This window comes from Tamandua tetradactyla, chromosome 3 (genome assembly GCF_023851605.1).
Source record: "Tamandua tetradactyla isolate mTamTet1 chromosome 3, mTamTet1.pri, whole genome shotgun sequence".
In the NCBI taxonomy this organism is placed as follows: Eukaryota; Metazoa; Chordata; class Mammalia; order Pilosa; family Myrmecophagidae; genus Tamandua; species Tamandua tetradactyla.
The window spans coordinates 73,964,020-74,036,108 of NC_135329.1; the positions used below are offsets into that span (position 1 = coordinate 73,964,020).

General features: G+C 36.6%; 2 pseudogenes; one reads left to right on the forward strand and one right to left on the reverse strand.

Annotated features, from left to right (window-relative positions):
• Positions 1–22,936: 22,936 nt before the first annotated feature.
• On the reverse strand, positions 22,937–40,812 carry LOC143675628 (olfactory receptor 7A17-like; annotated as a pseudogene).
• A 16,655-nt stretch (positions 40,813–57,467) lies between these two features.
• On the forward strand, positions 57,468–58,378 carry LOC143675629 (olfactory receptor 7A10-like; annotated as a pseudogene).
• The last annotated feature ends 13,711 nt before the right edge of the window (positions 58,379–72,089 follow it).

The following is a 72,089-nucleotide window of genomic DNA, read 5'->3' on the forward strand; positions in this document are numbered from 1 at the left end:
GGTTCACAAGTGAAAAGCCATAGTTGGTACTCAGCATTATGTGCCCCTTTTCCTTGGGCACAACACTTTTCAGGCATTCTGAGCTCAGTAGACTCCAAAATCCTTTGGTTTTTTTTTGCCGTTTCCATCATCCCCTCCTCCCCTCTAAGTTTGAACAGACCTCAGGATTAGTTTCCTGCTTGCCCTAAGCTTATTTGTGCTTGAAGCTTGTGTTCAGTAGTCCAAATTTGTTCATTGAAAGCACAATTGGAGTTTGGTTGAGCTACTTTTCCTTTCTCCTGGTAAAAACTGCTTCATTTTCTCAGAAGGTGTGTCTCCAAAAGAGCTTGCCATGCCAGAGGCAGAAGGGTACCAGCATCCACAGTTTGGAAGACTTACTTTCAGTTCTGCAATGTGACTTTGGCCCTTTCATCCATTCCAAACTGTTGTATGATGTGTGTTCACAAATAGCTGTTTCAGCTCCTGGCTATTTACTAGCTACTCTAGAGGACAAACTGAGTTCCTCACATCCTTATACCACCAGCATCTTGCCCCACATAATTTCTAGTACTTTATTGAGGATATTTGCATTTATATTCATGAGGGAAATTTATCCATAGTTTCCTTTCTTATTATGTCATTATGTTTCTTTGGTTTCACAATAATGTTAACCTCATGGAATGAATTAGAACTGGCTCTGTCTTCTTCAATTTCAATGCATTTCATAAGTATTGGAGTTAATTCTTCTTTGAATGTCTGATAGAATACACCCTTGAAGCTATCTGGTCCTGAACATCTCTTGTAGGAAAGATTTTATTACTGACTGAATCTCTTATTATAGATCCATTGGGATTTCTATTTATTCTTTAATCAACATACTTAAGTTATATTTCTAGGAATTTGCTCATGTATTCTATATTATCCAGCATACAATTATCCATAGTATTCATTTATAATTCTGTTAATTTCTACAATATCTATTAATATTCCCATTTCCTTTTGGATTTTATTAGTTTGCTTCATTTCTCTCTTTTCTTTTTAGTTGAGCTATTTTTTTACAATTTTATTGACCATTTCCAAGAACCAATCTTTAGTTTTATTGTTTCTCTTAATTATTCTTCTATTGTTTATTTCATTTATCTTCAACACACTAATCTTTATTATTACTTTCCTTCTTTTGGCTTTAGATTCAGTTGCCCATATTTTTCTAGTTTTTCCAAATGTGAATTTAGGTTATTGATTTGTGGTCCTTCTTTTTTCACATAGATACACATAGATATAAATATTCCTCTGAGCCTTGATTTTGCTGCATCCTGTAAGTTCTGGTCTATTGTCTTTTCTTTTTCATTTGGCTCAAGATATTTCCAGATTTCCACTGTGATTTATTTTTTGACACCTTGATTGTTTGAGTTTGTTATTTAAATCCAGAATATTTGTGTATTTTTCACTTAATTCTCTTATTGATTTCTAACTCATTCCATTATGGTCAGAGAAGAGACTTTGCATAATTTCAAACTTTTTAAAATTTATTGATACTTGTGTTGTTAATTAAAATGTGTCCTATCCCAGTGAATGATCCATACATACTTAAGAATAATATGTATTGTACTATTTTTGGTTAGAATATTTTGTTAATGTCTGTTAGGACTGAATCTTTATAGTTTTGTCTGAACCTTCTATTTCCTTATTGATCTTCTGTCTTGATGTTTGATTCATCAGTGGAAAGAGTGCATTGAAGACACCAACCACCTATTACTCCCTTCAGTTTACTCAATGTTTGCTTCATAATTTTTGTTCTGCTGTGATTAGATTTATAGATGTCCAGAATCGTTAAATCTTTGTATATTGAAGCATATATCAATGGGTATTCCCTTTCATTGTGTCCCATAACTGACTTTTGTGTCAGGTATTTCTATGGCCACACCAGCTCTCTTGGATAAAATTTCATTGAAATATTTTCCATGCTTTCATAGTCTATCTATTTCTGTCTTTGAATCTAAGTTTTGCCTCTTATAAACAGTGTATATGTGGACCATGTTTTCATCCATTCTGCCAATATCTGTCTTTTGATAGAGAGTTTAAGTCATTTACATACATTTAATTACTGGAAAGGCAAGACATATTTTAGTCATTTTATCACCTGCTCTTATATATTGTACATTTTTCCCCCCTCATTTCCTTCAGGGCTGCCTTTTTTGTATATAGATGATCTATTATAGTGATATAGGTTGATCCCTTTCTTATTTGCTATTCTGTATTTATTTTAGATTTTTTTTGTGGTTACCATGGGGTTTATATGTAACATTCGAAAGCTATAAAACAACAGTTTTAAATGACACTAACATAACCTCAACTGCATACATAATGTGTACTCCAATATCCCCCTATCCCCTTGTTATTCCTTCCAAACAGTTCCTCTTTATATATTTCATACCTAATATCATGGAAGTATGATTATTACTTATGTATTTGTATTTTGGATGCTGTAAGAAATAATAAGTAGAGTTACATAAGGAGAAAGCAATGGCACTGGAACTTATATTTTCCCATGTAGCTACCATTATCTAGATGTTTATTTCTTCAGATGCCTCTGAGCTACTGTCTAATATCATCTTCTTTCAACCTGAAAAACTTCTTGTACCAATTTTTGTAGGGAATATCTAAAGCTAACAAACTGCCATAGCTTTGCCTGACAGAATGGTGGTATTCATCATATTGTCCCAACCTATCCCTTATACTCATCTCACTTAAAATATCCTGTCTTTAGTTAAATGATTTTTCTTCTATCTATTTTAATCTGTTATTGAACACATTTTGCATATTTGTAATTTCCATTACAGCATTCTTTCATCCAAAAAAATTCATGGTAGATTCCTTTTGAAAAATTCGACTTCTTTCTTTTATTGATGTGTCATCCTCTGGATTCCTTTTAGTTCCATATCCATGTCTTTCCTTAGTTCACTGAATTTATTCAGAATAGCTGACTTAATGTCTTTAATTAGTTTTCCAAATATCTGTGCTTCTTTTGGCTTTTTTCTCTATTCAATGAGTAATATCTTCTGTTTTTTATATGTCTTAAAATCTTCTATTGATGTCTTGGAATTTTGATATTTTTATGGGTAACTGGTAGTCAAACCCTCCCTCAAATCTAAGATTTTAGTGTAAATTGGCTGCATGTTGAGTCTTTTCTTCAACACAGCCCAGTTTATTCTGAAATGTTGGACTAGCCCTTGTTGACCAGTTAGCTTCTTCTAAGGTTCTCTCTGAGTCTATTTCTTTCAGTGGACAGGCATAGCAGCTTTTAAGGGTTATCAAATATGTGCAAATATTTCACCTTCTAGAAAGGAATTTCTTTCCCAATTTCCTTTCCCTGTGTCGATGGCTGGGTTCTTTGTTTTATTACAGTCACTCAGTCCCAGAAGTAATGAAGAGCTCAGCTCAAATTCAGTACTTGGTTTCATCATTGTGCTCTTTTTTTCAGCATGTTTTGCTCCATAATTCTTCTCATGCGATCTTTCATGCTTTTCTGTCTTAGGTAAATTCCCAATTAAAGGACCCAGACACACATCCTTCCATGGGGTCTTGAAAGGATTTATGAACCCTAGAAAAGCCATGTTTTAATCCTAATCAATCTTCTGGGAGCAATTGTTTCTTCTAATCCCTAATCTGGCTATAGGTTGGAAAATTGATTAGGTTATCTCCACGGAGATATGACTCAATTAAATGTAGGTATTAAACTTGATTAGATGGAGACACATCTCTAGCCATTCTTCATGGGTCTTGATCAGTTTACTGGAATCGTATAAAAGATGAGACATCTTGGAAAGAGTTTCTTTTGAGAATGAGGAGAGAGCTATAGAACCAGGACATAATGGTGAGAGAACCAGAGTCCACCAGCCTACAACCCTTGGAGATGAAGATGGAGAATGCTGCTGGGGAGCTTCATGAAGCAAGAAGACTGCAGAGGAAGCTGGTAGATCTCACCATGTTTACCACATGCCTTTCCACTGGGGAAAAAAACTCTGAATCTCATTGGCCTTCTTGATACAAGGTGTCTTTCCCTGTATGCCTTAATTTGGACATTTTTGTAGACTTGCTTTAAGTGGGACATTTCTTCGGGTTTAGAACTCTAAACTATCAACTTATTAAATCCCCCTTTATGAAAGCCATTATGGCTAGCAAACTAGAACAGACACTGTTACAGTCAACATGCAAAGCCACCTAATATTTTTGTTTCAGTGCACCAGTAATTAGGTTCACACAAAGTTGAATAACGGTAGTGACAATGGACATCCTTGTCTTCTTCCAGATCTTACAGAGAAAGATATCAATCTTTCACCAATGAGTATGATGTTAGCTGTAGGATTTTCAAATATGCCATTTTCCATGTTAAGTGAATTTCTTTCTTGTCCTATTTTTCTAAGTGTTTATATCAAGAAAGGGTACTGGAATTTGTAAAATGTCTTCTCTAAAACAGTAGAGACAATCATGTCATTTTGTTCCCTTCATTTAGTTAATGTATATTACATTAATTGCTTTTATTATGCTGAACCACCCTTGCATAGCTCAGATAAACCCCAATTAGTCTCAACTGCTGTGAAAATTAGTTTTGTGATTCCTCAGAAAACTAAATACTGAGTTGTCCTGTTTTCCAGCAATGCCAATGCTCAGTATATACCTAGAAGAGTTGAGAGCAGTGACATGAACAGATATTTGCACACTGACATTCACAGTAGCACTGTTCACAATTGCCAAGAGGTGGAAATAATCTAGATGCCCATCAATAGATGAGAACATAAAAAAGTGGTATATACATACAGTGGAATATTATGCAGCATTTAGACAAAATGATGTCCCAAAACATGACAATGTGGATGAACCTTGAGGACATAATGCTGAGTGAAAAAAGTCAGACACAAAAGGACAGATACTTTATAATCCCATTATTATGACTCTGATAAAGCTGCCAGTGTTTTGGAGCAGTTAGAAGGAAAAATCTGAATTGAGGGCATAGTAGCCCATGACAAACTCTGGAACTGTTTTGTATCTGATTAAAGAAGTGTGCTTTGAAAATTATTGCTATTTTTCTTTCTTTTCTTTGTATATGTATGTTATATTTTACAACTAAAACATGGCATAAAATTATAGGTGGTTATAGTAATATTAGATAAAATAAATTCCTGAAATAAAAATTTTGAAAACATTTGGTAACATAGCTCACTACTATAGCAAAGTTGATATTTGTAATAACTTCTTACTTGATATTTTGACAATGCACACAGTTTCGATAGTTAATCAAATGGTATTTAAAATACTGTTTAATATTTAGAATTCAAGTAACTCTGATACTGTATTTATAGATTTTTTCATTCCTTGTTTTATTTTAAATTGATTTATGAAACATATTGTACAAACAGGCTTTACAATGATTACTTAGATTTTTAAATATGCCTATGGATAAGCTAACTTAGATATTCATTTTAGGTGGTTAAGATTTCCATATTTTAATTGTAAAAATATTTGCATCTTCATATTTTCCTGAAATCAGGAAAATGTTTAGTAACATCGGTCATTACTATAGCAATGCAGATATTTGAAAGAACTTTCTACTTGATATTTCAAGAACATTCATTGTTTTGAAAGCTGATCAAATGGTATCTCAGTTAATGCTTAATACTTAGAATTTAAGAACTTTCCTATCTGAATATGTAGATTTTTTCCTCGTTGCCTTAATTTTAAATTGATTTTTGAAACTTACTGCACAAACACAGGCTTTATAAGGATTAAATGGAAACTTTATTTAAATATATGCCTATGGCTAAACTAACTAAGTTGTCCATTGTTGGTGATTCTAAGTGTATTGTTGGTTTTCTTGAATAAATTTAAAAAAGAAAAAAATTGGTCATGGTGTATAATCTTTTAATATGCTACTGGATTCGATTTGCAAATATTGTGCTGAGGATTTTTGCAACTTTATTCATTAGGGAAATTGTTCTGTAATTTTTTTTCTTGCATTATCCTATTTTTGTTGGTATTAGGGTGATGTTGGATTCAATGAGAAAGATTTTGACACTCACCTTATTACCTCTGGTAAATTTTGCCTGGGTATCTGGTTCTGGGACAAGGGTCTTCCCAGTTAGGATTGACCCCAATCAGATTTCCCAAAATAAGACAGGTCCAGGACTTACAGCAGGGTTCTAGCCTTTTCTGTGAAACATCTTATTTCTGAGTACCATAATATTACTATAAGAAATGTAGGGAAACATCTTCAAAATACAGTGATAGTTTCTTAGCACTTACACCTAAAGCACAAACTTTGAAAGAAATAATAGGGAATTCTGCAAAGTTAAATACTTCAGCATGCCAAAGATTTTTTTCAAAAGGATGAAAATAAAGCCAACTCGGGGAAAATATTTGGAAACAACAGATCTGGTAATGTTCTGATATCAAGAGTATAAAAATAAATCCTATTGCCATGTCAGAGACCCAGGTTTGATTCCTGGTGCCCGTCAATGTAAAAAGGAAAAGAAAGAAAAAAAGAAACCTTACAACTCAACAATAAAAAGACAAGTAAACTGTTCCAGTTTGCGAGGTACCAGAATGCAATAAACCAGAAATTGAATGGCTTTTAAAAGGGGACATTTATTAAGTTGCTAGTATACAGCTCTATGGCTATGAAAATATCCCAATTAAAGCAGGTTTATAAAAATGTTCAAATTAAGGCACCACTAAGAGGTTGTCTTCACTCAAGAAAGGCTGATGAAGTTCAAGGTTTCTGTCTCATCTGGAAAGGCTCATGGCAAACATAAGGATATCTGCTAGCATCATCTTCTGGCTTCTTGTTTCAGGAAGCTCCCCAAAGGTGTTTCCTCTTCATCTACAAAGGTCTCTGGCTGCATGAGCCCTTGGCCTCCTGGTGCTGCCAGTTGTCTCCAAAGTGTTTCCTCTTTTAAAGGATTCCAGGAAACAAATCAAGACCCACATGGAATGGGTTGAGTTAGATTTACCTCTAATAAAAGGCTAGTACCCACAATTTTTTGTGCAACATCTCCGTGAAGATAATCTAATCAAATCTCCAACCTACAGTACTGAATAGGGATTAAAAGAAACATCTACCTCCACAAGATGAGTCAGGATTAAAACATGGCTTTTTCAGGGTACATAATCCTTTCAAACCAGCACATTAGGCTTCACCACTGATGCCAATATCTGAACTCAGAGAACCTCAGGCAGGAGATTGCATACATCCACATATGTGGAAATGGTGAGTTTGCCCTAGAATGTTCAGAGGAAGGGCCTTACGTCCCATTGTTTGGGAAGAGTGTTGCTGCTACAGGATTCAGAAATGGTGGAGCACATTATGAAGGGATTAAGGAGCACCTAACTGCCATCTCACTGTTCTGAGAGGATGGACTTGGTACCCTGGAGATGGCAGAGTGTCTGGCTAACATCCCAATGCTTGAAGAAGGTGGAATGAAAGCATGGCAATCTCCCCAATGCTTGGAGACTTTGGATCCTTCACCCAGTGTTTGGAGAGTGCAGAGCCTCTGTGTAAGCCCTAGGGTAGGGTGGGCTGATGCTTTGTCAAACCTTGAGGATAAACATCATTCTATAGATGTCCTAAAGACCTGGAGATCTAATGAAGAATGCTCCGCATGTTTTCATATCTCTTTGGGTGTGTGACCCATTTTCCTTCTAGTTTCCCACTATGTAAATGGAAATGAATTATGAATGTCCCTTCTTTGTATATTGGAAGCAGATAACATGTTCTAAGTTTCACAGGTTCACAGCTAGAGTGGAATTTTGCTTTAGGACAATGCATGTAATTGATATTTATGAGAGTGCATATTTAATATTGTTACTAAAATGATTGAAAACATTTGAGTTATTTTAATGAAATGATTGTACTTTGCATATGGAATGAACATGCCTTTTGGGGGTGCAGAGTGTGGAATGTGCTGGTTGGAAGCTGTCATGTACCCCAGAAAAGTCCACGTTCTTTTAATCCATTCTTGTCGGTGCAGGCCTATTATTGCTGGGACTTTGGGGTTAGGTTATTTCAATGAGATGTAACCCAGCCAATTCAAGGTGTGTCTTAAACCTTTTCTGACAGACCTAAATGAGCGGATAAAGGACAGAAAAGGCTGAGAGAGTTTAGAGCGAAAAAGGTCCCAGTTTAGTGGAGAGAGGAAGTGTCCAGAACCAGAAAATGAAAACAGTGCAATCCAGGAGACCATCAGATGTTGGCCATGTGCCTTCCCATGTAGAGTTTCCTAGATGTATTGTCTGTCCTAAAGCCTTTCTTCAGAGGAGGTATCATCCTTAATTTGGACATTTCCACTGACTTAAAATTGTAAATTTTAAGTTAATATATTCCCATTGTTAAAAGCCAGACCACTGCTGATATATTGTATTCTGGCAGCTTTAGGAAACCAAAATATTGGAATATACACAGAAGATCTGAAAGCAGGGACATGAAGAGACATTTGCACAATGCTTTTAATAGCAACATTATTCACAATTGCAAAAGATGGGAACAACCCATGTCCATCAGTGAGTAAAAGGATGGAGAAAATGTGATATAAACATATGACTGAATATCATTCAACAGTAAGAATAAATGGGGACTTCCTGGAAGATGGCGGGGGACTTCCTGGAAGATGGCGGCTTAGTAAGACGCGCGGATCTTAGTTTCTTCTCCAGGACACCTACTAGGGGAGTAGAAACGATACAGAAAGCGCCCAAAGCCACAACAGAGATAAAAAAGACAGCGTACCCCATCCTGAAACGGCTGGCTGGCTGAGAGAAGCAGCTCGGGTGAGATCGCCGAGGCGTGCGGGCCTTACCAGGCGGGGTGGCAAGCGGCCGGAGTTACTCCCTTCCCCCTTCCCGGGCCGGCTGGGAGAATTGGAGAGGCGGTCCCCTGAAACCAAGGTGACTGGCGCCCACACCACGCGCAGCCCCCGGACCAACTGAGAGAATTGGATCGGAAATCCCCAGCCCGCAGAGAACGGTGACGGGTGGGGGAGGCCCCTTCCAAACCCGTGACTCCCGGGGAACGTGCACTCTCTCGGGCGGGCCGCTGCCGCTGGCGCCCTCCCGCCACGCTTGTTGCCCAGGGCCGACTAGGAAATTCGGACGGGCTCTTTCCCTGGCTGCGGCGACCAGCAACCCTCCCTGCGTTCGGACCGAGGGCCGGCTCAAGCCGCTTCGGCTAGCGAACCCCCAGGATGGCGAGAGTTTTCCAAAGTTTAAGGTCCCACAGCACCTTTTACTGGTGGGACCCGCAGACAAACGTGTGCCACGAGCGCCACCTACTGGGCAGGATAAGAAAAACAGAACCCAGAGATTTCACAGAAAAATATTACAACCTTGCTGGGTCCAACACCAAGAGAAATCTGAACAAATGCCCAGACGCCAGCAGCAGAAGATAACTGTCCACGCTCAAAAGATTGAGAATATGGCCCAGTCAAAGGAACAAACCAATAGCTCAAATGAGACACAAGAGCTGAGACAACTAATCCTGAATATACGAACAGAAATGGAAAACCTCTTCAAAAATGAAATCGATAAATTGAGGGAGGACATGAAGAGGACATGGGCTGAACATAAAGAAGAAATAGAAAAACTGAAAAAACAAATCGCAGAACTTATGGAAGTGAAGGATAAAGTAGCAAACATAGAAAAAATAATGGATAGCTACAATGATAGATTTAAAGAGACAGAAGATAGAATTAGTGATTTGGAGGATGGAACATCTGAATTCCAAAAAGAAACAGAAACTATAGGGAAAAGAATGGAAAAATTTGAACAGGGTATCAGGGAACTCAAGGACAATATGAACCGCACAAATATACATGTTGTGGGTGTCCCAGAAGGAGAAGAGAAGGGAAAAGGAGGAGAAAAACTAATGGAAGAAATTTTCACTGAAAATTTCCCAACTCTTATGAAAGACCAAAAATTACAGATCCAAGAAGGGCAGCGCACCCCAAAGAGATTAGACCCAAATAGGCGTTCTCCAAGACACTTACTAGTTAGAATGTCAGAGGTCAAAGAGAAAGAGAAGATCTTGAAAGCAGCAAGAGAAAAACAATCCATTACATACAAGGGAAACCCAATAAGACTTTGTGTAGATTTCTCAGCAGAAACCATGGAAGCTAGAAGACAGTGGGATGATATATTTAAAATACTAAAAGAGAAAAACTGCCAACCAAGACTCCTATATCCAGCAAAATTATCCTTCAAAAATGAGGGAGAAATTAAAACATTCTCAGACAAAAAGTCACTGAAAGAATTTGTGACCAAGAGACCAGCTCTGCAAGAAATACTAAAGGGAGCACTAGAGTCAGATACAAAAAGACAGAAGAGAGAGATATGGAAAAGAGTGTAGAAAGAAGGAAAATCAGATATGATATATATAATACAAAAGGCAAAATGTTGGAGGAAAATATTATCCAAACAGTAATAACACTAAATGTCAATGGACTGAATTCCCCAATCAAAAGACATAGATTGGCAGAATGGATTAAAAAACAGGATCCTTCTATATGCTGTCTACAGGAAACACATCTTAGACCCAAAGATAAACATAGGTTGAAAGTGAAAGGTTGGGAAAAGATATTTCATGCAAATAACAACCAGAAAAGAGCAGGAGTGGCTACACTAATATCCAACAAATTAGACTTCAAATGTAAAACAGTTAAAAGAGACAAAGAAGGACACTATATACTAATAAAAGGAACAATTAAACAAGAAGACATAACAATCATAAATATTTACGCACCGAATCAGAATGCCCCAAAATACGTGAGGAATATACTGCAAACACTGAAAAGGGAAATAGACTCATATACCATAATAGTTGGAGACTTCAACTCACCACTCTCATCAAGGGACAGAACATCTAGACAGAGGTCAACAAAGAAATAGAGAATCTGAATATTACTATAAATGAACTAGACTTAATAGACATTTATAGGACATTACATCCCACAACAGCAGGATACACCTTTTTCTCAAGTGCTCATGGATCATTCTCAAAGTTAGACCATATGCTGGGTCACAAAGCAAGTCTTAACAAATTTAAAAAGATTGAAATCTTACACAACACTTTCTCGGACCATAAAGGAATGATGTTGGAAATCAATAATAGGCAGAGTGCCAGAAAATTCACAAATACGTGGAGGATCAACAACACACTCCTAAACAACGACTGGGTCAAAGAAGAAATTGCAAGAGAAATTAGCAAATACCTCGAGGCGAATGAAAATGAAAACACAACATATCAAAACTTATGGGATGCAGCAAAGGCAGTGCTAAGAGGGAAATTTATTGCTCTAAATGCCTATATCAGAAAAGAAGAAAAGGCAAAAATTCAGGAATTAACTATCCATTTGGAAGAACTGGAGAAAGAACAGCAAGCTAACCCCAAAGCAAGCAAAAGGAAAGAAATAACAAAGATTAGAGCACAAATAAATGAAATTGAAAACATGAAAACAATAGAGAAAATCAATAAGGCCAGAAGTTGGTTCTATGAGAAAATCAATAAGATTGATGGGCCCTTAGCAAGATTGACAAAAAGAAGAAGAGAGAGGATGCAAATAAATAAGATCAGAAATGGAAGAGGAGACATAACTACTGACCTCACAGAAATAAAGGAGGTAATAACAGGATACTATGAACAACTTTACGCTAATAAATACAACAATTTAGAGGAAATGGACGGGTTCCTGGAAAGACATGAACAACCAACTTTGACTCAAGAAGACATAGATGACCTCAACAACCCAATCACAAGTAAAGAAATTGAATTAGTCATTCAAAAGCTTCCTAAAAAGAAAAGTCCAGGACCAGATGGCTTCACATGTGAATTCTACCAAACGTTCCAGAAAGAATTAGTACCAATTCTCCTCAAACTCTTCAAAAAAATCGAAGTGGAGGGAAAACTACCTAATTCATTCTATGAAGCCAACATCACCCTCATACCAAAACCAGGCAAAGATATTACAAAAAAAGAAAACTACAGACCAATCTCTCTAATGAATACAGATGCAAAAATCCTCAATAAAATTCTAGCAAATCGTATCCAACAACACATTAAAAGAATTATACATCATGACCAAGTAGGATTCATCCCAGGTATGCAAGGATGGTTCAACATAAGAAAATCAATTAATGCAATACACCATATCAACAAATCAAAGCAGAAAAATCACATGATCATCTCAATTGATGCAGAGAAGGCATTCGACAAGATTCAACATCCTTTCCTGTTGAAAACACTTCAAAAGATAGGAATACAAGGGAACTTCCTTAAAATGATAGAGGGAATATATGAAAAACCCACAGCTAATATCATCCTCAATGGGGAAAAATTGAAAACTTTCCCCCTAAGATCAGGAACAAGACAAGGATGTCCACTATCACCACTATTATTCAACATCGTGTTGGAGGTTCTAGCCAGAGCAATTAGACAAGAAAAAGAAACACAAGGCATCAAAATTGGAAAGGAAGAAGTAAAACTATCACTGTTTGCAGACGATATGATACTATACATCGAAAACCCGGAAAAATCCACAACAAAACTACTAGAGCTAATAAATGAGTACAGCAAAATAGCAGGTTACAAGATCAACATTCAAAAATCTGTAGCATTTCTATACACTAGTAATGAACAAGCTGAGGGGGAAATCAAGAAACGAATCCCATTCACAATTGCAACTAAAAGAATAAAATACCTAGGAATAAATTTAACTAAAGAGACAAAAAACCTATATAAAGAAAACTACAAAAAACTGCTAAAAGAAATCACAGAAGACCTAAATAGATGGAAGGGCATACCGTGTTCATGGATTGGAAGACTAAATATAGTTAAGATGTCAATCCTACCTAAATTGATTTACAGATTCAATGCAATACCAATCAAAATCCCAACAACTTATTTTTCAGAAATAGAAAAACCAATAAGCAAATTTATCTGGAAGGGCAGGGTGCCCCGAATTGCTAAAAACATCTTGAGGAAAAAAAACGAAGCTGGAGGTCTCGCGCTGCCTGACTTTAAGGCATATTATGAAGCCACAGTGGTCAAAACAGCATGGTATTGGCATAAAGATAGATATATCGACCAATGGAATCGAATAGAGTGCTCAGGTATAGACCCTCTCATCTATGGACATTTGATCTTTGATAAGGCAGTCAAGCCAACTCACCTGGGACAGAGCAGTCTCTTCAATAAATGGTGCCTAGAGAACTGGATATCCATATGCAAAAGAATGAAAGAAGACCCATCTCTCACACCCTATACAAAAGTTAACTCAAAATGGATCAAAGATCTAAACATTAGGTCTAAGACCATAAAACGGTTAGAGGAAAATGTAGGGAGATATCTTATGGATCTTACAACTGGAGGCGGTTTTATGGACCTTAAACCTAAAGCAAGAGCACTGAAGAAGGAAATAAATAAATGGGAACTCCTCAAAATTAAACACTTTTGTGCATCAAAGAACTTCATCAAGAAAGTAGAAAGACAGCCTTCACAATGGGAGACAATATTTGGAAATGATATATCAGATAAAGGTCTAGTATCCAGAATTTATAAAGAGATTGTTCATCTCAACAACAAAAAGACAGCCAACCCAATTACAAAATGGGAAAAAGACTTGAACAGACACCTCTCAGAAGAGGAAATACGGATGGCCAAGAGGCACATGAAGAGATGCTCAATGTCCCTGGCCATTAGAGAAATGCAAATCAAAACCACAATGAGATATCATCTCACACCTACCAGAATGGCCATTATCAACAAAACAGAAAATGACAAGTGCTGGAGAGGATGCGGAGAAAGAGGCACACTTATCCACTGTTGGTGGGAATGTCAAAGGGTGCAACCACTGTGGAAGGCAGTTTGGCGGTTCCTCAAAAAGCTGAATATAGAATTGCCATACGACCCAGCAATACCATTGCTAGGTATCTACTCAAAGGACTTAAGGGCAAAGACACAAACGGACATTTGCACACCAATGTTTATAGAAGCATTATTTACAATTGCAAAGAGATGGAAACAGCCAAAATCTCCATCAACAGAAGAGTGGCTAAACAAACTGTGGTATATACATACGATGGAATATTATGCAGCTTTAAGACAAGATAAACTTATGAACCATGTAATAACATGGATGGACCTAGAGAATATTATGCTGAGTGAATCCAGCCAAAAACTAAAGGACAAATACTGTATGGTCCCACTGATGTGAACGGACATTCGAGAATAAACTTGAAATATGTCATTGGTAACAGAGTTCAGCAGGAGTTAGAAACAGGGTAAGACAATGGGTAATTGAAGCTGAAGGGATACAGACTGCAACAGGACTAGATACAAAAACTCAAAAATGGACAGCACAATAATACCTAATTGTAAAGTAATCATGTTAAAACACTGAATGAAGCTGCATCTGAGCTATAGGTTTTTGTTTTTTTTTGTGTTGTTTTGTTTTGATTTTACTATTATTACTTTTATTTTTTTCTCTATATTAACATTCTATATCTTTTTCGGTTATGTTGCTAGTTCTTCTAAACCAATGCAAATGTACTAAGAAATGATGATCATGCAGCTATGTGATGATGTTAAGAATTAATGATTGCATGTGTAGAATGGTATGATCTCTAAATGTTGGGTTAATTTCTTTTTTTCCGTTAATTAAAAAAAAAAAAAAAGAGAAGGGATAATTGGAGATGAAGGGATACAGACTGTACAACGGGACTGGATATAAAAACTCAGAAATGGACAGCACAATACTACCCAATTGTAATACAATTATGTTAAAACACTGAATGAAGCTGCATGTGAGGTATAGGTTTTTTGTTTTTGTTTTTTTTGTTTTTTTTTCTTTCTATTATTGTTTTAATTCTTATTCTGTTGTCTTTTTATTTCTTTTTCTAAATCGATGCAAATGTACTAAGAAATGATGAATATGCAACTATGTGATGTTATTAAGAATTACTGATTGTACATGTAGATTGAAATGATTTCTAATTGTTTTGTTAATTCTTTTTTTAATTAATAAAAAAAAAAAAGAATAAATGAAGTCCTGAAGCGTGTGACAACATAGATGAACCTTTGGACAGTATTTTAAGTCAAATAAACCAGACACAAAGGAAAATTATTGTATGATATCACTAATATAAGAGAATTATAGTAAATAAACATAGAGACACAAAATATAGAATACAGGATACAAAGGGATAGAATGAGACTAAAGAATGGGGAATGGTTGCTAATATGTGCAAAATATTTACCTACTGTTCTAGTTTGCTAGCTGCTGGAATGCAACACACCAGAAACGGATTGGCTTTTAATAAAATGAAATTTATTTTGTTAGTTCTTCAGAGAAAAGTCATCTAATTTTCCACTGAGTTTCTTTCTTACGTATGAAGACACAGGATGGTCTCTGCTGGTCTTCTGTCCAGGCCCCTGGGTTCCAACAACTTTCCCCAGGGTGACTTCTTTCTGCATCTCCAAAGGCCTGGGATTGAGCTGTGAGTGCTGAGATGAGGTATGCCAAGCTGCTTAGGCTGTGCTACATTGCAGTCTCTCATTTAAGCATCAACCAATTAAGTCAAACAACCTTCGTTGCAGCAGGCATGTCTCCTAGCTGACTGCAGATGTAAATCAGCAACAGATGAGGTTCATGTACCATTGGCTCATGTCCACAGCAACAAAACTAGGTATGCTCACCTGGCCAAGTTGACATTTGAATCTAACTACCACACCTAGGTCAAACATAACCAAATGGAAAGGAATACAGGTGACAGTAACATGTTATTATGAGAATAAATAATGTATTGCATTTTGTCTGAATGTGGTGGAAAGTGGATGTTTAGAGCCATGTATTCACCAGAAGGAAAGTTGAGGTTGAAGCATGGAAATATACAACACAGTGAATCCTGTGGTGGATAATGAGTGTGATTAACCATATAAATATCAATAAGTTCTTTCATGAACTAGAAGTAATGTACTCTATCACAAGGAGCTATAAGGAAGGGGGTATGGAGAAAAATGTACCTAATGCAATCCCAGGTCTATAGTTGACAGTAATATCTTAATATTCTTTCATCAACAGTAACACACTTACCACACCAATACTAGGGATAAAAATAGGGAGGAATAAGGGATATGGGAGATTCAGGGCTTTTTTTATTTTCCTTTTTTCCTGGAACAATGAAAGTGTTCTAAAGTTGAACATGAGGTTGTATGTAAAACCAGGTGATGATACTGGGAGCCACTGATTGTTTACATTGGATGGCTTTGTTTGCTGTGTGAATAATCTCAATAAAATTGCATCAAAAAATAAACAATAATAATAGTAATTTTAATAATGATAAAGACATTTTTGTGCAAAAATAAGGAATTATTCCTTTTTTCTTATTATTCATCCAAATGAAGACACAAATCTAAACAAAAGGTAAGAGATAGAACTGCAGAAATTAAGCAAAAGTAATTATCTCTCTTCCTGTTGCCTGCCCATCCAAAAAATTAAAAATAAATAAATAAAAATAAAAGTAGTTATCTCTCTATACTCTGATAAGAATATCAAGGTTTAGATCTCAGAACTTACCCACTGTTAATTATTAGCAAATTTCTAAACTTGAGACAATGGATCCTTTACCAATATTTTTTATTGTGAAATATAAAATAGGTACAAAAAAACAATACATTTCAAAGTACATTGCCACAAGTAGTTAGAGAACAGATTTCAGAATATGGTATGTGTTACAGTTCCACGATTTTAGGTTTTTCCTACTAGGTGCTCAAACACACTGTAGACTAAAAGAGATATCAATATAATAATTCAGTGTTCTTAATGATTTAAGTCCCATCATCTCTGTTATAACTCCTCATTCCCCTTTGATATTTCTCCCAATCCTTAGGGGTATTTGGGATATGTCCATTTTAACTTTTTCATGTAGAAAGGGCTGTTGATAGTATGGGTTGGAAGATGGAACTAGTTAATCCTCTTGGAGAGGCTGTGCTATCTGGGTTTCAGGACTTTTTTCACCTAGTAACCTATTTGGAGATTGTAGGTTTCTGGAAAGTAACCATAGTGTATGACATTTTGTGGAATCACAGATAGAGATCCAAGTGTTCTTTAAGGTTAACAGGAATTAATTTGGTTGGAGTTTGGAAAACCATGGTAAATAGAAATATCTAGCTATAGCTCACATTAAAGTAGCCTCCAAAATAACCTCTCAACACTTTGAGCAATTTCAGTGACTGATACATTATTTTATTACATTTCTAGTCCGCTTTTTGTTCAGCAAGGCATGGTTGATCACACTGTACCAGGGCCAAGCTCATCCCTGGGTTTCAAGTCCCACATTGCCAGGGACTTTCACCCCTGGATGCTTTATCCCATGTAGCAGGAGGGTAATGATTTTCCTTGTAGAGTTGAACTTAGAGAAAGAGACGCCATGACTGAGAACTTAAAGAGGTTCTCTGGAAGTATTTTATGCATAACTATAGGTAGGCTTAAATTCTATGCTACATAAATAAGTTCCACATGAGCAAGACTCAAGATCAAGGACTTGGCCTATTGACTTCGGAGCTTGTAATGTTTGAGACAGTATCACAAGTTTCCCCAGTGGCAAAGCTTAATAGTTCCATATTTTTTCTCTTTTCTTTCAAGGTGCTTTGCCAATACTTTTTAACTATCTGCTCAACATACTCTTTGATGTTGGATTGATTTGAATGTATTGCATATTCCAAAAAAGCCATGTTTTAATCCTGATCCACCCTTGTTGGGGCAGCTGTTTCATTGAATACTGATTTAATACTGTATTACAGAAACTTTTGATTAGATTATCTCCTCAGAGATGTTGCCCAATAGGGATGTGATCTTTTAATTCTATGGATATGTGACTCTACACATTTCAGGTTAGTCTGGATTAATCCACTGGAGCCCTTTAAATGAGTAAACATTTGGGAGAGAGCTAGAAGAGAGACTCAGATGTTTGGAGATACTTGGAGCCAAGCAGATGTAGCCATGAGATTTTAAGCAAGCCAGAGCCAACAGAGAGAGCCAATGTAGATGTTTGAAAATCAAGACAGAAATAGTCTTGGTGCTAAGGTAACTAAGTTTCCTAAGTTTAGGAAACTACCTCCTATTACCAGGTCTTGGAGATGTTTCCTTACATGTTCTTCTAGGAGTTTTATGGTGCTAGTTTTTATATTTAGGTTAGTTATCCACTTTGTGTTAATTTGTGTATAGAGCATATGGTTAGAGTTCTCTTTCATTCTTTTGGTTACATACGTGATTTCCAAGGACTTACAGAAATAGCCAGAATCTGAAGAGAAGAAATCTATGACCCCAGCAGATGCTAAGCTAAGAGATGAAACCCAGAGTTTTGTCCCAGAACAGTTAAATGAAGGCCTACAGACACCAAATGAGAAACCCTCACAGGAAACAGTGGCTGAAAGCAACAGAGTCTGGGAACAAGGGACCAGCATATGCCAGGAATGTGCCTTCCCAGCTGACAAAGTTGTTCTGGATGGCATTAGCCTTTCCTGAGTGAAGGCAATCTACTTCTGGTGCCTTAATTGGACAGTTTCATAGCCTTAGAACAATAAACTTGTAACTTATTAAATTCACTACCCTAAAAGCCATTCCATTTCTGGTATATTGCATTCCAACAGCTAAACAAACTAATACAGATATATCCAGGTATTACTTTAAGCTATACAGAACTATAAGCTCTCATTCCCATTCAGGGCTCCATGTGTTGGTGTTGTTGAAATGAGCTATCCAGACAAGTTGAGTTAGACTATATGCTACAAAAAAATTAGGTTCTGAATAAAATAAAATAAAATAATTGGGTTGTTTGTTCTTTTGTTGTTGATTTGTATGATTTCTTTATGTTTACAGGATATCAAACCTTTATCAGATACGTGATTTCCAAATATTTTCTCTCACCCATTGACTGCCTGTTTACGTTTTTGACAAAATCTTTTGAGGCACAGAAGCATTTGATTTTGAGGCATTCCTATTTATCTGTTTTTCCTTTTGTGGTTTATGCTTTGGATGTAAAGTTTAGAAAACTACCTCCTATTATTAGGTCTTGAAGATGTTTCCTTATATGTTCTTCTAGGAATTTTATGCTGCTAGTTCTTATATTAGGTTTTTTATCCACTTTGAGTTAATTTGTGTAGTGGGTAATGGTTAAAGTTCTCTTTCAGTCTTTTGGCTGTTGATATCCAGTCCTCCTGTATCCATTTATTTAAAAGAATATTCTGTCTTAGTTCAGTGGTTTTGAGAGCCTTATCAAAGATCAGTTGACCATAGATTTGGAGGTCTATTTCTGCACTCTTAATTCAATTCCAGTGTTAAATATTTCTTTATTTGGGCCAGTAGCATGATGTTTTAATCACTGTGGTTTATAATAAGCTTTAAAATCAGGAAGTGTTATTCCTCTCACTTCATTTTCTTTTAGAATATTTCTAGCTATTATTAAAGGACTCTTTCCCTTCCAAATAAATTTTATAACTATAAATTTTTTCCATGTTTTCAAACTAGGTTGTTGGAGTTTTGATTGGTATCATATTAATCTGAAGATCAATTTGGGCAGAACTGACATCTTAACTACATATAACCTTCCTAACCATGAGCAAAAAAGTTCTTTCCACCTTTTAAATCTTCTTCGATTTTTTATCAATGTTATGGAATTGCCTGGGACCTGGCCCTTTGCTTTCCCAATTAGGTTTATTCATAGATTCTTTTTTTTTTTTTTTTGCTTTTTGAAAGATTGATTTTATTGTTAAACATACAGCATACCAAAAAACATAGCATGAATCACCATCACTCAGCTTTAATAAACCCAAGACTTTCTCACATTTGCTTATTTTTTAAACAAGATAACACAATATAAATGCAACTGGAATCTCCTCTGTGTATGTCTCAATCTCATTTATTCCCTCCCTCTCCAAGGATTAAGAACAAGCCATATTTTAGTGTTTATCATTTCCTTGCATTTTCTCACATTTTATTATATGATTATGCATCAGTTAACAACTTTCTATGTTTCAAAACTTATACAACACATATTATTGGGACACTTTTTATTGATTCTTCTAATGAACGTTAGCTCCAGGTTTTTGCAATGTAAATTAACACTGCAATGAACTTTCTGTACATCTCCTTGAGTACATATGGAAAAATTCTTATAAAATATAATACCCAGAGACAGAATTTTTGGGCTACAGTATAAGCATCTTTCACAAATGAGATATTAATGCTCTAAGGTAATGAAATAAATCTACATGTTATCAGCAAAGTGTGAGGCTCAGAACTCCTGGCTCAGAAAATGTGGAAGTATCAGTGTTTTTTTCTTTTGATTTTGCCTATTTGATTGGCAGTGAAATGTATCTCAGTATTATTTTAACACACAATTTTAATTACTAGCAATGTTAAGCATCTTTTCATTTGAATGACTATTCAAGGATCCTTATCTGTGAACTGCTTACTAAATCTATTTCTCATTTTCTTAATTTATGTGGCATTCTTTATCAGTTACATAGTATGGACATTCCTGTTTGAAATTTTAGTGTACACAAATGCATCAACATTTCCTTTTCATGCTTATGTACTTCAATATGATATTCTATGTTTTCATAGTTTTAAAGTTTTGCTTTTGATACATATAGATCTTTAATCTATTCTTAACAGGAATCTGGGTAACAAGACTTACAAGTGAAAGAGTGACCATTTCAGAAATCAATGGTTATCCAGTCCCATTTTCTAGTGATAGTTAACATGCAAGGATAATCAAAATACTGGAAATTGTGTACCTCATGAAATTTAAGTTACTAATGCCTATTTAAGTAGTACTTAAGGATGTTATTGCCTACCTCAATGGCAAAACTACACAGAATACACATGAGAAAGGTTTTTTGAGAACTTATCTACAAAAACAGCCTAGAGGTATAATGAAGAAAAAGCACTGGGTTTCAAGTGGTAGTTGTACTATACCTGAACACAGAAAAGTAAATTCCCCATTGTTTGACACCTTATTTTTAGCAAAAGTTGAGAATTTCAACAGAAAAGGCTGGCACCTTGAAGACCTGTCATATTTCTTTTCATTTCTGAAAGTTTAATTCGGCTTTTCAATGCTTTTATACCAAATACTGAATACTTATGAAGTATATATTCTCCATGAAGTGATTTTGATGGCATTTGATTTCTAAACGATGACAGCACAACTTGTGTTCACACATCACTTACACAATTTAATTATCAGATTACTTTCACCTTTCAAAAATTTTAAATATTCTTGGGTAGATACTCTAAGACCCTAAGAATATTTCTGTACCACATTTCTCTAAGAGTTGCAGACAGGAATTCTCCCGTGTACTATCTTTGTTTGTTTTTTTTTTTTTACATGGGCTGGGGCCGGGAATCGAGCCGGGGTCCTCCGGCATGGCAGGCAAGCACTCTTGCCCGCTGAGCCACCGCGGCCCGCCCCCGTGTACTATCTTTAAATCTCAAACATTTACAATTACCTACCCTAATACTACTCATTTGATATTTTTGTTTGTTTGTTTTAGTGTGGTTGGGCCGGGAAATGAACCTGTCTCCCACATGGCAGGGAAGAATTCTACTCTGTATTTGTTTTAATAGAAGACTTAAGTACCCAGTAAGACTATAAATAAAATGTCCACAATAAAGATCTTCCTACCAGTAAACATTTATATATCTGTTCCTCACGTAGGTTGTTTTTGGCAACCATTGTTCATTGCCTCATGGAAGGAAAAAGCCTTATAATCAGATATTAAAATTTGTAAGTAGACTCATGGGTATCCAAGTAGTTTAATGTACCATGTATACATTTTACATAAGAGCTTAAGTTCCAGTTATTCCATTTAAATGTCTTGCTTAAACACAACTAAAACAGCTGTCATTCTCCAGGAATTAAATAAAATCAATGAAAGAATTCAAATCAGTTTAATTCAAGTATTTTTTGAATATTTATTCTGGGCCAGGCGTTAGGGATAAGATATCCTACTTTAATGGAGCTTATAATCTAGGATGAGATCTAAGAATAATAGAAGAAAAAGTACTTTATTCTTTCATTTGCAGCTTCATGCATTCTTGCAAGTTGATTCTATTGGACCACTTGTAGCAAGAAATGTCAGCTGCCATCTTTAGGGTGAAGAATAATCTAGATCCATGCATAAAAAAAGAAGGCAGTCATCATCAATTGCATATCCAAGATTTACAGTACCCAGAGAAGTGCTGCAAAAGAAGGCTCAGATCTAGACTGAACTCTTGAAATTTCACTTCTCTAGTATCAAATGACCAGCTTCTATCTAGGAATCATTTTAAACAGCATCATCTCTTTATAGTCCTATCTGCTTTGAAATTAGAAATATCTGACTTTAATACTACTTGATTTTTAGGGGTGTCTACAGCAGATGTCATGGATGCTTTCATGGTGCCACTTCTGGTCTGGCACACAGGCTGCTAAAAACTTAAGTTTTCCTCCTCAGTGGGTTCCATCTTCAACCAGACCACCAAAACGGAGAGAGAAAGTGGAGAGACAGGAGGTCTATTCATAGATTCTTGATTCATTTAGTTTCAATTCTGAATGGATTTTTTCCTTAATTGTCTCTGCAGTTAAGTAATTGTTTGTACATGAAAACATTACTGATTTTTCACAGTGATTTTTTATCCTGTCACTTTGCTGAATTTGTTCATTATCACAAGAAGATGTGTTATAGATTTCTCAGGATTTTCCAAGTATAGGGTTATATTCTCTCTTAAAAATGAAAGTTTTAATTCTCTTTTCTGATTTGGATGGCTTTTCTTTCCTTTTCCTGCCTGACTGCTCTAGCTCGAACTTCTAGCACAACGTTGAGTAAAGCAGTGACAGAAAGAAGAGACAAATGGTCCTCTTATAGAGAGAATATTTCTCATCTGGAATGTCTTTTAAAGGTATGCTTTATGTCCTTGTTTCTAAGACTATAGATAAATAGGTTCATCATGGGCGTGAACACTGTGTACATCACTGAAGCAATTGCACTTGCCCTTGCATTTTTGGTAGCAGCAGAACTAAGATACACTCCAAGACCTGTACCATAAAACAAGGACACTACTGAAAGATGAGACCCACAAGTAGAAAATGTTTACACTTGCCCCAGCTGATGAAATTCTCAAAATGGAGGATATAATCTTAGAGTAAGAGAAAATGATACCAGTGAGTGGATAACACCTGAAATTCCAACTGCAAAATGTATCATTCAGTCATTGAGGAATGTGTTGGCATACCTTATTAAATTCACAGAACAAGTGAGGAATTTCCAACTCTGTGCAAAAAGGCAAATACAAAAACATTAAGCCCTGTAAAAGAGAGTTCAGCATAGTTAATAACCAGGACACCAGCAATAGGAGACCACAGAGCCTGCGGTTCATGATGACCATGTTGTGCAATGGGTGACAGATGTCCACATAATGGTCATAGGCCATCATGGTTAAGAGGAAGCTGTCTAATCCTCCAAAACTAAGAAAAAATACATCTGGGTGAGACCATTTCTTTAACTTATAATTTTGGTCTGTGTCAGGATGTTCACCAGCATCTTTGGGACAGTGTTGGAGGTGAAGCAGATGTCTGTAAAAGACAGGTTAGCAAGGAAGAAGTACATGGGCATGTGCAGGTGGGTGTCAGAGATGGTGGCCAGAATGATGAGCATGTTCCCAGTGAAAGTGATCAGGTACATCAACAGGAACAGCCTGAATAGCAGGGGCTGCACTTCAAGATCTTCTGAGAGCCCAAAGAGGATAAATTCTGAAGCATGTGTTTGATTTTCCGATTTCACGTGGCTGATGAAACTGCTGGAAGAGAGCCCACGACAACGGAATTTTAGTCACAAGCATTGATCAGAAAATTAACAAAAACATGGTATGGATAACACAATAATTATTTATTTATGCCTATAGAGCTAAGGTCTATAACTGAAAATATCACAGAAATCAAGTGCTCCTGCTTATCCTTGATGCCTTTGATGGCTAGTGATGATTCTCCATAATTGTGAACATTTTGCCAAGTCAAAACTTTCCACTACACATGCTCATAATCTTTATTTTATTCAAGAATCCTTTTGCCCAATCATTCTGTGCTATGTGATGGAACAGTTGGGGTAATGCATTTTGATGATGGTAGCCCAATTTTGAATGTAGTAAATATTACCAAACTGCACATCTGAAAATGGTTGAATGAGAAATTTTGTGTTGTATATAGGTTACTACAATAAAATGTAAAAGTAAATAAGCTAATTAATTAAATAATTATTCATTCTTCATGGATAGGAAGACAATATTGCTAAGATGCCATTTCTTTTCAACATTATCTACAATTTCAACTCGATTCTGTTCTTAATGCCAGAAAAATATTTTGTGGATATTGATAAATTTTTCTAAGGTTTCTATTAAAAAGCAAGTTAGCTAGATAGCCTAAACAATTCAGATGAAGAGTTAAGAAGTTGCAGGACCCATAGTACTCCATTTTAAGTCTAACAATAAAATCACATTAATCAGTGTGATGTTGGGATATAAACAAACAAACTAATATGGGTGAACTCAAATATAGACACATGCAAATACAGTCAACCTATCTTTACCAAGGGGGCAAGAGCAATTCAATAGGGAAACTATGGTCATTTCAACCAATGTTGCTGAAACAATGGAATGCACAAATGAAAAATAAAAAAGAGTGTACATATATTGTATGCATTTCACAGAATTAATTAAAGTGAAATCTACATTTAAAACTAAAATGCAAACTGTAAAACTTCCAGACAAGACATAGAAGAATTTCTCAGTTTCAATGTTTTGGTGATGAATTTTTAGATATAGCACCCAAAGCAAGATGAAAGACAAAAGAAGACTTATATGTTGCACTTTATTAAAATATAAAGTTACTGATCCTTGAGAGACAACAATAAGGGAATGAAAGAAAATTTACAGATTTGGAGACATATTTGCAAAACACATATCAGATAAATGATTTGTATCCAAAAATACAAAGATCTCTTAACACTTAATAATAAAGCAAACAGTTTACAATGGGCAAAAGATCACAACATAAACCCAAATATTTTGTTGTACAATTGGAAAATAGGCACAGGAAAAGATGGTCAACATTATTTGCCATTAAGGAGTGGCTACATTAAATAACAGTGATATAACATCCGAACTTATTAGAAAATCTAAAGCCTAAACACTGACAATACCAGTGACTGGTTAAGATGTGGTGCAATATGAACCCTCATTCATTGTTAGTAAGAAAACGAAATGGTGCAGATAGTTTGTTTCTTGTAAAATTAAACATAGTCTAATCATACAATGCAACAATTGTGCTTTGGTGTATGCAGCTGATTGAAAACAGAAATTCATGCAAATCCCACACATGAATGTTTATAGCAGCTTTACTTGTAATCTCCAAAATCTTAAAGCAACAAAGATGTCTTTTAATAAGTGAAAGGATAAACATACTCGGCTATAGCTATACCATGGAATATCACTCAGTGATAAAAAGAAATCCTCCAACCAGCCACAAAATTCAATGATGAATCTTAAATGATTGTTGTTAATTGAAAGCAACCAGTCTACACATGCTACATAAGTTTCATTTCAATTATAAGACTTTTTTGATGAGTCCAAATAGAGACAATGCAACAATAACTGGTTGCCAAAGGACTGGGAAGGAAGATAAAATGGTTGAATAGGTTAAGCACAGGGAAATTTTCCATGTGGTGTAAATATTCTAGGATAAAACAATAATTACATACTCACGACTTTATGCATTTGTTAAAACACATTGACCATTATAACACAAAGTGTGCACCCAAATATAAGCAAATAAAGATTCATTTCAAAATCAAAGGAATCCCAAGATGGAATGCAAAATGTGACAAAACAATATAACTCTATCACAAATGTATGTAATAATCTTACTGAGGCTATGAGTGGGATAGATGTTAAAATAGTAATATTGGATATGAATGGAGCATGGAAAATGAAGGAAAGAGAAGCTATACAAAAAAGTACTGTTAACTGGTAGATAAAGTGTATTCCATCATGGTGTAGGTCAACAATTCTTTTACTTCTATGCTACATACCGGAATGAAGCAGCTAAGTAAATGAATGACAGCTATGGGAATTCGTTTCTAATTGTGGAGTGGAAGTTGCACATAAACTAGGGGAGGAAGGGAGACAGTTCTATATGGGTATGGTTTAGGGTTATAAACATTGGCATGAATTCATGTATAGGTTACTATAGACACAGAAAGTTAAATGTGGAGTTGATTATAGACATTTGAATATGCACAGGTTGGTAGACACATGTATTTTTTCACTCTGTTAGAAGAGAGGGCCTAAAGTTTCCAATAGGAAGGAGCACAGGTAGTTCCAAGACCTTTGTTTTCACACCTTCTTCCAATAAAAGGTTCCTTCGAGAAATGTCTGACTCTACGATGGCATCAAGAAATATACAAGAAGAGCCCAGAACATTTTGTAGTACCAGAAATTAAATAAGTGCTAAAATAAAGCCCTCAATGATAGACATATCAAAGAGACATGTGGAATAGTTGGCAGGGATCCCATGGCCAAAACCAGCACAACTTGAGAAGGAAATAAAGCAGTAAGGTGTCATAACTCGAAGTATAAAATAAATGCCATGAATACATACAGGCATAAGTGAATTAGTGAATGAATTAATTAATAAGAAAGGCAAACCTTCCATGTAGAAAAATTCCAATAATGTAGGTAGATTTTGATCTCCTAAGAAGGTTCTAAAATTCTAAAGTGTGGGATTCACAGAGTGGCTTCTTTCCAAAAGTGATGTATGGAAAAGGGGGAAATGAGGAACTCTAAAGTAAGGGAAGCTGGAAAGCACTGTTAATCAAGGTCAACATCAACAATGATAAGTCACAGTGATAAGTTGTACCCTAGATGCATGATGCAATGAAAAGAGCACTTTCTCTTTGATGTCTTCCTCCAAAAACCCAAAATGTCACCTGATTCATGACAAAAACATCAAACAAATTCCAACTGAGAGACATTTTACAAAACATCTGCACAGTACTCCCAGAGTTTATCCAGGTAATTGAAAACAAAGAGAGTCTGAGAAACTGCCAATGTCAGAAAAAACTAAAAAATTATTATAAATAAATATGTTGTCGGATTCTGCATAGGTGATGTTAAGAATTGGGTAAATGGTGGGGGGTTTTGGAAACTGTCACTATCATTCTCATAATTCGTCTGTAAGCCTAACACTGTTCTAAAAGTTGTTTATAAAGAAAAAAAAAATATTAGTGAAATCCAAAAGCCAAGGAAACAGGTAACTCAGAGCTTCATTCAAGATGTGATTATATACCTTGGACAAGAATAAAACACTGCAGTAAGTCTTACATTCTTCACCCATTATAAAAGAAGAGTGATCCCAATTTCATAGAGTAGTTGAAATAATTAAATAAAATAATAAATATACAATGTACATTCTTGTGCTCATTATTATTAGAGAATATTTTGTACATTATGATTAAACACCATGCAGAGTCATTAACCAAACCTCCACACCCACTTCCACTCTGGTATTTCCATATCCTTATAACCTCTTCATGGATTTAACAATATAAAGTGACTTTGAGTGAGCTTTTCACAGGGCAAGCCTTTGCAGAAACATCACCTTCTATAAACCTTGCCCTGCCTGACTCTCCAATAACTTCCCACATAAATACCAATCTTGTGGACAAAACACAAGGCTCTCTCTTATTTGGCTGCTGCTGAATTGGTGAGGATTATGTTCCACTTTTCACACCCTGACTCTCATTGTTCAGCAGATATTAAGAGCTGTTTTTAGAACTCAACCACATCTAATATTTATATTGATCCCATTTTGTCCCTCTGTCATCCCTTCTTAGTATGCTTCTACCCTGTCTCCTTCTGGAATGACTCCAATTCCTCCTTCAAATCTCAGTACAATTCTCAGCATCCTTGGGAAGCCATCACTAACCTTCACAGGATAAGTCCAAATTTTGGTTCCTTTTCGCCAGGATTTCAGTGCCATCTCAGGATACTGCATGTGCTCATTTTTATGTATCTTGCCCTGTTTAGGTGTAATCTCTTTGAGAGAAGGAAATAATGTCTTATTCATTTCTTTATTCCCAGAATAATATTTAGTGCCCACCTTGAAGTATTTGATGACTAAATGGTTGTGTAATAACCAAAGAAGAAATGGATGAATGTGATTAAAGAGGTACTTCCAATAATTGTACAAAAAAAATGAAAAATGCTCTTGAGAGAGGAAAATGCCGTAAGCGAGAGCTAACACCATAGGAGACAAGTAGAGAAAGAAGATATATTAGACCATCCATTTTCTCCTGCCACAATCAGCCTTTTAAATTAGGCAGGGCATTTTATGATAAAGATTTCTTTACATGGTTTCCCTGTTGATATCCTTAAAGTTAAAACCAATAATAAGGCCCTCTGGGGCCATAATATGTTGTTCTAGCACCTATGAAGATTCTGTAACTCACCCAGAAATTATCAAAGGGTCTGGTTTCAACAATGAAGATTATTGTTGAATGAAGAAGTTGGAAGCTCTGCTCCCTGGAAGGACAGGAAGATGGAACCACTCATGAGGTCTGTAGAAGTCACAGTTAAGTTTTCTCCTCAGCAGTAATTAGTAAATAAACTTCCAACAATGTAGGGAAGCATTTACAGTTTCCATGTTTTGGAGAGTTCATTCCCATGAGCCTCATTTATGAAGTATTTTCCCTTCTCTTTATTTCCTGAGATATTTAGTTCTCTGAAGGTAAGAAAGAAAACACAATGAAAACTTGCACCCATTTTTACCCTTGGGTGAAAGCTCTGGGGCTTCATATTCACCTCTTATTCCAGTGGACCAGTTTCTCCCAGTATGAGGTCATCTGTCTTTAGGTGTGGTCTCTAGATTTTCAGGATTTCCCATAATGACATCTCTAAAGCTGATTCAGGAGCAAGAGTCTGGGTACAATAAAGTCTCTTCTGTCTCTTTCATCTGCCTCCTATGGTGCTGGCTTTCATACATGGGACAACTCTCTCTCAATACTATTTCCTCTTGTTTCACCGTCTCCTCTCTCCTACATCATTACTCAATCATTTGTTTTTAATCATTCAAAAAATTTATTCAGCAATATTGAACTTCAGTCTGAGAATGAGCTCTTAAGTGTCCAAGAGACAAGAAAATGAATCAATGAAACACTCTAAGGTGGTACTGCAATTCTAGTGAAGTGTCATTCGGCATAAATGAGAATAAGCTTTTCCATTTCTGCTGAAAAAAAGGAGAAAAAGGCTCCTGGTACTTTAATCAGATTTAAATTCAAACCAATTATTTGGGTTTTATTGACAGTTTAATAATGTCAATTCTCACTATCCAGGAACACAAGATGTTTTGCCATTTACTCAGGTCTTCTCCTAATAATGTTTTTGTTTTCAGTGCACTAATCCTTCACCTCTTTAGTTAAAGAGTATTTTACTCTTTAAATGCTGTGGTGAATGAACTTTTTAAGTTTCCAATTAGGAATATTCTTTGCTGGTGTATAAAACACAATTGATTTTTGCATGTTAATCTTGCAGCTTGCATGTAATTGGATTCATTTATGAGATATAGAAGTTTTCTTCCAGATACTTAGGTTTTTCTATATAAAGCATCATACCATCTGTGAATACAGATAGCCAATTGAATACTTTTTTTTTAAGCATGGGAAGGCACCAGGAAGCAAACCTGGGTCTGGGCAAGGCGGGCGAGAACTCTACCTGCTGAGCCACTGTGACCCGCCTCCCATTGGATACTTTATCTTTCATTGCACTGCCTTATTTCTTTGGCAAGGACTTCCAGTACATACTAAATGACAATAGTGAGAGCAGACATCCTTGTCTTGTTCTGCACCTCAAGGGAAAGATCATCCCTCTTTCAGCATTGAGTATAACTTGTTTATATATGTATCCTTTATCATACTGAGGAAGTTATTTTCTAGTCTTATTGTTCTGAGTTTTTTTTTTCATTAAATAGCATTGGATTCTGTCAAATGCATTTTCTGAAGCAATTGAGGTTAACATATGGTTTTCCTCTCATTCATTCTGTGACTGTAGTGTATTAGTTTGATTGATTTGCATACATGAGATAAATCCCACTCAATCATAGTGATAATTCTTTTAATATTGCATTAGATTTGATTTCATAGTAACTTGTTGAGAATTTTGCACCCAAATTCCTAAAGAGAAATTAGTCCTTAGTTTGCTTTTCTGGTTATGTCTTTATGTAGCATTGGTAGCACCATAAGACTTACCTCATAGAATGAGTTAGGAAGAGTTCTTCCTCTTAAATTTGGAAGATTTTGAAAGATATTGGGAATAATTCTTCTTTGAATGTTTCATAAATTCATCATTGAAATTTTCTGATCATAGGCTTCTATGGTTGGGAGGTTTTTGATGATTGAGTCAATCATTTTACTTCTTATATGTCTGTTGAGATGTTCTAGTTTTTTCAGCTTCAGGTTAGGTAGGTTGTGAGTTTATAAGAATTTGTTTATTTTTTCTAGACTATCTAGATTATTGACATACAATTATTCATAGTATTCACTAATAATTCTTATTGAATCTTCAATATCAGTAGCAATGCCCTCAAATTCATTTGGGATCCTAGTAATTTTCACCCCCTTTTTTAGGCTTTTCTGTCTGACTATATGTTCACAATTTTATAGAAATTTTCCAAAGACCAGTTTTAGTATCATTAGTTCTTGTGATTTTTTTTTATATTTTATATTTCATTCATCTCCACCACTCTAATCTTTACTATGTCCTTCTATATTTTAGGCTCAGTTTCCCCATATTATTTTAGTTTCACCAGATGTGAAATTAGATTATTGATGTATGCTCTTTCTTCTTTTTAAATATAGGCATCATAGTTATAAATTTCTCTCTGATCAAGCCCATAAATTCTGATATGTTGTGCTTCCTTTTTATTTTTCTCAAGATATTTCTTAATTTCCCCTGTGATTTATATTTGACTATTTAACTGTTAGAGTGTGTTGTTCAACTTCCACATATTTGTGTATTTTCCATTTCATTTTCCTATTGATTTCTAGTGTCATTCTATTGTGGTCAGAGGAAATGACTTGCTTAATTTCAATCCTTTTTAATTAATTGAGGCTTGTGTTGTTTACTAATATTTGGCCTATTCTGGAGAAGATTCACATATACTTGAGAAAAGTATGTATTCTTCTGTTCTTGGTGACATGGTTTGCATATTTCTCTTTGGTCTTATTCCTTTATAGTGTTGCCCAAATCTTCTGGTTGCTTGTTGATGGTCTAACCTTGTATGAAAGCAATGTACTGAAGTCACAAACTATTTCTCCCTTAGGTTTGTCAATGTTGCATCATGTATTTTCGGGTCTGTGATTAGATTCCTATATACATAAAATTGTTAAATTTTCTTAATGCAGTGACCCGTCAACACATGCTGTCCTTCACAGTGTCTGGTAACTGATTTTTATTTGGTCTATTTTATCCAATATTAGTATTGCCAACCATCTGTCCTTAGGTTACTATTTGCCAGAATATTTTTTACATCTACAACACTTCTATTCCTGTTTCCACCCACCACTCAAATCCCCCAAGGCCAACCCTCCTTTCACCCAGGGGCTGGAGGCTCTGTTAAAAACAAAGCTTCCTTATGTACCTCACCTAAATACCCCACTGGCTTCTCCAAGGCCTTAGAATATGGATGAAGTTCTTTTGCCAGCCTGCCAGGCCTTGTGTGAACTGGAGCTGGCTCCTCTATAAGCAACTCATGACACCATCCCCTTTCCTCTGTCTTCTCCACCCATGCATGTCATGGGTCCTGGGAAACCTGGGTCAATTGCTCCACAAGGGATTTTATGCATGTACCTCCTGAGCCTGAAATGCTCTCTTGAAACTTTCTATCAATGGTCAAGCCATTTGCCAAGTCAAAGAGTAGTAGCCTTAAAAAATTATGGTCTAAGGCAGTGCTTCTCAGGGTACATATGGTAATATCTGGAAATATTTTGGGTTGTTATGATTTGAAGACTGGGAGATACTCATGGCATCATGTGGATGGAGGCCAGGGAGGATGTTCAACATTCTACAGTTCCTGGGATGGCTTCCACAACAGAGAATGATCTGGTCCCAATGACAGTAGCACCAAGGCTGAGGAAACCAGTTATAAGATCCAATAGCTGTCCTTTGCCAGAGCTCTCCCCACCCCCAAGGTGAAGTCTTGTCTTACATGCTCCCATTGTATCTGGGTCTTCATTTCAAACTCCAACAGGTCAACCAGACTCTGAGATCCATGGGGAAGAGGCTCCTGTTTTACTTGTGATTATTTCCAAGTATTGACCTAACTGCATCATGATATCCATAGCCCCTTCAGTAGTTACGAGTCGAGCCCAGTCCAGAAGGTTTAACAAAACGTGGAGAAGCAGTACATAAATTGAATCCAAGAGTTGCCTCCTGTCAATATTATGTCAGATTACAAACACAAGCTTCAATGATACTTTTAAACAAAGCTTATTCTTACTTCAAAAGCAAGTTGTAAGGAAGCAAAGCCTTGCAAAATTAAAAAGCAAAATGTTATTTTCCTCAGTCATAATTATCTTCCCATTTCACAGGAGAACTGACTTAACCTTATTTTGTTAAAAATCTCAGTTAAAACATGATGCTGGGAGGAGGTGGCCTGGGGTGTGAGGGTCAGACTTGGCCCTCAATTGTGACCAGTCCATTGATGCTGACTGAATAGCAGGAGTCCTGGGAAGATGGTGGGAAAGGAAACATCAAGTTCAGCCCTGCTCCAAGGAACCATTAGAGAAGGGATGGGAAGGTGACTGAGATGGCAATTCCAGGATATAAGTGACCTGGAGAGTCTTCTGCACCACCTAGGGTGGCCCTGGTTTCAAAAGCTTAGGAACTTAGAAGTAGAGAACTGTAGATGCCTGGCTGGCACAAATGGAAGTTCAGAGCCCTCAAGAGTGCAGGGACCAGGAAATAAGCCAAACTGTGTTCCTTGAACAACACTGCCCTCACCAGCACAACCCCTGTGACTCACGACTCACACCACGCCCCTTGCACCTGAACCCCATGGCCCACCCCTGCTCCCCGAGTTCCAAGCACCCCCACTCCTCCAACCCCTTGTGCACGTATTTTCTCCCCACCCCCACCCCAAGTGCAGCCCAACCCACCTCTTCTGCACTCTTCCCAAGCACTACCTCCCCCCCTGCCCCCTGCAGGCTGTAACAAGGGCATAAAGGCTGGGGGTTTACCTCCATACCCAGGCCATTCCTGCCCCCAGCCTACACAGTTGTGCAGCCCCCGTGACCAAACTCTGCACATGGACGCATCAGTTTATGTTACTCCTAGGCCTATCCATGAGCACAGCCCCCAACCATGCCCCCCAGTCTGGGAAAGCTCTTACCTGTGCAGCTGGGTCACTTCTGCCCTCAGTCTATGCAGGTATAATGTTGATCCATGACCATAGCTCAGCACATGTAATCAAAGAGCACCACACCTTAGGCCAGTGCACCCCAGGGCCACACTCCCAAGACCTGTGTCCCCACACAGCCATATCCTCCTCCACCGTGGTGTACCCATGTGCACAGACACCAGTGTAGCATCCCCAACCTGTACCTATACCTGCACTTCAACACATCATTGTGCTGTTGTTCTCCACCCTGTGCCTAGCATTCTGCTGCACATCCATTCCAAAGACATGAGGCTTTAGAATACTGAAGGAAATCAATTTCCAACATAAATCAATCAAGATACTTACATGCAGTGAAAACAACAGTAGATCCATAAGTGCATCACAATGCAGATGAATATAGCACAGCGTAATGACCAAATTAAAACACCAGAGGAGTCACAGATGTTGGAACAATGAATCAAAGATTTTCATACAACTCTACTAAATAAAGTAAATGGGATGGCTAATGACATAAAAGGGATAAAGAAGACATTAAAAGAACCTAAAGAGGAATTTGAAAGAATAAATTGAAACGGTTAGCAGATATAACAGAGATTAAGGATGCTGTAGACCAAATTAAAAACATTCTAGAGACACACGACAGCAGATTTGAAAAGGTGGAAGAAAGAATAAGTGAACTGGAGAACAGGACAACTGATTTCAAACATTCAAAACAGCAAATGGCAATAAAGGTGGAAAAATTTGAATTGAAACCCAAGGAAATGATGGAAAAAACAAAGCATACAAACATGAGAATGAAAGGTGCCCCAGAACAGGAAGAGAATAATAAAGGGTTAAGAAGATTAGTGAGGATATAATGGGGAAAAACATCCTAACCTTTATAAAGGACATGACTATGCAATTCAAAGAAGCTCAATGAACTTCAAATAAAATAAATCCAAATAAGCCTTCCCCAAGACACATGCTAATCTGTCTTTCAAATGTTGATGAGAAACAGAAAATCCTGAAAGCAGCAAGAGAAAAACAATCTACTTGTATGTGGTTACATACAAGGGTAACCACGTAAGACTGAGTACAGATTACACAACTGGGACTTTGGAAATGAGAAGGCAGTGGTATGATATATTTAAGAACCTGAACAAGAAAGAGTTCCAGTCAAAAATTCTGTACCCAGACAAATTGTTCTTCAAAACTGAGGGAGAGAATAAATTTTCACAGATAAACAAATCCTGAAAGAGCTTGCCATCAAGAGACCAGCCCTACAAGAGATTCTAAAGGGGCTTCTGCTGGTTTAAAAAAAAAGACAAGAGAGGGAGGTCTGGAGGAGAGCCCAGAATTGAAGAATACCAGTAACGGTAACTTAAAGAATAAAAAGAGAAAGAAGGAAAAGAGTACATAGATCTGACAAATAAAATCCCAAAGATAAGATGGTAGATTCAAGATGTGCTTTGTTGGTAATAACTTTGAATATTAGCAGACTAAATTTACCAATTAAAAGATGCAGATTGGCAGAATGGATTAAAATATATAATCCAGCTATATGCTGCTTAGAAGATACTCATTTTAGACACAAGTATACAAATAGATTGAGAGTGAAAGGACAGAAAAAAAAAGTTCTACTCAAGTTGTAACCAAAAGAAACCAGGAGTAGCTGTACTAATATCAGAAAAAATAAGCTTTAAATGTACAGACATCATAAGAGGCAAAGAAGAACAACATATACTAATTAAAGGGTCAATTCACCAAGAAGACATAACAATCATAAATGTTAATGCTCCCAGTCAAGGAGCTCCAAAGTACATGAGACAGACATTAGTAAAACTGAAGGTATAGATGTTTCAACAATAATAGTAGGAGACTTCAGCACATCATTCTACTCTATAGATAGAACATCCAAATGGACAAATAGGAAATAGAGAAGTTAAACAACTTCATAAATGAATTAGATCTCACAGACCTAATAAGTTGTTACACCTCAAAATGCAAGAATATACATTCTTCTCCAGTGGTCATGGAACATTATCCAGAATAGATCATATGCTGGGGCACAAAACAGGTCTTTATAAATTTAAAAATGCTGAAATTATTCAAAGTACTTTCTCTGATCACAATGGAATGAAGCTGGGTACAAATAACCCACAAAGGATGAGAAATTTCACAAATATATGGAGAGTAAATAACACACTCTTAAACAGCCAGTGGGTCAAAGAAGAAATTGCTAGAGAAATCAATAGCTATCTAGAGATTAATAAAAATTAGAATACAACTTTTCAGAACTTATGAGATGCAATAAGGACTGTGCTGAGAGGAAAATTTATTTATACAGCAGATAACAAGATGGATGAGCCTTGAGGACATAATGCTCAGTGAAATAAGTGAGACACAAAAGGATAAATACTGTATGACTCCACTTTTATGAACATGGTAAAGGTAAAATCAAAGGTTTATAATACAAAATAAGGACTTAAATATACATAGAAGCTAAAGATGAGAGAATGGTAAGCTGATGAGTTTGAACCCAAATGTAAGGGAATAGATAGAAGTGAAGGTGGTTCTCTAGTGCGTCTAGAAGTACTATTACCATATTGAAGATGAACCAGATTGAAAGGTGTTTTATAGACCTATGTGTCCCACTTAACACTAGAAATATAAATAAGTTCTTGCAAGAACTACCTCAAAGGTACGATTCATGGACAAAGAGTGCTTAAGTTCAAGATACATGGAAAAAACTACTATTGCATGCTATGGGCCATATTTAACAGAATAACATCAGCAGTACCAGAGCAACAGCAGAGGTATATGATGGGGGAGGGACAAAAGTTAAGTAGAGATTTAGATTTCCTTTTTGGTGAGGTTGTGTTTATTGGCTTTCTTTCTCTTGGGAACAATGGAATTTTCTAAAATTAGGAGTGTTGATGGACTGTGGACTTTGAGCATTAAACATGATGCCCAATGAATGCAGGTGGCTGAAGGATGTACTGACTGAGAAGTAAATTGGCAAGCAGGGGTGTATACATATGATCTCATATTGTGCTGTTACAAAAGAATGAAGTTGTGAGGCATGTAATGATGTGGACGAACATATTAGACATTTGGTGAGGTAAAATAAGCCAGAAACAAAAGAACATTTATTGTATAGTTTCTCCTTTAGAAAATGCTTAAAAGAAAACAAGGGCTTAGATTGTAAGATCTTATATAGCAGACACATTTAGTTCAGATGGTATTTACTGCTTCTTGATTTTGAGATGGTGTTTTATATAGTCTATAACCTGGTATTGAGAGATAAGAATGAGGCTGATCATGTCAGAATTGAGGTAATATGGAAGATAGGGATACGGAAGACATAGTCTTATTTTAGAACTACACCTAATCTTTGAGACCAAAGGAAGAAAGTTTTATTTTGTCTGGAACCTAAATTTTCTGTAGCACATAATCTAATTCAACTTATTTGGATAGATCATTTGGATAATACAAACACAGGGAGCCCAGGATAACAATGAGGGACTTTAATCCTGTATAGTTTAATGTAATACCTGGAAACATGCTAGAATATAGTAAGCAGATAATCAAAAAGTATTGGCAAACTTCCTTGGGAGAAAAAATATGGAACTATTAAACTTGAACATCAGGAAATCCCCTGATATGGTGTCAAACAGTAGGTCACCCAAATCAATAGGCCATGCCTTTGATCTTGAGGCTTACTCTTGTGTAGCTTATGTAGGTAGTGGAGAAGCTTGGCTTACCTACAGGTATGCCTAAGAGATACTTCTGAAGAACTTCTTTTGTTGTTCAGATGTGGCCATACTCACTCTAAGCTCAACCCTCTAAGTGAAATCATTGCTTAGGGGCATGAGACATGATATCCATAGGTGAAAGTCTCCCTGATGGCTTTGGAGAGGACTCCTGAGGATGAGTTCTTCCCTGGCACTGTGGGATCAACAATTCCATCCTGATCAAAACAGGATAGGAAGTGCAACAAATAATGTATCAGTGGCTGAGAGAGTTCAAATACGGTCGAGGGTCTACTCTGTAGGTCACTCTTACACAAGCTTCAATTAGACATTGCTACCTATCATAACTTGCCCAAACCCCAACTCAAACCATTCCAGCCAATCCTAAAGAACATCTAGGGCAATATATAAGATGCTATAAAGGGTGCATGCAGGGGAATGTGATGGTGGCTCAGTGGCAGAATTCCAGCCTGCCATGTCAGAGACCCAGGTTCAATTCCCAGTGCCTGCCTAGCAAAAAAAGTCAAAGGTTCCATGCAGCTGTGGTAACTTTCCAGAAAACTATAACTTCCAAATGGATTCCTGGACCAGATATGTCTTGAAACCAAGAGGTCACAGCCTCTCCAGAACATCTGGTAGTTTTATCTCCCTAATGCCATATTATTGGCAATCCCTTCCAACATAAAAAAAACTAGAATGGCCACAGCCCAAACACCCCTAAAGAGTGGAGTAGAAAGATCAAAGACATAGGTGGAGTTATACAGAAAATATAGGATTTAACAAATGAATATGATTGCTGAATCATTAAATTGATATTTCTTAAATTGATATTTCTTTTAGTCTCCAGTATCTTACAGCAGCTAGAAGTAAAAGCCTAAAATCAAGGAACTGTAACCCAAACCAAACTCTGAAATTAGTTCTACAACTAATTGTTGTGCTATGCATTGAAATGTATTAATTCTTCATATATATGTTATTTTTCATGAAAACAAAGAGAAAAGTTGATTGTGATGATTCAAAAAATATTTACTCCTTCTAACTTCCTGGAGCAACTGGAAGGAAAAATCTGAAACGATGGTGTGGTAGCCCATGACAAACTCTGGAATTTGTCCTGTAACTACTTGTTGAAGAGTGTTCTAAAAAATATTGATTGTCTCTTTCTTTGCTTTGTATATATGTTATAATATACAGCAAAAATTTCAAAAAAGCAATAGAAGAGGAAAAGAAATAGTAATAATTAGGACTTCTAAAGAATTCTCAGAGAATATTTATGACTTTTGTGTTCAATGTTAGAAACTGTTATTTAGGAGATTCATTGTATTCTGTCCTGTTGCAGAAATTCCTCATGCTCACTAGGTTAGAAGTTCTTTAGTATTTTATAATATTTAAACAACAGATATCAGTTAGAAAATGGCTTCTGTGTTGAAACAGAGCAGATTGTAGGTGAGCACTTTCCATAATATATTTCTAGGCATTTCTATATAGCCCCAGGGGCCCAAATCACCTCTGGTTGAGAGACTGAGAACTGGAAACATCTGCAGAATTCTCAACAGTCTCCCAGCCCTTACTTGGGCCATAATTTTAGTTATATATTTAAAATTTTGAATCCCACTGATTTATACAATTGTAAAGTTGGTTCCATAAGACTACTACTCTTTCAGAATTGATTTTTTAAGAGTTAAATGAGAAAAATCTCTATAAATATGCTAAGCTTGGTTATGTTGCATAAAGACAACCAATAAAACTTTTAATTAGCTATTATTTTAAATAAAGAATCAACACTACCTCCAAAATGTGTTACAACCATGAATATTTCTAATTGATTGGGAAAAATTCTAACTTTGTCAAGGGGTGCACTGCTTATTGTTTCATATCCAAGAGCCCAGTTTTCCATTTGGTTTAAAAGGAGAAAATCAATGTTCCAGGGAGAACAGGGGCCATATCCTGACCCCCAAGTCAATGCTTTCTTGGAGATCCAAGGAGATAGTGAGGAGGACTCATAGTCATGGACATGGGGAAAGCTTTAATTCAGAGGATGGAAAAGGTGTCAGAAAGTTAGATCTATGCAAGGTAGCAGGATTCACAAAGTGGAAAAAAAGTAAACCAGGATTCACCTGATGAAGCCTGGTCTCTTGGGAGCAGAGTTTGAGTGGGAACCATTTCCATTGTTTCCTGACCAGTGTTCCAAAGAGGAATGATGGCTCTGGAGTGAGGCAACAAGTGAATGTGCTAATAAGGGACACAGAGAGAAATGTGCTATTTAGGGATAGAGGGAATTGTGAGAATAAGCATGTAAAGAAAGGCTGTAAATAACCCCTCAGTTGCTCTCCCTCCTTATGTGCAATGGGACATTATCTTTGGGTTTCTAAATCTGGCTGGGGGATGGATACCTGACTCCTTCCTACTATCTCTTTTGGAGCAAAACTTCAGTCTACATTAACAACAACCCAGGAAGGATTCCAGACTTTCACAGGGAGATGTTCTTCTCAGAGATACCAACCAAAGTATGGTAGAGGCTGTAAGAAAGTGTCAGAGATAATGGATGCCAAAAACTTTTATCTAAGGTCATCAGAGATGCATGTGATACAGTCCAGAGCTGAGACATCACCTGACTTGTTGCCTCCTTAAGTAAATAAATTAGCATATTTGCATGCAATGTACTTGAATTTTATTTCTAAATAATGTGCAGAAACTCAGAAACCTCTGTGAAAATGAAGATAAAGAAAGCCAGTATATCCTCTGCTTCCTTAGATTTTTCAATACACAGTTAAAGTCAGCATACATTGAAATAAGAAGTGCAAGTGAGGTATTGTTCTCAGGAACACATCAGAAGAAGAAATATATATCAGAGTAATAGATAGTACCAGCATGTGCATGTATTTAGAAAATAATCTGGAAGCGTTTTGCTTATTATATGAGGAAAAGAACCAGGCCTGAAGTGTCCCCATCTGATTGTCAAAAACCAAATCAAAACATAAAATGCAGAAATTAACTTTCTGAATTAATAATAAAAATTCAAGCATGTCCACTAGACCAGTAATGTTTGTTTGTATAAAAATTAGTAATATTCTTTCTCTCTTTCTTTCTAGCTATATCTGCCATGTGGAACCAGAAAACCACAGCCGATTTTCAGAATTCCTTCTTCTTGGGTTTTCAGAGGCATCAGGATTGCAGACCTTCCTCTTTGGGCTCTTCCTGTCCGTGTACCTGGTCACCATCTTTGGGAGACTGCTCATTGTCCTGGTCACCATCACTGACTCCCACCTCCACATGCCCATGTGTTTCCTCTTCTGCAACTTGTCCTTTGCTGATGTCTGCTTGATCTCCACTACCATTCCAAAGATGCTGGTGAATCTTCAGACACAGAGAAAAGTCATCTCCTGTGGAGCCTGCCTCACACAGATGTCCTTTTCTTACTTATTGCAAGGTTGGAGGGTTTCCTCCTATCTGTGATGGCCTATGACAGTTTCTTGGCCATATGTCACTTCTGAACTACATGGCCACCATCCCAGCCCTGTGTTCCGCTGGTTCTGGGCTCCTGGACCGTGGCTGCCTTGAATTCCTTGTTGCAAAACTCCATGGTGTTGCAGTTCTCTTTCTGTACACCTTGGAAATCCCCCACTTTTTCTATGAACTTAATCAGATGGTCCAACTTGCCTGTTCAGACACCCTTATCAATGACATAGTGATATATTTTGCAACTGGGCTCCTGCGTGGGGTTCCACTCACTGGGATCCTTTTGTCTTACTCTAAGATTGTTCCTCCATATGTGCAATCTCATCAGCTCAGGGGAAGTATAAAGCATTTTCCACCTGTGTTTCTCATCTCTCAGTTGTTCTTATTTCATTGTGCAAGTCTTGGGGAGTATATTTAGTTCTGCTGTTACACATGACACATACTCAAATGCACCAGCTTCAGTGATGTACTCTGTGGTCACCCCCATGCTGAACCCCTTGATCTACAGTCTGCGGAATAAAGATATAATAAGGGCTCTGAAAATATTCATTGGTAGAAAGTTATAATAGCATCATTTGTTCTGGAGCTGAGGAGCTGCCTGTAATTTCAGGCTCATAAAGAGATCTAGCAATTATGATACCTTGAACCAAACATGGAATTAAGAAATGTCTCTTTCTGTTTATTTCAAAGTGTTTCATGCATTTGATCTTAATCTACCTCATGAATTAAGCTTTCTCTTTATCTTTCATATTAACAGTTATTCCTGTTGTCCACTTTCCCATATTTCCCATGTTTTCTCAATCTTGGAGAAGAAAGAACTTGAAAATTATAAATAGCACAAAAATACAGACTTAAAGAATATCTTTATATTCTCAATATATTCTCAATTTATGTTTATAATCAGAAACATTTTTGTTTGTTTTACTGAAAGGTTTTTGGAAAGTTTTACTACTCTCATGGAAAAAAATACCCATGTTATCTCAGTTTATAATTGTTTAATACAAAGGACACTGCAGCTTTTCATTCTTGTGCATGTCATTTAATTGCCTATCTTTACCTTAAAAAATCTTTCTAGTACTTCAGACTTTCACATACTGGTTCTTTTTATAGCAGATTATCAGATTTTACCTTTATTATTATGATCCTGTTATCTTCTTCATAACACTGTCATCACTACTTATTATGGGTGGTCTCTGCACTGGGTGCTATACGCAAAGTTATTTTTTGAATATATGTCTTTCAAGTAGAGTTTAGAAGGAAACAAAATTACAAATATATGATATGATATGGCCATTCCATCAAAAATGATCTTAAAATTGGTGAAGAAAAATGGTCAATTATGCACTGCTTTACTAAAGAGTGATTTATTGTTCTTGATGTGGGTGTCCTCATTGAATTATGGAATCTTGGAGCACATATGTAAAGGTATATATTCATTGGCATACATGACAGTGTTTTGTGTTCTATATTATTTATTGGCTCATTTTTCCACTTCTGCTTGATGACTTCCAGTAGTGTTTACAAATGTGATTCTATCTATTCTTCTAAGCAAATTACCTGCCCTTTTTTCATAGATATCATAAAAACACAGAAGGTCAGGTGAATGCACAAATTTTGTACTTAGTTTTTCATACTTGTATTTTACTTGTCATCAAAATGTTCTTATATACTCATGGTTAAAGTACCATTGATGCAAGAGTCCAGATGCTTACCCATCAAATCCCTCTGGAAATTTAGGGTTCTGACTCAAGGTCACTTGTTATACCTCAAAAACACATATACCCTTCCAAACTCTCCTTGGAACCTTACCTGGTCACTTATATGTACAATTACCTCAAACAAAATTTAATAATTGGTGATCATCAATACTGTCTTCAAATGTCTGAAATAATGTAAATAATCAGAAGCAGTAGTCTTCTCTCTACTCCATTATACCTGTTAATGTTGACTATTGTACCATAAGAAGACATCCCAAATGTAAATGGCTTGAGATGCTGATTTTATGACTTTATGGGAATCTATGGTATGGTGCGCTTTTGATGTCTTCTGCTTCCTCAGGAGCCATTGGTCACTTTTTTATTGGGGTAGCATTGATCTTCTTGGTTAAGCTCTCTCACTTGTAGTGTCTCTACTGCCTGAAGTTTGGGCTATTGCGACTTTAATTGGGTCAACTGACCTCTCCTCCACATCATTCAGTAGGCTAGTTTGGAGTTTCTCTCCTGGCTGAGACAGGATTCCATGAATGAGCATCAGAAACAAACCAATTCCTCCTGAGGAACATGATCAATTCATCCACACTCTATTGGACAAAGCAAAAATATCACCAATCCATCCCTTATTTAATGATGGCTAAGTAAGCCCCATTTTTGATGAGTGGAGCTTCATTTTCATATTGCAAAACACATGGATGCAAAGAAAGTTGGAAGACTGGTGTTATCTTAGCAAACAGTCTACTAGAGGTATGCATTTCAACACAATAAATTGTATTGTGATATTTCAAGAATTAAGCCTTAAAGCATGACTTTTCCATTTTTTCCATCAACAACTGAATGGATTACCTGGAGGAGAAGTTGAGTGTTAATCTACAGGTTTAATGAGAAACTATTCAAATTTTTCTCTAGAATCCCAAGGCTCTCTTATATGCAAATATTCTCTACCAGCCCCTCATCCCCAGCTCACTATACCTAACTGAAGAAGAAATACCCTATTTTTTTCCAGATCTCTCACTGAGTGCAGGAATATCATGTCTGGTCCATTGATGACTAGAACTAAATACTTCTTGCTTAGGGTTGATTTCTTAATGTCTTTTGTCTATATTCCTTTTTGTTTTATTGATTTATAATCTATCATAATTTAAGGTTACTATTTCACAACTGGGGACTGTAGGGTTGGACCCTCCTGGGAGATTAGACAATAGAGAATTAGGAATTGGAAATGGAAGGGAGTTCTGAAGTATTAGATCCATTACCAGAGTGGGCTTACCCTTCCTCATTGTGAGGATTAAACAGAGATTGGGGGCTCAGGACAATACATAGTTACCAGCAGCTAAGGCATGGAGTGAGGTTGTAGTATCTCAGTCAGCTTCATGTGCATTTGAAAATAGGTGTCATGGCCACATTTTCCTAAACTTTTTCCAAAAATTTATTTCTTGCTTTCATAAGTACCCTCTGCCATGTTCTTGGAGTTATATATATATATATATATATATATATATATATATTAACTCTCCTATGAGATTTTAAATTTCAAAGGACTTTCAATCATTATAGCAGTCATCAAAGAATGGAATTCTGAACCATTTTCTATTATCACGAAGTAAGTGGGGATATAATCATTTTTAGAAAACCTGTATGCCTTTTATAAGTGGTATAATTGAAAAACTTCCAAACTGTGTCAAGAATGATGAATTTAGTTAGAGATAGAAGCCAGCTTCAGTAAAAAAAGCCCAAATAAAAACAGTGTGGTACAGAAACTAAGGCTTTCTTAGCCACATATCTCAGGTTTAGGTAAAGTTATCCAGAGCTAGTACATCAGCCAAATGATTTTTTAGGGGCTAGGTATTCATAAATTTTTCTCATCACTCAATTTTCCTTCTCATGGTCACAGAATATGGGCTGCCCTTCCAGACATGGAATCCATATCACAGTCAGGAACAGTGGAAGAATAATGAAGGGTGGAGTACAAATGGAGCACCAGATGGAATCACTGCAAAAGATTGAGGTGTAGCATATATATTTTTACAAGTGCCGTATCATAAGCTCAGTGAATGTGCACAAACCAACAACTCTATGTACCCAGAACCCAGTATAATATATAGAGCACTATCACCCCCAGAAGTTCCCTGTGTTCCTGAATCTAGTCACCACTCCCTTCCCCAAAGTCACCACTATCCACATTCTAACAGCATAGAATTCATTGTATCTTTTATTTTATGTGATTCTGTCAGTCTATCAGGTATCTATCTGTCATAAAATTTCCCATTTTGATCATTTCAATGCATAGCAACTAGCATTACAACTGGTACCCACAATTTGATTTTACATAAGTGGAACCATATCACATATGTTCTTTTGTGTATGACTTCTTACATTAATTGCATGATGAGGTTGTCTTTTTTTTCTTTTAATTAGGAAAATACATGTTTAGGTAGAAGTGCCACTTAAGACTTTAAGTGCCACTTAAATATCTGTAGCTAAAATTTGATCACATGGTGTTTTTGGCACACTAATGCCTTCCAAAGATGTCCACATCCTAGTTTCTAAAACCTGGGAGTAAGATAAGCTACCTGGCCAGTAACAATCAAGACAGCAGGTAGAATTAAAGTTTCTTTTCAACTGATCTTAAATCAAGAGATTACTTTGGATGATCTGGGTGGGCCCAAAGTAAAGTCAAAGAATTGTAAATAGTGAGATGGAGCTCAGACAAGTCTGTCACCAGATGTGATTAAGAAACAATTGACTTTGTAGATGGAAATGGACCTTGAGCCTAGGAATTCTCTAAAATCTGGAAAATGTAAGGAAAACAAGTATATTCTTAGAGACTTTACAATGTATCACATCTATTCTGATCCAGGAATTTTAGATCAGTTTGAACCTCTTTGGATTTTCCACCTCCAGAACTGAAAGATAATATTTGTGTTACTTTGGACCACTAATTTATGGTATTTTCTTGCAGCAGAGACAGAAAACTGATACATATTGTAAACCTTAGATTGTAGATTAAGTTGTGTATTGCCCCACTAACAAAATCAGATTTCTGCTATAATGCTAAAGCCCACATATAACTGGAACTTTTCCATGGTTTACATGAAGAATAATTGAACAAGATAATTTTATAAAGAGGAATACATAAGAGATACTTGACCTTCCCTTTGTTAAATATGCAATTAAGCTATGCTTAACACAAATTTGTGAAATTGTAACAGGTGAAATAAATATATATATTAATTCAAAATGATCACAAACCAATAAAGTAATGAAGTTTTGATTTAAAAATGCTTTTAAAACCAGTAAGAAAATGAAGCAATTTGAAGTAAATGGGTTTAGGGCAATCAGTTATTTCTTGGAGAATAAAGAAGTTTACCTTCCCATTGGAACACTAGTTATGATGATAATTACTTTTGGAGAAAGATCTAAAGTAGCATAAAATTTCAAAATGAAATATCGTTTACCTTTCTGAGCTTAAACTGAGACAGGGAAAGCACAAAACAAATAACTTGTAGAAGAATTGATAGATATGTGTTTGTTAAGAAGCTGCATATCAAAACATTATCAAGTATGTCAAAGAAATCTGTGTATAAATGCCTTTAATTAAAATTCACCTTAAACAACATGATTATAATATAATTTAAGTAACCCTGTATCTGTAGTTACCTGCAGGAAATTGCATCTGAGCCCAGCCTTCGTGTTCACAATATCAACTCAGATTAAGAATAAAACCTGAAGCAACTACACAAACATGAAAGTCTTTACCAATATCTTTCATGAGTATAGATTCAGAAGTCCTCAATAAAATACTAGCAAATTGAAGGCAGCAATACATTAAAAAAATTATACACCATGAGCAAGTGGGATTTATCTTTTATATGCAAGAGTGGTTCAACACAAGAAAATCAATTACTGCAATACACTACATTAAGAGTTGGAAAAGTAAAATCCACATGATGATCTCATTTGACACAGAAAAGTCTTTTGGCAAAATACATTATCTTTTCTTGATAAAAGAAAACATTTAGAAAGATAGAAATTTAAGGGAAATTCATCAACATGATAAAAGGAATATGTGAGAAGCTACAGCTAGTTTACAACTTAATGGTGAAAGACTGAAAACTTTCCACCTAAGATCACAAACAAGACACCTTTATTTAACACTATACCAGAAAGGCTTCCAGAACAGTTAGGCCAGAAGAAGAAATAAAAGGTATCCAAACTGGAAGAGAAGAAGTAAAGATTTCCCTATTTGTATTTGATAATGTCCAATATACAAAAAAACCTGAAAATACACCACAAACTCCCAGAGCTAATAAATGAATTCAACAAACTCACTAGGTGCAAGATCAAGACCCAACATGCAGCAGTATTTCTATGCACAGGAATGAATAATCAGAAGATATAAAGAAAAATCTAATTCTCAATAGCATGTAAAAGAATCAAACATCTATCAATAAGTCTCACCAAGGATGTTAAGTGCTTGCAGAAAAAGAAAAACAATGACTAAACATTACTAAAATAAGTTCATGAAGCCCTAAATATTGGAGGACACTTTGTGTTCATGGGCTGGAAAACTAAATATTATTAAAATTTCAATAGTAACTGCATTTATCTACAGATTCAATGCAATAGCAAACAAAGTTATAACTGCTTTCTTTGGAAAAATGGAAATACCAATCATCAAATTTATGTGGAAGTTTAAGGGGCCTGGAATAGATAGAGCCATCTTGGAAAGAAGAATGATGTTGGCAGACCCATACATCCCCAAATTAAAACTTAATAAAAAGCCACAGTAATCAAAACAGGATGGTCTTTGCACAAGGGCAGACATATAGACTTATGGAATAGAATCGGGGACTTAGCAATCAGCCCTCACACTTATGGTTAACTGAGTTTTGACAAGGGTACAAAGACACTCAATTGGGAAAAAATAGCCTCTTCAAAAAAATGGTGCTGTGATAACTGGATCTCCATTTGCAAAAAAAGGAGGACATGTTCCTCACACTGTATACAGAAACAAACTGAAAATGGTTCAAAGACCTCAATATAAGAACTAAGCTATCAAAATCCTAGAAAAAAACATAAGGAAGTATCTTCAGCATTCTGAGTTAGGTGATGCTTTCTTAGAATTTACACCCAATGCACAAGCAATAAAAGAAAAAAAACAGATCAATGGAACTTATAATTTTAAACTTTTTCACCTCAAATGATTTTATCATGAAAGTAAAACAACCATCTATAGAATTAGAGAAAATATCTGGAGACCCCATTACTGAAAAAAGGTTTAATATCTGGAATATATGAAGAAATCCTTCAACTTAACAACAAAATGATAAAATTTTTTTGAATGGGCAAAAGACTTGAACAGACATCACTCCAAAGGAAATAAACAAATGGCCAGTTTTGTACATGAAAAGACATCATTAGCCATTAAGTATATGTAAATTAAAACTACAATGATATGCCATTTAACACCCCCTGGAATGGCTACTAGAGTTTGGCAGTTCCTCAAAAATTGAAGGATAGAATTACCATATGACCTGGCAGTCTCATTTCTAGGTATATGCCCCAAAGAACTGAAAGCAGGGACCCAATCTGACACCTGTACAACAATGTTCATATCAGCATTAGTCCCAATTGACAAGAGATAGAAACAGCCCAATCGTCCATCAACCAATGACTGGATAAACAAGATATAGCAAACACAGTGGACTAGTGTCCACTTCAGCCATAAAAAGGAATGAAGTTCTGATTCATGAGACAACAAAGATTAACCTTGAAGACATCATGTTAAGTGAACTAATCCAGACACAAGAAGGCTAATAGTGTATCCTCCCACTGATATGAAATAATTAAAATAAACAAACTCAGAAGGTCAGAATATATAACACAGATTACCAGGGTTGGTGAAGGGTCATGTGATATGGAGTTAATTCTTAAATGTATACAAATTTATATTTGGGACAATGGAAAAGTTTTGGTAATTGGTGGTGCTGATGGGAGCACAGCAGCATAAGCATAATTAACCACACTAAATTATATATTTAAATGTAATTGAAGGAGGAATTGTTAGGTTGTATATATGGTAATAGAATAAAAATTTTAAAGTAATCCATGTAACTGCATAAAATGAACAATAAACCCTAAGTTAAATCATGAATGATAGTTAATTGCACAATTATAAAAACTGTGCTTTCTTTCATCAATTGTGATGAATGTTTCACAGCAAGCAAAGCATTAATTAATTAGGAATGTCCCTCTTGTAAAGCAAAAAATACTGTCTATTCCTTTATTTAAACACCATGTGTTAATTAACCTATATTTGCTAATATAGGTGGCATAAGGAATCCTGTATTTTATGCATGATTGTTCTATAAACAATAAAAAAGTTTTCTAATAAATTACAAAGGAAAAATTAGGAAGAGAAGAAAATAAATATCAGTAGAAATTAGGCCTTTCTAAGAATTCTAAGAGGGCATCTATGGTTAATGTAATTTTACTGTTATATTCTGGGTAGATAAGGAAATTCATTGCATTCTTCCATGTTGCAAAATTCCACCTAGCTCAGTATGACAGAAGTCCTTCAAGCTTTGCAATACCAAAGTAGCAAAGATCAGCTGAAAACAGATTCCTTTTGGAACAGAATGAATTGAAGAGAGCACTCACACGGGTTATACTGAATCCCATTACTAAGAGTCCTCCAGCAGATGATTTGCAGCATATTCTGATCAGAAATATCAACCAGCCAAATGGAAAACCACTCTACTGGTGTTGAAAAATGTCAAATTTACTTGTATAATTGCATATATGTTACTATGATTGACATAATAATTAAGAGACTAAATAAAGTAAAAGCAAAGAAAACCCTACAAGCACCTCAGAAAGACTGTGCTCAAACCAAATATGTTGTCCACACCACTGCATGATGGTGAGCAGCTCCCTGGTCTGTACCCACTGGATTTTATCAGTGCTCCCTCCTCCCCTGTTTCAAGCATTTCCATGTTGCCACAGGGACCCAGATTTCCCCATGGGTGAGAACCACTGGCTGAGAGACTGAGAATTGGAAACACCTTTACAAAGATCCTTATAATGTTCCAGTCCTTAAGGACATCATAAAATGAAATGATTTCTTGATGCACATGACAAGGTGGTTGAGACTGGAGGACATAATGCTGAGTAAAATAAACAAGACATAAAAGGATAAACACTGTGTAATTCCACTTTTATGACTGCAGTAAAGGTAAAATCAGAGGCTTATAATATAGAATACAGGGGACCTAGTGATACACAAAAGCTTGAGATGGGTGAACAGTTTACTAATGAAGTTGAACTTAATTGTAAGGGAATAAACAGAAGTAAAGGAAATTCATTAGTAGGTCTGTAAGTAATATTACCATTTTGAAAGTGAACATGATTAAAAGAGGGTTATAGACTCACGTGTCCCACCAATTAACAGTACAAATATTTGCTTGAGCTACTGAAAAGTTATGAATCTTGTGTAAAGAGTATATAAATTCGGGGTAAAGGAGGAAAAATGATATTGCATGCTCTGGGTTATGTTTAACAGGAAAATATCAACAGTATCACAGCAACACCAGGCTTAAATGATGGGGGGAGGGACAAAAGTTAGAAGGAGTTTTGAATTTTCTATTTGGTGGGGGTATTTCTGTTATTGGCTATCTTTTTCTTGGAAACAATGAAGTGATCTAAAATTGAAGGTGTTGATAGACTATTGATTTTGGACATTATACATGCAGCCCAGTAGATAGAGGTGGCTGAGAGATGCACTGACTAAGAAGTAGAATGATGAACGATGGTGTAAAAATATGATCAAACATGATGCTGCCACAAAGAGGAACAGAATTGTGAGGCATGCAATAATGAATCTGTGGGACATTTGGTGAGGCATAATAAGCCAGAAACAAGAGAGGAACTATTGCATGATCTCATCTAGAAAATACTTATAAGAAAACTGAAGCCTAGATTGCAGGCTCTTAAAGCAGTCACATTTATTCTGGAGTGGTAATTTCTATTTCTTGATGTTGAGGGGCTGTTTTATATATGTATAACCTGAAGCCGATTAGGTGGGTATTAAGGTAAATCAGGAGACAGGGGTAAAGAAGACTTTGCATTTATTTTAGAACTTCACCTACTCTTTAAGATCAAAGGGAGAAAGTTTTATTATGTCCAGAACCTGGGTTTTCTGTAGCACATAATCTAACTCAACCAGTCTGGATAAATCATTTAAACAACCCAAACACAAGGAGCCCAGAATAAGAATGAGAGCCTTTAATCCTGTATAACTTAAAGTAATGCCTGGATACATCCCAGAGTATATTAAGCAGATATTCAAAAGTATTGGCAGAGTCCCTTGAGGGATAGAAGAAAATTTTTGCAACTGTTAACCTTTACCACTGGGGAAACCCGGTCACTGTGGCAAACCTTAGGAACACCCAAATCAATAGTCCATCTTCAGGCTTGCTCATGTGAAGCTTATGTATGTAGCAGAGAAGCTTACCCTACTTATTGGTATACCTAAGAGTCACCTCCAGAGGACCTCTTTTGTTGCTCAGATGTGGCCTCTCTCTCTCTCTCTAGCCCAACCCTACAGGTGAAACCATTGCCCTCTCTTCTAAGTGAGACATGAAAACCAGGTATGAAAGTCTCCCTGGCAGCATGAGTGATGACCCCCAGGACTGAGCCTGGCCCTGGCACCATGGGATCAACAATGCCATCATGACCAAAAGGAGGAAAAAATGTGTAACAAGTAAGATATCAGTTGCTGATAGAGTTCAAATAGAGTCGAGAGGCTACTCTGGAGGTAACTCTTATGCATGCTTCACTTAAATATTGCTACCTCTCATAACTTGTCAACCCCCAACCAAAACCATTCCTACCAATCCTAAGGAACACCTAGAGCATCTCTTAAGATTCTACAAAGGTTCCATGCACTAGGCTATATCTCTAAAACTAACTTCCTCCAGATCGGTTCCTGGACCAGATAAGTCCTGAAGTACAAAGCAGCCTGCCTGTCCAGAATATCAACTGGTTCCATTCCCCCATCCCATTTTACTGATGTCTCCTTCCATCATGAAAAATTTACAATTGAAATAACCCAAATACCCCCTAAAGAGTGGGAGAAAGATCAAAGGTGATGGTGGAGTTATACAGAGGAGGTAGGGTTTAACAAATGAGTATGAATGCTGAATCATTAAATTGATATTTCTTTAAGCCTCCAGTACCTTAGAGAAGCTGGAAATGAAAACCTAAAATTATGGAATTGTAACCCACACCAAACTCAGAAATCTGTTCTACAACAAATTATTGTGACTTTCTTTGAAATGTATTGTTGTTATGTATTCATGTTATTTAAAAAGAAGCAGAAATATAACAGAGAAGATAGAATTGAGCAAATGAATATGACTGCTGAATCATTATATTACTATTTCTGTTTGTCTCCAGTTTCTTGGAGCAGCTAGAAGAAAAATGAAAAATCATTGAACTGTAACCCATACCAAACTTTAAAATCTGTTCCATAACTACTTGTTAAAATGCACTTGGAAATTTGTTGCTTTTTTGTATATATGTTATATTTCACAATAAAAAATATGCTAAAAAAGATGTTAGTGATAGTAGTCAAATACAGTGAATAAAAATATTATCAGTGGATCATACATTTGGAAGTCATAAACATATGAAATATTTAGTTTTATTTTTGTTTTTGCAATAGAAATTAATTATTTTTTATTTTTTATTTTTATTTTCAGTTTAAATAATAGAAATAATGCACCCATTAACTGAATAAACTGAGCACAATAAAATCATATAAGATAAAATTAAATGAGACATTCTGTATAAGTTGGTAGAACCATGCCATGGTACCTAAAATATCTAAATGCATTTTTTATCATTAATAAACATTTTATAAATGAAGGACTATATATAGGTCCCCATTTGTGTTACAAGCATTACATCCATAAGTGTTTGGGCAAAGCATCCTCAAGCAAAAAAGTGCAGCATCTATGATTTTATGTCCAATGAACATAGCTCTCCATTTGGTTGAAACAGGCATAAGAAACTTCTGGAGGAAAGAACAGGGGATGATTCCTTAGCCAGAGTCAGTGTTTTGGTTGTCCAATAGACTAGTCAGAACACACACCCCAGTCTTAGAACTTAGAGGAACCCTGTGTCAAAGAGTGGATAGCCTTTTAGATGATGAGATATATGAAGGGAAGATGAGTTCATGGAGGATGAATAATAACCCTAAATTAATATGTCTCAGATCAATGGTATCTCAGAAACAAACAATCAGCAAGAAAATATTTTTCTGTGCAGACTACTTTCCCAAAGGGATATGATGGATCAGCGGTTGGAGTAAAAAGATGCAAATGTGCCAAAACACAACTATAAGGAAGCTGTAAACAACTCTTCTGTGGCCATCTCTCAACTTATGCAACCTCAGCTAAATGGGACATGGTTTTTTCTTTGGGGTCCTTACTCTGGCTGGGAGACTCATACCTGACTCCTTCATGTCATCGTGTTTTGAGACAGAGCTTCAGTCTCCTTCACCAAATACCCAGGGAAGAAATAAAGCTGCAACCTGGAGTCCTTCCTCTCGAAGGCAGGACTTCTCCAGGTTAGTTGGAGAGCCTGGTATATACTGAAGGAAGGCGAAGGGTTGAGTGGAAGCTGAGAGCTTGTATCTGAGGTCATCTGAGTGTTAATTGAATCTTGTCCAGGACTGAGAGAGCTCCTTGCTTGCTTTCCTGTTTGCTTAATTAATGATGCATTTAATATTTATTGTATTTTTTAAAAGGAAGATTCCATTGAATTCAATAATGCAGGAGGTCAGTGTTAACAGGTGAGTAATAAAAATGTAAGCTCATTTAGAATAGTAAATGTGAGGGACAAAGTGAATCTAGAAAAGCAGAAGATCTTTCCAAGGAGTTTGTAGTTTAAGCAAATAGGGAAAATTGACGTGATGACTATAGAAGCATATATTGTATGAAGGGAGGGCATTTCTTTTGTTTTTTCAAGGCAAAATGCATATGAGGATATGCATGTACTGATGGGAAAGTTCTAGTCCAATGCAGGTAGATGTTAGGCTGAAACATCATTACATGAGACTTACTTTATCACATTGTTTATTCACATAAAATATGAAAATTTTTGATGGGTGGAAATGGGTATTCTTAAATTTTAACAGTTATTTCTTTACTGATGAAGTTAAATACATGTTGGTTTATTACCTATTTAGTTTATCCAATGCAAATCTTCACATTTTCATTTTTATTTCTGTAAGCTTAGGCATGGACATTTTTTATTTACATTTTTAAATTATATTCTTTAAAAAAAACCTGGACATTTTCCATCAATTTTGTTGTCCTCAATTAGTTCTCTTAATCTGTAGAGGTGTAATTGAGGTGGAATATTTGAAAGGTAATAAACTTTGCGTGGTTCAGTCTATCATGCCAAATGCTGTGTTTCATTGTTTTTCAAGCTAATAAAGTTATTCCATTTGAGTTAATAAATCACTCTTGAAGTACATTATATCTTGGTTTCATATCCTTGTTTCCCTTATGATACTTTTTCTTATTTTAGTTAGATTCCTTTCTAAAAATTACATCACCTAAAAATTGTCGTTATTTAGAAGAATACTTCTTTCTGAATCGACTCACTCACCTTCATCTTATACTCAAGCATGTTTAAATCCATATATCTTTATGTGGGATGAAATCAGAACTTCTGAGACTGTTTCCTCCAAGCATTTCTAAAAACTGCATTTATATATTATCCTGTTTCCAAGACACTTTCTATTTAATTTTCAACCTGCATCAATATTAAATGCTGTTATTTTACATCTTGTCTTTCCGAATGTAGATTCATATATTCCATTCAATTTTGTCTAAAACAGTGTATTGAAACAACTATATGTAACCTGGTTTCATTCTCTCTGCCAGTATTTTATTCTATAAATTCTTAGCTTTTAAATTTGTTGTTTGAAAGGTGCATAATTGTTCCCACATAATTGTTCCCACACAATTTTTTCTAAAAGTATGTGCATTACCTGTTCATTTGCATCATACATTTTACTGGAAAATTTAAATCACAGTTACAATTGTGCATATGACATAAAGACCCCCAGGATATGTCATATGAAGAAAAGATAAATCAGAACAAGATCAAAGACTCCTGTGGTTTGCCCAGGATATTAGAGGGGATGGTGTGGGAAGGACTTTGTGTGTTGCACAAGAAACAGAAACAAGACTGATGAGTGGCCTTTGGAACTGTCAAAAAGAAGAAGTCAAATCCCAAAGCCCTAGAATAACAAATAGAAGATGAGTGCATAGGAAGTGAATGAGGGTGGCTTAATCCATCTGAGTTGATAGGAAGCCAGTGTTGTCAAAGCACTGTGGGACAGATGCAGGAATAACAGGAAGATCAGAGCAAAATGTAGAGACCGTGACAAGCAGGTGTCTCTTACATTTCTTATGGTGTTTTGTTTACCCTATAATTATTACAACCTATACTTATTTACCCATTTATGGGATCTAAACTCAGAATAAGCTAGAGGTATGTCTTTCACGTGTATTTTAACAATTCTCTGCTTCTTCACATTCTCTCCTCATTGTCATTTCTGTGGAAACATGTTCTTTCATTCATTCTTGTAATATGTTTCATCAGCTATGGCTATAGCCCATCACCAACTCACCAGGTCTAGGTGGAAAGGTGTGTGGAACATTTCTACATCCCTCAAGGAGCTAACCTGTTCAAGATAGAAAGTATAAATAAAAAAAAAGTTAAATAAAAGCAGCCACAATCATAGTTCCTGCAATCCAAATTTAGTGTGCACAAGAAGTCATTGTCTTCTTTTGAGGATGTAAAGAATAAGATTTTAAGGGAAATGACTCCAGGCTACCCTGAAGGGATGTAGGATATTCCATAAGGAACAGGAAAGAAAAAACTTCTAGTGGAACTATTGGAAAGATTCCAGGAGGAGGGAAGCAAAAGTATAAAGTCACTGAATATGGAAACTGGAGTTCAGGCAAAGATGAAAGTCAAGTTTAATTTCTCAGAGGTCAGTAAGGATGACGGCAGGTGGTAGTGAGAAGGGACAGCTAAGATATGTCAACTTCATTTAGCAGAAAGTCACTAGGGGCTATACGTCATGTAATTTGATGGTCTCATGTCTAATATAGAAGATGCCTGGCTTTATATGAATATCAGCTCATTCTGTGATTGCTGGGAGAGGTGATAAGGAAATGAATTAGAAGCATGGAATTGGGGATACAAAATGTGGAAAGAATGAGACATTTGTGAATCAGAAGAAAAATCAGTTTCATTTCATTACCAGTGATAATAAACATTTCTTAACAGGAAGGGATTATGCAAAACTTTTTACATATGATGATCATAATTCAATCTTCTTAGAATGATGGGTATCATATTCCTTATTATACTGGTGGATGTATTAAGATTTAGAATTTTTTGCTTCCTAAAGATGTGTATCAGCAAACACATGGTGCACCTGAGAGTCAAAACCAAGTTTACCTGATTACAAAAATTTTGAATTTAATGTCACTTAAGAAGTCTTCCACTGCATCACATAAAAATTGCAAACCTTTGTTATACTTATATTTTCCTCTGTGAAATATCCCTTTATTCCCTCTCTTCATTTTACTTTTGTGGTGTTCAATCTTCTTGGTGGCTTAACTTTGGAAGAAGATATCACTACTTTTGTTTGGATAAATTGTTTTTGCTCTTTTAATAGTTTTTCATTTTCATCATAATGCCATCCCAACCCAGGTAGGTTTAATTCAGAACATTCGCTCAGGAAAGACCAGAGCTTATTACTTCTATTAACCCTTGATTTTATTTCATCTTCCTCTCTCTCCACTTTTTGAGCAGAATTTTCTTTTTTAAAACACGGAGGAAAATGACTGTATCAAAATTAAACTCTTGGTTTACTTACCCATGTGGAATTTGCTGGATTCAGTTTTATGTTTGTATCTCTAAGTATTTTCAGAAGATACATTTGATCTTGTCTGCTGTCATTGTATTTAATCCAGGCTTGATAACTTTGGATGGGGTGAGAAGATATTATTATTCACAGAGTCCCAGGAGGCCCAGAAGTGCTGTGCTTGTGTGTGTGTGTGTGTGTTTCTTTGAATATTGCTGTCCACAATGTAGGGGCAGCTGAACTCATAAATTCCAAAAGTTGTATCATAATATAGAGTCCAAATGCAAACATATATATGGAAATATGAGCGATGTCATTTAATTTAAAGCGATATAATTACAACCAAATTAATAATATGCAAGAGTTACAGCATGTGGAGAAGTAACTGTGTTTTGAAGTCTCTGCAGCCATAAGGTTACTTCATTCTTCAAGCATCTCTGACATCATGACTGACACTCTCTGTTTTGTCATTTCCCTGCCAAACTGAATTCTCTGTTGACTTTGTACATGCTAGCACTCCCTTTCCTTAGGTCTTTCACACTGGACATTCCCTCTGAAGAGCACACACTTCCCCAGATATCATAATGGGTCATGCCTTCACTTCTAAGATGTCTCTGTTTAAATATCACAATGTATTATGGTTTTGCCTGAACATATTTGGATCAATGGCCTGGCAGATTCACTCTTTCTCTCTCTCCTGTATTTACTTACTCTCTTTTACTTGAACACTTGTAATACAGAATAATTCAATGCATATTTCTTTGATTATATTCTTTTTCCAAGATCAGATTGTAGGCAAATTTATTTTCACCTTGCATACACTTTACTAAGCAGCGGTTGGTGCAAAATAAGAACTCCATGTGCATTCCTACAATGAATGTAGAATTTCTCTTGAATACCAATGAATGCACGGCAATTTGGGAAATTATCTTAAAGTGTGACAGGAATTCTTAATCAGAGATTGCTCAAAGGGTACCATGAAAGGGATATTCATTTTTAAAAATCTATAAATTAACTTGTCTACAAAATGTAAATTATAGAGAGACTAGTATTGACTGTTCTTTTGGAAAATTAGTCAGGTTTTTTCTTTGTATCTAGGTCGTCAAACAAATGGAACCAGGAAATCAAACACAAATTCTAGAATTTCTTCTTCTGGGATTTTCACAGTAACCAGAATTGCGGCCCTTCCTCTTTGGGTTCTTCCTGTCCATGTACCTGCTTATCATCCTGGTCACAATTTCTGACTCCCACCTCCACATGCCCATGTACTTCTTCCTCTCCAACCTGTCCTTTGATGACATCTGTATATCCTCTACCACCATCCCAAAGATGCTGGTGAACATCCAAATGAAGAGAAAATTCATTTCTTATTCAGGCTGCCTCACTCAGATGTCCGTTTTCCTCTTTTTTTTGTGGCATTGGAGGACTTCCTCCTGACCATGATGGCCTATGACCACTACATGGCAATCTGTCACTCCCTGCATTACACAGTCACCATGAACCCCAGGCTCTGTGTCCTGCTGGTTCTGGAGTCTTGGATCATAAGTGCCCTGTATGCTTTGTTACAAAAACTACCGGTGGTATGGCTGTCCTTTTGTGCACCATAGGAAATCCCCAATTTTTTCTGTGAACTTAATCAGATGGTCCAACTGGCCTCTTCTGGCACCTTTCTCAATGACATAGTGATGTATTTTTTAGCTGGGGTGTTGGGTGGAGGGACATTCATTGGCATCACTTTCTCCTATTCTAAGGTTGTTTCTTCCATATGCATAATCTCATCAGCTCGATGGAAATATAAAGCATTTTCCACCTGTGCATCTCACCTTATGGTTGTCTTTTTATTTTACTTTACTAGCATAGGTGTATATATTAGTTCTTTTTCTATGCATAGCGCCCATACTAGTGCACCAGCCTCGGTGATGTACTCTGTGTTAATACCCATGTTGAACCCTTTCATCTGCAGTTTGAGAAATAAAGACATTGAGGGAGCTCTGAAAAAATTCCTCAGTGGAAAGACATAAAATATTATTGGTTGTGGAAATGAGCAAGTGCTGTAATTACAGAGCTCAAAGTATCAGAGAAAGAAATTATAATTCATTGAAATTTCTGGAGCTGTAACTCATCTTAGAGTCAGAAAAGATGTCAAATATAATAACACAAAACTTCAACTCATGCAAGCTATTCCTAAAGAAAATAATTGTTTAGATGATTCATATCTAGAAATTAATTATGCATACTCAGTTTCCTTGTGCAAGATATTTTATACATGTGGATGCAGGTCTATGTTCCCTATTCTATATTGTTAATATAAAGTAAATTAGAGTCTTTCAATTTCTCTAACCAATATCTGCCCTTTTTTAAAATTTTCTCATGAAGATTGAAATTTTAATTAGTGGGCAATCTATTACTGACACTTTCATCCAACATTTATAGATTTAATGTTCAAAACTCTATGTAATCCTCAAGATGAGAGGGTTATATACATAGGAGGATAAGTTCCTGCTCAATGATTTTCTTGGGAATGGAGTGTGCAAAGTCAGGTCATAAGGCACTCCTGTAGAAACATACGTGTCCACTCAACATCTGTTTTTTTTATCCCAAATGAAATCTTAAGAGCAGTCCCTTTTTAGTACACTTCTGAAATCAACTGGAAAAACAGTGTGATCATGAATGCTGAATTATGCAGGATTCTCTAGCTATACAAAACTGAAAATGAGATATCTGTAAATATACTATTTATAAAGTGTCTCATGCAACCATGGGAATGCAAGAGTCCATAATCTGGAGGGCAGGCTGTGAGGCTGGCAATTCTGATGAAGGGACTTGATGAACTCCCTAAAAGAGGCTTGCTGGCTGAAGAAATGGTGAAATTTCTCTCTCACTCTTAAAAGTCTTCAAAAAGCTGGTTCAAATCCAACTTATTGGATTATCTCATTATGGGAGATGAATCCTTAGTTGATCCTAAACATAATCAGCCACAGACACAATCAACTGACTGGTGATTCCATTAAACCAGCTTTCTGGTTTATTGAACAATCACAAAATAGCCTCGCAGTCATGACCAGGCCAGTACTTGCCAGAGCAGGCAACTGGGTGCCAACACCTGGCCAAATGGACACCATAACCTAACCATCACAAATGTGGGCTTCAAACATCTGAAGGATCCTCAAAATAAGTAGCAGCTGATTATTCTGAATGTCTTCAATTGTGTTCACATGAATTAGTACACCAAATAACTATGGCTGTGGAGCAGACCAATCTAAAAGTAAATGGTTTAAGACCATGCTTTTTTATCACTGCAGCCATGTACAATTTGAAATTGTCTTGATCTCTGCAGAAATCCTCATGAGGCTACCTTCTATTCTGGGTCAGCAGGTAAGGCTCTGCTGATTCAGGCTGCACCCTCTTACATGCATAGAGACTGGATTAGGGTAGCATTTACTGAGAAAACTATTTTCTGCTACCATGGCCCATCATCGCCCAGCAGAGAGCCTGAGGTTTTTGAAATGGAAGCTCAAGGTTCCATGAAAGAGCAACTAAAAAGTCCAAGGTCTCCAGACACACACTGTCACTTCCACCATATTCTCTTGTCTAAAATAAGTAATTCACTTGCAGTCAAGACCCAAATCAAAAGTAGTTTAAAATTTCCACCTCTAGATAAGAGTAGCTGTATAGTCCCACTGAACAAAACATGGATTCAGAGGAAGCTTGAAAATTAGGATTGTATTTGCAAAATGTCTAACACAAGTATGAAGTATGACTCAGTAAGCTTTATTGAGACCCTTCAAAACCCAAGACATCCGATTCCACTCTCAACAACCAAATGAATTTCTTGTTGAAGAAGATGAATGTCAAATTGTATATTTAAAAAGCAGCAGGTCAGCGCGATGGTGACTCAGTGGCAGAATTCTTACCTGTCATGCCAGAGACCCGGGTTCAATTCCCGGTGCCTGCCCATGCAAAGAAAAATAAAAAAGAAAAAAAGCAGCAATGAAAATTCTATTTCAGAACTTCCCTAGAATATAAATATTGCCTCTTTTCCCCTGACCTCAAGCTCACCATTCCCCAACTAAGAAGAAATAACCGTTTCTATTCCCAGATATGCAGTACATCCAGGGACTTCATGCATGGGTCATCAGTTAACAAAGCAGAAGAACTCTTGCTTCCTGTATGCTGTATTGATGATCCAAGGGGCCCAGGAAGTGCTGTGGGATGTGATGTGGATGGAAGGATGGATTTATCACAGCAAATCTGGGAACACAGAGATAGGAATTGATGGGCAAGAATACAAAATAGGAAGTGCTATTTTTTTCCCTCTGGAAGCTTTAGGTGGTTTGAATTATATATCCCATTTTTGCAAGTTCTTAACCTTAATCCACATTCCTGTAGCGGGGAGCCCATTGTCAATAGGATCTCTTGAAGATTTTATTATTAAACTGTGACCCAACTGAATGATTGGACCTTATTCTAGATTACAGGATTCCTATATAAGCAGAATAAATCTGTACATAAAGATGAAGAAACTACAACTCAGAGTAAGAAAAAGTCATGGGGATGAGTCCAAAGCCCAAATCCAGAAGCCAATGGGACCCAGAAGAGAAAGAGGAAGACATCACCATGTCATGTGAGGCAGATGTAGAAGCCAAGGAACCTCAGGATCACCAGTCACCAGTACCAGAGTGCTACAGACTTACAGAATCATTGGCACCACGATTTTGTAACTTTCCTAATTTCACAACTGTGAGCCTTAACATTTATGTTTTTAAGCAAACTTATTGAGTGGTTATTTGTCATAGCTGCCTGGCAAACTGAAACATGACATACCCATGTAGATGCAAAAAAAATTCCTTCCATTGAACTGTAACATATTAAGAGGAAAGTGTCCTATCATATGCTCAATAAATTTTCAAGCATTAAACAAGCCCTGCAACCAGAAGCCAGAAAATATGCAGGTCATAGCCAGCTTCCAAAAGGATTCTTTGTGCCCAGTGACTGTCACATCCCCAGGTAAACCGCTTTGAAGAATTTAAACACCAGATCTCAATTATTCTTTCCTTGAACTTTATATGAATGCAATCTTCAAAGTATATTTTTATGTGTCAGATTTTTCATCAACTGCATTTTGAGTCTTATCCCTTTATTTTCTATTAAAAATTATGACCATACATATTTCCCTAATAACTTATACAACAGATTTCAGGTTACATTTATTTGACTAAAATGTTGCACATGATATGTTAGATAGAATAATGGCATTCCAAAAATGTCAATGTACTAATCACTGAAATTTTAAATATGTTATGCTACCTGATAAAAAAGGATCTAAACAGAGGGCATCAATATTGCTAATCTGGTGATTTTTAGATAGAAAGATTAAAGTGGACTAATAGGCTGTTTCCTCAGAAAATTAAGCATAGAATTTTTTCTATGGCTCAATAATCCCATTTATAAATATAAAATCAGAGTACTTAAAGCATGGAATCAAAGAAATATTTTCACACCAATGTTCATTATGGCATTATTCATAATTTCCAAAAGATGGAAGCCACTCAAGTATCCATCTACCAATAAACTGATAAACAATATGTGATGTATATGTACAATGGCACATTATTTAGTGATATAAAGGAATGAAGTTCTGTAATGGACAGAAATGTGGATAAACCCTGAAGAATCTTCTTAAGGGAAATACCAACCAGACATAAAAGGATAAATGTTGTATGGACTTACTGATATGAAATAATTAGAATAAGCAAAATCTTAAACATAGAGTCTGATTTTAGTTGTGCAGAGGTTGGGGTGGGGTAGAGAACAAAAAGTTAAGTCTTAAAACGTACAGAGTTCCTTTGGGATGATTGGAAATTTTTGTATTGGATGATGGTGAAGGTAGCACACATCCTAAAAGTAATTGGCAACACTAAAATGTATATCTGAATATGCTTAACATTCACATACATGTTTGAATATTTGTGTTCAGTTCTCAAAAGCATATACCTAGAGGTGGAATTTCTGGGACATTATTGAGGAAACACCAAACTATTTTCCACACTCTTCATGCAATATTATATTCCCAGAAATTCATGAAGTCTAGAATTTTGCCATATCCTAGCCAACAGCTATTGACTTCAGTTTTCTCACTATAGCCATTCCAATGTGTGAAGTGCTTACCACTACTTTCAACAGAGCTCTGAAATTTCAAAGCAAACCAGGCACATCTACTTCATAACAGGCATTATGAGTTATTAGCTTTTGGGAAAAATAGATGCAGTTGAGGTGAAAAAATCTTCAAATTGTTACAAAATATCTAAAAATAATGTTATGCACAAGAAATACAGTAAAATTAAAAGATTTCACAACAGTATTGTGAAAAGATATGTGTAATCTCATTTTTCATGGTATTCCAATTAAATTCCTTATAGTAGTGTTAACAAGCAATGAATATGATATATGGATGTCTATTTTTAATAACTATAGGAAAGTTTACCAGAATAGAGTCTTACATATATAGAGGAAAATTAAGGTTACTGGCATGTGAATCTGAGTATAATAAAATATATCAAATCTTTGATAATTCATTTCTAACTTTAATGGATCTATCTTTAAATTCCAATATTACTTCTTTTACAGCATGGTGAGATGTCTGTAAAGTATATCTGAAATAATAAACTAGCACCACGATTAAAATTTCAATCTAGATAGGATATGAGGTGATAAACATTTCCTGCTTCCATGTTTAATTAATTAGAGTCATAACTTCAAGATTTATCCTTGAGTCCTGAAAGAAAAGAAACTTCCTCAACAGTAGCACAAATGACTTTCTTATAGCTTTCTTCCAAATAATAATTTCAGAGACTTTTTATATTTTTATTCCTCAAACTGCAGAAAACTATGTTTAGCTTAGACATGACCATGGTATGCATCATTGAGGCTGGTACACTCAGGTGTGTATTCTGTGTATGAGCAGAATTATAATGTACTCCTAGACTTCAAAATTAAAATAAAGAGACAACTGAGAGCTGAGATGTTCAGATGAAAAATGCTTTATACTTACCCTTAGCTGGTGAGATTGTACATGTGGATGAAACAACCTTAAAGTAAGAAAAAATGATCCCAGAGAGAGGACCCCCACCCAGCAGCACAGCTCAAAGTGCATCACTTTGTCATTGAAGAATGTGTCAGAACAGGTAAGTGGAACCACCTGATTACATTCACAAAGCTGTATAACAGGAAAACTGAAGATGATCAACTTATTTTCTGCATAAAAAGAATTAGTGGCCATGAAACCTACATACAATTGAAGGGAAAGCTGGCAGAGGTTTGGCAACATCACTTCATGTCATCTGTGCTGGTAACTCTAATCACAGAGACTCCCATCTCTGCATAAACCTCACATTTAGGAGGGAACAAGTCCTGCCAGGAGAATGGACCTAATATCTCAAAACCCCATTCTTTTCCCAATTCTAATTCCCATTGTCTATTTACATTTGAAAAGTTACATCCTTCCCAGCAGGTTCCAATGCCCCAGCTACTAGCACTGGTGTGGAAAAATTAATAGTGTATTAAAGAGAAGGTCAAGCAAATAAAATGCAACATAGACATCAGGTCATCAGATGGCACCAGTGAAGCAAGAATTCTCTAGGTCCCATAATCAATGAGGTAGACATGACATCCCTGGACTTAATGTAGTATCTAGAAAGAAAAAGATTATTTGTCTTACCTAGGAGGTGGTGAGCTGGAGATGAGGGACAGATAATGCTGTCTGGACTAGAATTTCCATAGCTTCTCATTAAACATGCACTTCAGCTCTCACTTTTTTCAACAAAGAACACAGTCAACTGTTGAGGGCAGAATTGGAAAAAAAATGTCACACTTCAAGACTTAGTTTTTTAAATAGCACGTTGAAATGTGACCATACTGGAATTTATAATTCTGGTGTACTGATTGCAGGATGGCACCAGTCCTCCAGCTTTTTCTGCATCCATATCTTTTGCAATATTATCATGAAGCATCATTCATGGTCTCTTTCTCCACCTTTGAATGAGGGCAAGAATTACGATGTTTCATATGCTTTGGCCAATAGAATATGGCAGAATTGTCAGTGTACTTCAAGAGGACTCAGTGTGGCCCTGATGCTCTCTCTTGCAATCCTACTCAGCCATTTGACCAGGTCCAATCTTGCCTGCCAGAGAATCAGAGGACATGTAGAGCATAGACAAGTTGTTCCAGTTAAAATCATCATGGCCCAGACTGTAGGTAATCAGCCCTTCCTCCAATTGTGAGAGAGCTTAACCAAGAAGATCAATACAGCCCCAGCCAATCACAACAGACAACAGACTCATGAGGAGACAAACAAGATCAAAGGAATTCCAAACCATGGTGTCCTATGGGAAATAAAACCATGATGTGAAGCTATGCATTTTTGTATTAATTTCTTATGCAGCAATGGCTAAATGACACATATTAGACAGACATGGGAATATTCATATAGCCGGCTGATTCTAATTATTTGCATTCCTTCAGACATTTGAAGTCAGCACTGATGATCACCTGTTATTAAGGTTTACTTCAGCTAACTGTACTTAAATGTGATTACAAATATGGTTCCCTTCCAGACAAGTAGGAAGTTTGGAAGGACATATATCTTTGTGCAGGAGGAACTGGTGGCCCTGAATCAAAGCTCTCAATTACCAAAGATTTTTTGTGGGCAGAAATCGAAACTCTTGCGTCAGACTGCTTTTGATCATGAGAAATTGAAGAGAATTTTCATGATAAGTGAGATAAAGGATAATTAAGCAAATACAAAGTTTTTTCTTTCACCTGCCCTTCAGTATTTTCACAATGTATAGAAATTTATAGAAAAATGGCAGATTCTTTGTTTAAAGGAATAAAATAGTCACAGTTTCTAACATCACTGCACTTTTTCATGGTGAAACAGAATATAATCCAGTAAATATTATAAAATATATGAAACATTCCTGCACTCCATTGAGCATATGCACTCACGTATTAGCACCAAGCAAGTCCCCAAAACAATGACGAGGTACATGGACAGGAATAGCTCAAGATGAAGGGCTGTAATTCTGGTTCTTCTGAAAACCCCAGAAGAAATTCTGAAACTAGGGTGTTGTTTTCTGGTTCTGTGAGGCTGATATGGCTAGTAAGAAAGTGATGAACAATATGACTGATTTTCACATCAATGGGCATTTCTGGTCCAGTGGACATGTTATAATTTCTTTGTTTCATCTATGAAATTAATTTCTAAATTCTGTGTCTTGATCTGTTTTTTTGACAATTCAATGGTGATACCAAGCTCAGTTCTGAAGCTCATACAATATGGAAAAGACTTCCAAGACTATTGCTTAAAAAAATCTGCCTTTGTTATGACCTGTTACTCTGATTTATCTTCCTTCTTCTGATGTATCCCTGATAAAATTATGTCACGTGAACTTTTTTCATTGTACTCTGACATTTTCAGTTTATTGTGAAATTCAAGGGAGCAGAAATTACATTGGCTTCATTCACCTGTATGTTTTCACAGAAGTTTCTGAATAGCTATAAATTATATAGAAAAAAATTAACTGCATCATAAAGAAATGCATTCACCTATTTATTCAAGGAAGTAAACAAGTTGGATGATTTCTGGGATCTGGGAGTTCTTCACTGACCTCCAGTGATGTCAGATAAAAATTATTTCTGTCAATTCTCCTGAGTCTTTCCTATAGCCTCTACTGATGTCACCAATTTACCTGAAGGACAACTCTGAGAAGAAATTTTCCTTGTGAAAGTACATGGGTGATTGATAATTGAGACTGAAGTGCTGTGTCCAGACCAGACAATAGGAAGGAATCATGTACTGGTCTCCCAGTAAGCCTTAGGACCCAAAAGATAAAACCAAGTCCCAACGAGCTCAAGACTGAAAAGGATGAGGGAAGATAGCATAGAGATTATTTAGTTTTCCTTTAGCTGCTCATTCCAATTCCCTCTGTCTCTCGTTAAGACATTCTCTTGTTGCTTCACCCCAGAAACATTATTGCCCTTTGGAACACTGACCAGGAGACAGTGGAAATAGTTGTTCCTTATTCTCTGTTCCTAAGAGAGCAGGTTGCACCAGTTGAATCCACTTTTATCACTTCTCCTCATGGATGCTCCTGTACTGTGTCTCTCTAATCTTCTTCACTTTTCCCATTCTTTGAGTTTAAGTTTTCACAAAATTACCAGTCTCTGTAATCTATGACTATGAATCTATCTTCGCTATTCCTGTGGCGTTCCAAACTTTGGCTTGGAATGAGGATGCAGTTCCCATTGTTCTCTCCATTGCCTTTCACCTTTTCAATAAAGTGGAGAACTGGGCTCCTTGGACAGGAAACGATAAGCAGTACAACCTTCGGCCATGTTACAATCTTTTCCAATCAATTAGAAAAGTCCCACCTATAATGCAAGTTAAGAGGTAACATTGATAGATGATTTTAAAATATTAGCTAATTAAGAGACAAATTTGATCTCTTAATGCAACATTACTTCATCTAGCACATTTATAGGAATTTTTTCATTGAATTCCTACAGAAATCATTTGTACGAGTAACACTATTATGGACTCAATTCTATGCTTGCATAAATAGGTGGATTTAAAAGGTTTGATTATCTGAGTAAAGTTATACTCCAATAAGGGCTGAAGTATTGTTAGGAACTGTAAAGATATTTCCAGGTTTTAGTGTCTCAGCCAGTGGATCTCAACAAGGGGTGAGACATGCCATCCACAGGTGAAAATCTTGGCGACTTAAGAGTATTTCTTTTCTATTCTATTCTTTTTAGTTCTTATATTTTTTAGTAGATGTGTGAGTTTGAAATGATGTATGTACCATACAAAAGCCATAGTTTAATCACAATCCCAATTTGTAAAGGTAGCCATTTCTTATAATCCCTAGTCAGTATTGTATGCCTAAAACTGTAATTAGATCATCTTTCTGGAGATGAGATTTAATCAAGAGTGCTTCGTTAAACTGGAGTAGGTGGAGGCATGTCTCCACCCATTTGGGTGTGTCGTGATTAGTTTACTGGAATCCTATAAAGCAGGAAACATTTGGAGAAACTTTGGAGATGAAGAAGGAAAATGCCTCCTGAGGAGCTTCATGAAACAGGAAGCCAGGGGAGAAAGCTAGCAGAAGATGTCATATTCACCATGTGCCCTTCCAGATGAGAGAGGAACCCTGACTGTGTTCACCATGTGTTTTTCCAGATGAAATTGAAACTCTGATTGTGCTTGCCAGATGCCCTTCCACTTGAGAGAGAAACCCTGAACTTCATTGACCTTCTTGAACCAAGGTATCTTTCCCTGGATGCCTTATGTTGTAGGCACATCGAAAGAGACACCACATAATTCAGAACTGCAAACCAATTTGGAGTTTTTATTAGCCAACCAGTGACTGCCTCAGAAACTTTCAGGAAGGAAGATTTAGACAGCAGCACTTAGAGGTTTTCAAGGTGTGCTTATAAAGGGTAAAATTACGTTGTGATTTTGCAGTTGTTAGCAAGCAAGCATATCATAGAAGCAGAAAAATGCTGTTAGCTGTTGCCAAAACACATCTCATTCTTTCAGTTTCCTAACATTGGTTATTGTTTAACTCTTGGGGACATTCCACCCCAATGTTGTGGGGACTTTCCCTGCTTGGGCTTGATTGATTGCTTCTGGCCCTCCACATTCCCCACTGTTTTTTTGAGAGAATCAAATCATGTTTTTTTATTTTGATTTTAAATTTGCTGATATTGGTTTAATAGTTTAATAGTTTGTACTTTTCTTTGCATGTTTGAGGTTAGACAGTTGATTATAGAGGGTTCATACATTAAGCTTTATAATAAGAGAATTAGGGGCCCTGCTACAGTGGATAAGAGTGTGGTCAGTCATTGGAACAAGGAAAATAAATTTTCATATCACTGGCAGTGGTCCCATCCCCCAGGCCTCCAAGGTGGCTGGCTGAAGCTTTTTTATTTAAACTAGCTTTCCAGACTGCACCTGAAATAGATCTTTTTAGGAGCAGGATTTGTTGGTCCTGAGTGGGCTGCCTTCATCAGTTCACAAGTTTGCTGGGTGGTAGGTTGCAGGGCTTGTAATGATTTTAGAGGAGAATGGTTATTTAATTCAGCTATTTTCCCCCCAATTTAGGGATTAGTGCAGGTGGTCCTTTAAACATGATTTCATATGGGGTAACTCCCTTAACATAGGGAGTATATTTAGTTTTCAGGAGGGCAAATGGAAGGAGACTCACCCAGTTTTCACCAGTCTCAAGCTTTAGTTTATTTAAAGTTTCCATTATTGTTCTGTTCATTCTTTCAACTTGCCCTGAACACTGTGGCCTATAAATACAATGCAATTTCCATTTGATATTTAATATGTTTGCTGATAATTGGGTAACTTGGGTGATGAACGCTGGCCCATTGTTGGACACTATTGCAGTGAGGAGGCCAAATCGGGGGAAAATTTCAGAAACTAATTTTTTTATTACTATTTGTGCTGTCTTGGTTCTGGCAGAAAATGCCTTAGTCCATGTGGAGAAGGTGTTGATGAAGACTAATAGGTATTTTTATCTATATGGACCAGGTAATAGTTCCGTGAAGTTTATTTCCCACCATTTTTCTGGGGCTTCTCCCCTCAGCCTGGTTCCTTGGGGAATTTCTTTCCCTCACTCAGACTTTACCTGGGTGCATATGTGACATCTGGATGATACTTTCCAGGCTTATTATTGCAGTCAGGGAATGTAGTAATTTCTCTGTAAGAGTTCAGTTAGTTTTGTACTGTCCAGGTGTGTACTTTGGTGAATGTGGGTAACCAAATTTTTCCCCAGGTGCTCTGGCACTAGGATTCCTCTTTCCAGGAGAATTTTCCAACCATCCAGATTTGTTCTAGTGCCCAGAGTTTCACACAGTTTGAATTTCCCCCTGTATATTTTGGAGGGCTCAGCAGCACTCACCCCGGTAAAACAGGAAGTATCTGCAAGGTCCCTGTTGGTTTTTGGGCAACTTTTTTGCCATTTTCTCAGCCAGGGCATTTCCTCTGGCTATTTGAACTTTGGTGGTCTGATGTATTTTTCAATGTATAGCAGCTGCCATTTTTGGCTACCAGATGGACTTCAGCAAGGCTAGTATTTCTGGTATATTTTTATTTCCTTTCCTCCTGATGTTAAATGTCCTCACTCCTGATATAGTGCTCCATGGATGTGTGCAGTTGTGAAGGCATATTTGCTGTCCACACATGTGTTGACCACTTTCCCTTTTCCCCACCTTAGAGCCTGGGTCAGAGCTATAAGTTCAACCTTTTTGACTGAGACCCGATAGTCCAACTGGGCTAGTATCTGTAACAAGTTTTTGGTTGCCTTTTTGCAGCCTGACAGGTGATTAGCTGCCAGTAAGAGGTCATCCATATATTGTAGGAGGATTATCTCTGGATGCTTTTGTTTAAAATGAGCCAGATCCTGGCTTAAGATCTCATCGAATAAAGTGAGAGAATTTTTGAAACTTTGTGGCAACCAAGTCCAGGTTACTTGTCCAGAGAACAGTCCCCCTCTGGGTCAGTCAGTTCAAAAGCAAAGATGGGTTGACTTACTCTGGTCAGGGGAGGTGAATAGAAGGCATCCTTTAAGTCTAGAACAGTGTAGACCTGCTGGCTGGGAGGTAACAGGCTTAAGAGTGTATATGGGTTGTTTACCTCTCAGAGATCTTGCATTGGCTGGAAATTGTCAGTCCCAGGTTTCTTGGCTGGGAGAAGGGGTGTGTTCCAGGTCGAATGGCAGGAGACTAGAATACCTGCCTCCAGGAGTTTTTTGATATGGATTGCAATGCCTTTTTTAGCCCTTAAGCTTATTGGATATTGTCAGATTTTGATTGGGGTGGTGGTGTTAGTCAGGTGAACAACAATGGGGGGCCAGTGAGCAGCTAATCCTTGTAGGCTGGTTTTTGATTATATGATGTTTTTTTTTCTATTTACACAAATATGGGCTTGGGGCCAGCAGTGCCACTTTTGCAGTAAGTAAATACTCTTCTGATAAGGGGCAAGTGAGGAAGTTTGCCGAGGGGGTCGTATTGAAGGAGAGTTTGGCTGAATCATTTTTGAAAGAGATGGTGGCTTGTAATTTCTGGAGAAGTTCTCTCCACAAAAGGGGGTATGGACATTCTGGCATTATAAGAAACGAGTGACAGTTCCTTCCCTAAGGTTAGTGATCTTAGTCTTAGTTGATGGACTTTTTCTTTCCCAATGCTCCCTGTGTGGGGATTTTTTCCCTTACATATGGGTCCTTCTGCTTGCTGGAGGACAGAGAAGGTTACCCCAGTATCAACAGGAAATTTTATAGGCTTGCCCCTGATTTCTAAGATGACCTTGGGCTCCTGGGGGCTTAATGGAGTGGAGCCCCAGCCCTTCAATTCACCTCTTCAACTATAGAGGGGGGCAGTTTCAGTCCTGTAAGTCCTCTTTTATGGCATTCATTTTTCCAATGTCCATTTTCTTTGCAGTAGGTGCATTGGTTCACACTTAGGCTCAAACTTTTCTGGTTTTTTTTTTGTTTCACTTTCTTTTTTTCAATGTTTTTTGTTTATCTTTTTGTTTTTCCTGTTCAGCCATTACAGATATTAAAATGTTGGCTACTGTTTGGACTGTATGGTCCCAGGGTCATCTCTGTTATTAAAAGTCTTTTGGGCAATCTCCATCAGTTTAGACATCACTTTACCCTTAAATCCTTCTAATTTCTGCAATTTTTTTCTTATGTTTGGGGCTCACTGGGTGACAAATGCTCTATTTGCAGCTCACCTATTTTCAAGCACCTCTGGATCTATAGGTGTGTTCAAGTGGTATGCCTCCAGGAAGTGCTCAAGAAAAGTGTGTGGAGATTCTTTCTACTTTTGTATGGTTTCACTTACCCAAGACAAGGTGGTCGGCTTTTTGGCCACAACTCGTTTTCCCTGGAGCAGAGTCTGGAGAGGACTGATCAAGAGCCTCCTTCCCTTTATCAGTGTTGGGGTCCCATTCGGGGTGGGTGGAGGGGAACAAAGCTTCTAATCAGGTTGATTCAGTAGTAAACTGCCCATCAGGTCCAAGAATTAACTTCCTTGCCTCTCTCTGGACTCTGTCTCATTCCTCAGAGGTGAAGATTGCCTAGAGGAGCTGTTGGCAGTCAGCCCAGGTGGGTAGGAGGGTAAAAAAGTCTCCAAGAGGGAGATGAGCCCTTGGGTCTTTTCAGAGAAAGAAGGATTCTGGTTTTTCCAATTATACAGATCACTAGAGGAAAAGGGGACATAGAAAATGAAAGGTCATACCCTGGGTCAGGGCCAACCTGCCTCAAGGGTAAAATTGGGAGTCTGTAAGAATCTGGTGACTGTAAGCCAGCAGAAGGGTGGTAAGCAGAGCCACATCTGGTATGGGGGAGACTGAAGATCACCTCCCAGTTATCAGAGGAGCTTATTGCCACTTCTTGGCCGTTTCTCCTCTCTGGCCTCAGAAGGGGTGGAGGGGCTGTTGGGAGTGGGGGAGGGTCCATCAAGAGCAGATCTCCTGGTGGTCCTGTAAATACTGGGATCCCATTATTCCTTTCTTTTTGAGAAGTTTTTATTAAGATGGCCATTTTGGCTCTGGGGGCTCTTTCTTTTTGGGACTCCAGGCAAGACCGTAACCACTTGGGTTTTTCTTTTGAAATTTCAATCTAAATTAGTATATAGGGGATTTTGTCAGGGTGGCCTGGATTACCA